Source organism: Convolutriloba macropyga, chromosome 10, assembly GCF_964194025.1.
Source record: "Convolutriloba macropyga chromosome 10, txConMacr16.3, whole genome shotgun sequence".
In the NCBI taxonomy this organism is placed as follows: domain Eukaryota; kingdom Metazoa; phylum Xenacoelomorpha; order Acoela; family Convolutidae; genus Convolutriloba; species Convolutriloba macropyga.
Genome location: NC_134477.1, coordinates 26,669,927 through 26,742,015, shown reverse-complemented (window position 1 = coordinate 26,742,015; position 72,089 = coordinate 26,669,927). Strand labels below are relative to the sequence as shown.

General features: G+C 35.7%; 2 protein-coding genes across 2 annotated transcripts in view; both read right to left on the bottom strand.

Annotated features, from left to right (window-relative positions):
• Positions 1-44,928: 44,928 nt before the first annotated feature.
• Positions 44,929-49,871, bottom strand: LOC142348393 (motile sperm domain-containing protein 2-like). The gene is made up of 2 exons (XM_075399726.1): positions 49,330-49,871; positions 44,929-45,580 (listed from the first exon to the last, which is right to left on the bottom strand). The coding sequence occupies exons 1-2, from the start codon at positions 49,643-49,645 to the stop codon at positions 45,165-45,167; spliced, it is 732 nt and encodes a 243-aa protein (XP_075255841.1). The 5' UTR covers positions 49,646-49,871; the 3' UTR covers positions 44,929-45,164.
• Positions 49,872-54,665: 4,794 nt separating this feature from the next.
• LOC142348392 (UPF0193 protein EVG1 homolog) overlaps positions 54,666-72,089 on the bottom strand; it is a 34,569-nt gene continuing 17,145 nt past the window's right edge. Inside the window, exon 5 of the mRNA XM_075399725.1 lies at positions 54,666-55,107. Coding sequence (XP_075255840.1) covers positions 54,902-55,107 — 206 coding nt within the window. The 3' untranslated portion in view covers positions 54,666-54,901. The remainder of the gene's footprint in view (positions 55,108-72,089) is intronic.

Here is a 72,089-nt window from a genome sequence, read left to right as displayed (position 1 = left end):
AAAAATTTATATTTGAATTTTAAGAGTTCCTTAAACTCTTTAATCTTGTTTTTCCTAAGTCATGTATTCCAAGTTTAAGTGCAACTGCAGAGCACATAAGAGCAGTCAAAACAGAGAATTTTTAACAAAAGTGATTTCAGTTGAAAATAGCTGACATTTACGTTAGACAGAAACAATGTAAAAATGAAAAGATTTACTAAAGGGTGTTGTTTTTCTATTTCTGCTCGGACTTTAACGATGAAGTAAAAACAGTTTTCAAAAAACCTGCCTGAAAACCCCAATTAAAGAACAGATAAAGCTGCTCGTTCTCATTTCATCAAACTTATTTCATCAAGTAATACGGATAATTGTTGGAACTGTAAAAGAATTAAAATCGGGATGAAAAAAAGAGACGGCACATTTAGTCGGGGTAGCTAGATTGTGAAAAAGATAGGGGTGAAAAAGAGGGATAACTTTATGCAGCCTAATTAGGAGTTAGTTTTATAATATAATATAGATTCATAAAAATGTAAGTTGCTAAATTTTTCAGATTATGGAACAATTATGATTCATTCTATTCATGTTAACTGTAATACGAGCGCAAATTCAAAAGTACTTTCTTTGATTGTTAATTCTACGGTACAATGATGTTCCTCAAATAAAATGTCTGGGACAAAACACATCCATACCACAAAAAGTGATCTTATTTGCAGACTATACGAATATTATAATAAGCAGACTGAAGGAAAAGTTTTCTAATGAAGAAGTTGCAGTCATTTGAAACCCATGAGAAGAATAAGAAAAGATGAACAAACTAAACCAAAAAGCAAAGAGAAAAGTTCAAATAAAACTTCTCGTTCTAATAACTTTGAAATAAAATTTATAAACGACAAAAGTTGCAAAGTCTCGGTCATCTTGTAGATAGCTCGAAATTGAAACTGAAATCATCTTGCTTCTTTTTACGTTATTCTGAACAAATTGTCGAAGAACATGGCACATGCACTACGCTCAATTTATTTAATAAGCCATAACATTCCATTAAACGTTAGGTTTCGCCTCATCAAACCACCTAAAATGCCACTAGTCAAAAAAGCCACCAGCTGAGTTTTCTATAGCCAAAATTTCACAAATTTTTAATAAAAAGTGCTTATTGACACATTTTTGGGTTATAAAACTCACAGTTAGTTTTTATATCCAAACTCATCTATGTAGTCACTCAACAGCAGTTCAAACGGCATAACAACTCAACTAATAAGGACCTCAACATAGATGCAGATGGAGTTACAGGATCGAGTTTTCAATTTATGGGTTTCACGGTGGCAACCGCTTGATAGAACGTCTTTCGCATCTGGCAGCAAACAAGTTTGTCTAGTACTCAGCTATTGCTCTTTAAGATTGTCGTACAAGCATCATTGTAGCAGAGCTAAGAATGATGACTGCAGAGACTGGCTTAGCCAGCTTGCTAACAGCTAGCTTAAATCCCTGAAATTGATATTTTTAGCTGTTTCCTTACAGAGCAATGCGCTGCGACATTAACACAATGCGCGGCGAACACATCAACTGTGAGGGATGCAAATAATGATCCTTTGTCAAAAAAAATTACTGGTAAAGGGCAAGTTTTTCAACGGTGTACTCTGACTTCTGAACTGAAATACTAACAACGGTTGGTTGCAGACAAAAATTCACTGTAATATCAAGTGTTGGTCGAGAATTGGTATTAATAAGAAGTTTTTGTTTTTAAACAGCTGGAGATAAACAAGCTGCAGTGCGTGCTGAGGCTATTCGATTGCCCATTCGCTCATGTCTGGATTCCCTCTTCTCTGGCAGATAAATACGTGGTGACCACAATTATCTATAGTGACTGCATTATGAAAGGGACACTTTCTCTCGCAGTTTTACACCTCAATTCTGAGTCTGTATTTGAGATTGATTTGAAATTCGTTTGGGGACATATAGTCCCATGTCAGGAATTGGCGGTGCAGTAAACTTGGATCCCAACTGAGGCAAATGTTGAACGCTAGAATACGAACAGTTTCCAATAGACAGTTACTTGGGTTTTTTGAAGTTTTCTTTTAAAACCAGCATGGAGACAAAACATACAGACCGTCTGACTTTCTGAAAGTTATCTCAGCTCGTTTTTCTTAATGTTCAATTTAAGGCTTAAAGTTGGTTTTCAATTCTTTTCATCAGCATGTTGAACATTTTTTTTAATTTTAGATTAATTGTGAAAGAAAAATATAATTATATTATTTATTGCATTGTACGGGGGGATTAACTATGATTGGTCAGTCCCCAATTGAAAAAGGGAAATGTTTCTGATCTACTCATGGCCATGGAATAGATATCATTAAAAATTAATTAACGATTGTGATTCCATGCATCGGTGTAGTAAAACAAAAGTTATAATTATAACTGCAAGTTTGCACAATAAGAAGCCAGTTCAAGTGAATAAGAGCGTGAAGACTTCTCGGTTAATGACTACAAAATGGTCCGAATAATGTTTCAACTTTATTCAGAAAGGTAATGTAATCCACATTTGACCATACCTTAGAACATTTGTATGAAATCATTGTTATGGTAACCAAGATTACGATAACTGGCTTATTATGGTAACCATTGATCTTATCGTACCCTAATCATACACTTGTTAAACTAACTGACGCTTTTGCCAAACTGAGTTAGAATAAAAACGTTTAACTTATTAGTAATTATCTAAAACCACCAGTCTCATTTCGGTCAGTTTACTGTTCATTTTGATCTCACTGCGATTAAACAGCAATATCATGGCCCCGTTTTGCTTTATATATGCAAACTTCCAAACGGATAACTTAGCTCAATCCTAGCGTTAATCAAACATACAAATTTCAAATATGTAATATATACTGTCTATGATTGTTTAATCAAAATTGCATCGTGAAATCAGCTCTGCGAATCAACATTGAGACTAAAATACGGCATGAGACACAAAAAAGGCTCCTTTTACAGTCTTAAGGGTAAATGAGAGAGGGCTATTTATTGCTGCGCGAGATGTTGACTTAACTAGTTCTATTTTACTATCACTACCGACTCCGCCTAAAAAGTCCTGCAGGTAGGCATGGTACAACTATCTAAAGGAGATTGAAAGACGAATACTGAGTTATAATTATAGCTATTTATTACTGAGTAAAGAGGAGCTCTGAGTCTCTGATCGGGCCGCCTCGTGTTTTTTCCATTCGACCTTGTGCCTTGAACAGTTGGGATACCATCTATGCATCATAGATATTTCTTTAAAATTCATTGATGGATCATTGAAGAACTTCAGTTTGATATAAATAGAGCTATCGAACGGTCTGGTTCAAACAAACTAAATTTCAATTTTGACAAATTCAGCATTCTCGAGTTCTCATACAAAAATACATATAATTCGTCTACAGAGTTATTTGCAAAAGGAATTGCCATCAAAAATGAAAAACAAATTAAAGATCTCGGATTAATTTTTACGGCCAGCATGACTTGGAATTGTCACCTCGAAATGGCGGTAAAGAAAGGTTTTCAAAAACTGAATCATTTAAGAAGAGTTATACCCCGCACCACAAAAGAAACTGTCAAATGCACGTTGGTGAAAACATATATATTCTCTGCGGTCTTTTATGCGTCAAATGTCTGGAACCCAGGACCACAGTATCTTCAACGCTTGGAAAGACTGCAGAGATCATGTTTAAAATGGATAACTTGCCGTTCTGTTCTGGGTGACAAAGAATACGTTGAGAGCCTAATTCGAAATCGCCTATTGCCAGTCAGTTATTTTCTAGTTCTTAACGACCTAATTCTGCTTAACAAGATTTTAATGGGCTTAACTTCGATGAATGCGTCAGACCACTGGTCAATAACTTTCGGTTGTCCAAAGACCAGATCAAGCGAAAAGATTTTTATTGAAGCGAGAAAAACATTTCGGAAACGTTCTGAAAATAATTACTTTAATAGAGTAGCCCGATTCAATAATTCTTTGTCTCAACTTAACAGTTTTGCTAACTATTCACCACACAAAAATCCATGTCAGTTTCGAAGAGAAGTGAAGAACTTTTTGGAAGGGGAGGCAATGAAAAGATTCAAATATAAAAGTTACCCTTCAGGATGGAAAGTATTCGAGAAAATTTAATTTATTGAAACTTGATTTCTCCCCTAATCTGGGGTCTACCAAGCTGGTTGTAACCATGTTTGGTTGAATTCAACATTATTAATATTATTATTATTATTGTCACCTTTTCTCTGATCATAAAATTTTCATCAATCGAATTTTATCTTATCACACAAGATCCACCGATGAGATTTTATCGGGTAGTAGGAAACGATCAAAACAGGGCCAGTAAACGACGGAAGTAGCCCACAAAACGCCAAAAATCGTCTCAAGAAATTGGGAAAACGGCAAAAATTATTCGCGAATAAATATGCGGGTTAGCTTTTGTGAATCATGTAATAAAGTTTTTTATGTGATGAGCAACTTTCAGTTACTTTCCAGATAAAAATACAATGCTATTGCTCAGTCCACTACAATGTTATATTATAATTAGAACAGTTGACAATGGTTGAGCTCGAAATTGTTATATTTGAAACAAGAGAACAGCATAAAAACAACCGCAGCAAGCATGGAAAAACCATTTTGCCACAAATAATATCTCAAAAGGCGCAGTCACCCAACAGGGTAAAATGGCGAGGTCGTCAGCATATTCTATGCGTTAAAAAACTTAAAAAGCAAAAACTTTTTCGTCAAAAAATTCTAAAATTCAGGAAAACGTTTCTGACTACCAAAAGCAAAACCAATAGGCAACAGAATTTGCAGAGTGTTAAAACACCTATTATAAATTGATTGTCTATTTATACAAATTCATCTGTTCAAAACAGTAAAATTATTTTTTTTAATTTCAAAAATGCCCAAAATAAATATTTTTAAAATAGTTTCTGTTGCCTAGAATTTTAAAAAAGTGATACAGAACGTGAAAAAATCGGCCTCCCAAAAAACGGTCAAGAAAACAGTGTTCTATAAGAAAAATACATGCGAATTTAGAATTTTAAGCAAATTTTCAAACAGCTTGTTTCAAGCAAAAAAATGAAAAGAATTTAAACGGCAGACAAAAAATAATGCCTTTCGCAGCTTTTAATTTCAATCGGAAAACATGCAACAATGAAAAATCAATATAAAAGAAAACAGAAATCTGATTATTTTTCGCCTCAGAAGAATGGAGACATTACTAAAACAAACAATTCAATTTTTCAAGTTATTTAAAATTCTCCTGCTTGCCATGATCTCAGCAAAATCAGGTAAGCTAAAACCAATTTGACGAGGAGCCAGACTAGCTTGAAATTTATCTGCATTCAAATTTATCAATCAACAATAGCTGCTCCATGTTACGTCAAAAGATAATCTTAAAAGAGTGTTAGCTGAGAGAAATGGAAGTTTTCAGCTTAGTAGTGCGTCAAGTTGTTGTTGTAGCTGTTGCACAGAGTTGTAGTTCGCAGGTTTTTTGGCGGTATACCGGCGTTTTTGTCGTTTCTAACTGCCTATCCGCAACTTGCTTGTGGTGCGGCGACTTTTCTGCATCTATGCCATGAATTTTACGCCATCAATTATATTTTCTGCATCTACGCCACGTGAATTGCATGCGGCCCCGGGTTATGGGAACTAAGAGGGGCATCGTCAACATCGGGGAAAGAGGCAACGGTTTATACTGTGCAGTGTGGTCGTGTAAGATTAATGGTATTAGGTCAAGTCATTTGGTTACCTCTACTGGTCTTTCCCACAGGTCAATCGCTTTAAGGTCCATGGCGCTCTCACTGCAGTTTAAAGTTTGGTTTCTGTCATGTGGTGATACGTCACATTTGGGACAGGGGTTATCAACTTCGTCGCAGCATTTGTTCTTCTTCTGCTATCATTGGGGGAGGTGCACCTAGTTGCTTGCTGTCTTTGTTCAACTGAGTATGGACTTTGTGTCGGCTGATAAGTTTGAGCGATTTTTGTATTGTTTGCGATTTATTTGCTCTTTTTTGTTTGTGTGTTGTTTTACGCGGTCCAAATTTGTATCATTTAGCACAGCCAGTAATTGTGCTAAGAAGAATGTTTTGTTGCATTTGCAGGTGGTTCCAAATTGAATTGCTGAATGTGTGGAAACACAAATAGGAGCACCGTTCAAGACGTCCCGACCGATAGATTTTTAGGTCACCGAGAGTGTCTTTTGTGCAGCCCCAGTTGCTACCAGTAATCTCTCCCAGTATGTTAATGCGCTCTTGTAGCGTTTCTTTGGTGCTCCTTACATGTTCTCCGAATTTGGGCATGCAATCAAAGCTGACACCAAGTACTTTGACTTTAGACTTTACTGGTATTGGTGAATTGTTGATAGAGAGTGGTGCGTCAAACTTGGCGTTATCATTTCAGTGCATATTCTTATTTTTCAAAACGTGCTAATTTTGTTTTACTACAAACAAAGGTGTGTTATGTTCTACATGTTCTATACAAGAAAAATAAGAAACAGCAGATTTGAGCTCAATGTAGGCACTCGTCATAAATTGTCACACGTTTTAGCTTTGTGGATTCATGTAGCAACAATTGTTTGTTTAGCTTAACTAGGAAAATTGACCAAAAAACTGTTCACAAATACAATCCATAACTGTAGCCATGGGAATTAGAGATTAAGCAAATTGACGAACTAGAATATTGATATCCTTTCTAAAAATTTTTCCATACAATTAAGATACTAAAATATTTTCAAATACGTCAAGAGCATTACATTAAAAGTTACACTTCACTACTCGCATATTTAGTTTCATATGAGCGTTTCTGCGTTTATTTCATAATGTCTTTAACAGGGTCAAGACATCTCCAGCCAAAGAGTTGAGTTTTTCAGTAAAATGGAACAAGATTTCCCGACAACTAACAATTTGAATTGGGACAAGCAATCACTCACGTTTTTGGTTGCAATACAATCAGTTGCGCGAAAACCGCTTCTTAGAACTTCAAAAAAGCTAAATGTTCTAGACTAAATAGATTAATCAGAAATTCCGAAAACTGATGACGAAAATTTTTTCGTTCGAAAAAAAACAGCAGCAGAAACTTACCACTACCCAAAACTTCGGAAATTGCAAACAATATATTAGGTCCTTGCGCAATTGTATAAAAAAATTATTGAACGAGCTTCTGATTTAACTTTAACTGGTTTTGCCTAAAAAAAATTCACAAGAAATGTTAAATTGAGTTTGTCTTTCTTATATTGAAGCCAGCTTCGAAGATCAAAGTGTTTTAGATGTTTTATAGCAGAAGGTTAACAAAATTTCTGATGTGAGCTCGATTTTAGCACTAGTCATAATTCTTTACACGTTTTGGCCTTGTGGATACATGTAGCAAAAATTGTTTGTTTGGTTTGACCCTAAAAACTGACCGCAAAAAATTTTGAAAATACAAGATAAAATTTTCGCTAGTGAAATTAGAGATTTGGCAAACTTAAAAATTCGTTGATTGATATCTCTTCTAAGTTTCTAATTAGTTTCCCTTACATTTAAAACTATCAAAATGTTTTCAAGGACTTCACCAGCATTACAGTAAAACTTAGACTTCACAAAGCGCTTATTTCAATTCGCATGAGCGTTTATGCATTTATTTCAGTTTTTTTAAGAACAAACACATAGCTTTGAACATGTACGATTATGAACACATAGCTTTGAACATGTAGATTATTTTGAACATGTACGATGTGGTAGCCGTACAGATTGAAAAATATAAAAACAATAAGTCCAACTTCGCAAAAATTATTTTTTATACAAGTTTTTCAATCATGTACTGCTCAAACAGCCGCAAAATATTCATGCAAAACTTACCAACGAGCATAGTAATTAAAAAGCTTATTAAATAAAAAGTCAGGCTATAGTAATTGTTTCCTCAATTGAGTAGAAGTGACAGTCAAAAAACTGGAAAAAAATTTGCTCTTAACTTCCAATCGCTAGACAGAGTTTAGGAAATTAAAAAATTGTACATATTTATTTGAAACATTTAAGGAAACAGCAAATTTTGATTCCGCTATATAATTCTGTAATTTGATATGCTCTAATCAAAAAAATTGTAAGCAATCACTTTTAACCAAAAAATGAACGACTTTATGAACCTTTTATTTTTATCAGGCGTCTTTTTAAATATTCAAACTCAGTTGTAACGCTAATATAAGCTGCTAGCTAATATAAGTAGCCAACAAAAAAAGCAATTACTATCAAAAGGGCAAAAACTTTATATTTTTTGAAAAGGATCTTTTGTTTTTGGAAAAAAACTTGTTGCCTCTGATGAGTGCAAAGAGCGATAACTGAGAGAAATAAACATTTTCAGCTTCGTGCGTTATCATTGCAGAACAAATTCTTACTTTTCAAAATTTGTTAAATTGGTTTTACTGGAAACATAGCGGTGTAATGTTTTTGATGTTTTTAGAAGAAAGTTAAAAACACTTCAGATGTGAGCACAGTTTGAGCGCTAGCCTTATTTCTTCACACATTGTAGCCTTGCGGATTAATGCAGCAAAAATGTTTTTTTTCGTTCCACCCAAAAAACTGATCAAAAACCTTTTAGAAAAATAATGTAATACTGTCGCTATGGAAGTTTGATAATTAGCAAACTGAAAAATTTGTTGATTGATATCTTTTCTACGAGTTTTAATTAGTTTAGCATACATTTAAAAATAATAAAATGTTTTCAAGGAATTCAGAAGCATTACAGTAAAATTTACACTTCACAAAAGCATGATTAATTTTGTATGAGTGTTTATGCATTTTTTTTGCAGTTTTTTTACGAACAAACACAAAACTATATGAATATTCTGAAAACGTACCATTTGGTAGCCGTACAGATAAGAAGATATTAAAAGAAACAAGTCCTACTTTACAAAAAAATTTTAATACGAGCTCTTAAATCTTGTACTGCTCAGAACAGTTGCAAATTATTCAAAAAAATTTCGTCAACAAGCATAGTAAATAAAAAACATATTAGACAAATTCAGGCTATAAAAATTGTTTCCTCTATTGAGTAGAAGTGACAGTCGAATTACTAGAAAATTGTATGTCCCTAAATTTACAAACACTCGACAGATTTTAGGAAATTAAGAAATTGAGGAAAATTATAAGGAAAATTTAGAAAAAAATCGGATTCCGCTATATAATTCTGTAATTTGATGTCCTCTAATCAAAAAAATTAAATTCAATTTTTTTTAGCAAAAAACGAAAGACTTTTTGAGCTTTTCGTTCTTTGCAGGCATTTGGTTAAATATTCATACTCCGCTGTAAAACAGCTGCTAGAAAACATAAGCAGCCAACAAAATAAGATAAACAATTACTACCAAAGGGCAAAAACTTAATTTTATTGATGAGGATATGTTTTTTTAGAAAAGATAACTCGTTGCCTCTGATAAGTGTAAAGAGTGATAGCTGAGAGAAATGCACAATTTCAGATTTGTAGTGCGTTATCATTGCATTGCATATTCTAACTTTTCATAATTTGTTAACTTTGTTTTACTGGAAATAGAGCGGCGTAATGTTTTATATGTAATATACAAGAAAGTTTTAAAAAAACTTCAGATGGATACTCTTCATATCTCTTCCACGTTTTATCATCTTGCATTCATGTAGCAAAAATTGTTTGTTTGGTTTGACTCGGAGAACTAACCCCAAAACTTTTTGGAAAAATAATCCAACACTGTAGCTATGGAAATAAAAGATTTAGCAAATTGACAAATTTGTTCTTTGATATTGTTTCTAAAATTCAAAAACTGTTTAACTTACATGTAAAAATTTTAAAATGTTCTTAAGGAATTCAAAAGCATTACAGTAAAGTTTATACTTCCCAAAGCGCATAAATAAAATTGTATGAGCGTTTATATATTTGTTTCGCAGTCTTTTCTTCAAGAACAAACAGAATATTTTGAAAACGTACGATGTGGTAGCCGTACACATAGAAAGATATTAAAAGAAATCAGTCCAACACCGCATAAATTATTTTCTAAACGGGTTCCTAAATCATGTACTGCTCAGAACAGTTGCAAATTATTCATACAAATTTCTTCAATAAGCACAGTAAATAAAAAACATATTAGAAAAAATCAGGCTTTAGTAATTGTTTCCTCTTTTGAATATAACTGACAGTCGAAATACAGGAATAAAATTTATATTCTTAAAATTGCAATAACTCGATCAATTTTAGGAAATTAAGAAATTGTACATATTTATAAGGAACATTTAAAGGAAAAGAAAATTCGGATTCCGCTTTATAATTCGGTAATTTTATGCGCTCTAATCAAAAAAATTAATTTCAAGCATTTTTGAGCAGAAAATGAAAAACTTTGTGACTTTTTCATTCTTAGCAGGCATCTTTTTAAATATTCATACTCAGTTGTTAAACAGCTGCTAACTCATATAAGCAGCCAGAAAAAAAACTATTACTATCAAAAGGGCAAAAAATTTACATTTTTGATGAGAATTTTTTTGTTTTGAAAACAGAGCTTGTTGCCTCTGATTAGTGTTAAAAGTGATAGCTGAGAGAAAAGCAGATTTTCAGCTTTTTGCGTTATCATTGCACTGCAGATTCTTACCTTTCAAAATTTATCAATTTTGTTATAACGGACACATAGCGGTGTGTAATGTTTTAGATGTTTTATAGAAGAAGATTACAAACACTACAGATGTGAGCTCGATTTCAGCACTAAACATAGTCCTTCAAATAGATTTCAAGGGCAAAAAGTTTACATTTTTTGATAAGGATATGTTTGATTAGAAAAGACAACGTGTTGCCTCTGATTAGTGTATAGAGTGATAGCTGAGAGAAAAGCATATTTTCAGCTTTGTAGTGCGTTATCATTGCAGTGCTTGTTCTAAATTTTCAGAAATTGATGATTTTGTTTCACTGGAAACAGAGCGGTGTAATGTTTAATATGTTTTATACAAGAAAGTTAAAAAACTTCAGATGTGAGCTCAAGTTGAGCACTCCTCATTTTTCTTCGCACGTTTTAGCATTGTGGATTCATGCAGCAAAAAATGCTTGTTTGGTTTGACTCGGAAAACTGACCCCAAAACTTTTTAGAACTATAATCCAATACTATAGCTAAGGAAATTAGAGATTTAGCAAACTGAAAAATTTGTATATTGATATCCTTTCTAAAAATTTCAACTAGTTTCCCTTACACCTAAAATGTTAAAATGTTTTCAAGGACGCCAGGAGCATTACAGGAAAATTTGAACTTCATAAAGCGCATATTTAATTTCACATGAGCGTTTATGCATTTATTTTGTAGTTTTTTTCAAAAAAAAAACACATTGCTAGAAGCATATTCTGAAAAGGTACGATATGGTAGCCGTACACAATAATTTCTGGTCTTTAATCGTTAGTTTTGTTCGAAACGCTGGATTTGCGCAAAAATGTGAATATGAGTGAAAAGGCGTGTTTTAATCGAAATTGCATTCTCGCTTCCTCCTTTTGCACAGAAGACGTTAAAACTGCTTTGCTCTTTTGGTGTTCGCTATCCGAAATATTGCTATCCGAAATGTACGTTTTTCATTGACGAAAGACAAAAGCGACTCATCTTTAAAATAAAATCGAATATACCGCAAACATACAAACGTTACCGAAAGGTAACAGGATCAAGGCTTCACCAGTCAAAGAATTGAGGTTTCTCGACAAAAAACACTAAAAATTTGAAATGGGACAAGCTAACACTCATGTTTTGGGTTACAATCAAATCAGATGCGTGAAAACTGCTTTTTAGATCTTCAAACAAGCTAAACGTTCTAATTTAATTGGAAATTTTAAAAAAAGAAAGAAAATTAGTTTTAAGACCTTATTTTTCAACAAGATAAAGTTTCTGTGAATAAATAAAGATGGTCAGCCATTTCTTCAAAGAATAGGAACAGGAGGCACTGGAATGCTCAGTGAATGGTCCCACTCTTTGGGAACATTTGGAATAGCAAGTGTCGGAAATTTGAGCTTTATGTTAGAAATGTGTATAAAAACTATAGAAACCGTCCAGTAGATGTTTAAAAAGGTAAATACGTAACGAATCTGTACTAGAGAACTTTTAAATCAGTTCTCTAGTAACGATTCGTTAATCGATTTGTAACATCTAGTAGACGGTTCCTCTAGTTTTTATACATGTCTACAGTTTTTCTCTATCATGCATTTTTACTGTATCAACTATGGTGTTTATACCTGGGAATTATTTTTATTTTGTATTATTTGAGCTTTATAACGCTTTAAAAAATATTAAAGTGTACTTAGCTTTTTAGTACGTTAGTGTGTGTAAGACTAAAACTCACTCTTCTAAATGCAATTTGAAATCATCTATGGTAAGTCCCATAAAGTTGCAACGCAAGCGAACGTTCGAAATGCTCGGGGCATGCAAATGGGCAGTGTTTTGCTAGATATCTGCATGTTTTAAATTTGAACTTTTTAAATATTCATACTCAGTTGTTAAACAGCTGCTAACTCATATAAGCAGCCAGAAAAAAACTATTACTATCAAAAGGGCAAAAAATTTACATTTTTGATGAGAATTTTTTTGTTTTGAAAACAGAGCTTGTTGCCTCTGATTAGTGTTAAAAGTGATAGCTGAGAGAAAAGCAGATTTTCAGCTTTTTGCGTTATCATTGCACTGCAGATTCTTACCTTTCAAAATTTATTAATTTTGTTATAACGGACACATAGCGGTGTGTAATGTTTTAGATGTTTTATAGAAGAAGATTACAAACACTACAGATGTGAGCTCAATTTCAGCACTAAACATAGTCCTTCAAATAGATTTCAAGGGCAAAAAGTTTACATTTTTTGATAAGGATATGTTTGATTAGAAAAGACAACGTGTTGCCTCTGATTAGTGTATAGAGTGATAGCTGAGAGAAAAGCATATTTTCAGCTTTGTAGTGCGTTATCATTGCAGTGCTTGTTCTAAATTTTCAGAAATTGATGATTTTGTTTCACTGGAAACAGAGCGGTGTAATGTTTAATATGTTTTATACAAGAAAGTTAAAAAACTTCAGATGTGAGCTCAAGTTGAGCACTCCTCATTTTTCTTCGCACGTTTTAGCATTGTGGATTCATGCAGCAAAAAATGCTTGTTTGGTTTGACTCGGAAAACTGACCCCAAAACTTTTTAGAACTATAATCCAATACTATAGCTAAGGAAATTAGAGATTTAGCAAACTGAAAAATTTGTATATTGATATCCTTTCTAAAAATTTCAACTAGTTTCCCTTACACCTAAAATGTTAAAATGTTTTCAAGGACGCCAGGAGCATTACAGGAAAATTTGAACTTCATAAAGCGCATATTTAATTTCACATGAGCGTTTATGCATTTATTTTGTAGTTTTTTTTCAAGAAAAAAACACATTGCTAGAAGCATATTCTGAAAAGGTACGATATGGTAGCCGTACACAATAATTTCTGGTCTTTAATCAATAGTTTTGTTCGAAATGCAGGATTTGCGCAAAAATGTGAATATGAGTGAAAAGGCGTGTTTTAATCGAAATTGCATTCTCGCTTCCTCCTTTTGCACAGAAGACGTTAAAACTGCTTTGCTCTTTTGGTGTTCGCTATCCGAAATATTGCTATCCGAAATGTACGTTTTTCATTGACGAAAGACAAAAGCGACTCATCTTTAAAATAAAATCGAATATACCGCAAACATACAAACGTTACCGAAAGGTAACAGGGTCAAGGCTTCACCAGTCAAAGAATTGAGGTTTCTCGACAAAAAACACTAAAAATTTGAATTGGGACAAGCTAACACTCATGTTTTGGGTTACAATCAAATCAGATGCGTGAAAACTGCTTTTTAGATCTTCAAACAAGCTAAACGTTCTAATTTAATTGGAAATTTTATAAAAAGAAAGAAAATTAGTTTTAAGACCTTATTTTTCAACAAGATAAAGTTTCTGTGAATAAATAAAGATGGTCAGCCATTTCTTCAAAGAATAGGAACAGGAGGCACTGGAATGCTCAGTGAATGGTCCCACTCTTTGGGAACATTTGGAATAGCAAGTGTCGGAAATTTGAGCTTTATGTTAGAAATGTGTATAAAAACTATAGAAACCGTCCAGTAGATGTTTAAAAAGGTAAATACGTAACGAATCTGTACTAGAGAACTTTTAAATCAGTTCTCTAGTAACGATTCGTTAATCGATTTGTAACATCTAGTAGACGGTTCCTCTAGTTTTTATACATGTCTACAGTTTTTCTCTATCATGCATTTTTACTGTATCAACTATGGTGTTTATACCTGGGAATTATTTTTATTTTGTATTATTTGAGCTTTATAACGCTTTAAAAAATATTAAAGTGTACTTAGCTTTTTAGTACGTTAGTGTGTGTAAGACTAAAACTCACTCTTCTAAATGCAATTTGAAATCATCTATGGTAAGTCCCATAAAGTTGCAACGCAAGCGAACGTTCGAAATGCTCGGGGCATGCAAATGGGCAGTGTTTTGCTAGATATCTGCATGTTTTAAATTTGAACTTTTTAAATATTCATACTCAGTTGTTAAACAGCTGCTAACTCATATAAGCAGCCAGAAAAAAACTATTACTATCAAAAGGGCAAAAAATTTACATTTTTGATGAGAATTTTTTTGTTTTGAAAACAGAGCTTGTTGCCTCTGATTAGTGTTAAAAGTGATAGCTGAGAGAAAAGCAGATTTTCAGCTTTTTGCGTTATCATTGCACTGCAGATTCTTACCTTTCAAAATTTATTAATTTTGTTATAACGGACACATAGCGGTGTGTAATGTTTTAGATGTTTTATAGAAGAAGATTACAAACACTACAGATGTAAGCTCAATTTCAGCACTAAACATAGTCCTTCAAATAGATTTCAAGGGCAAAAAGTTTACATTTTTTGATAAGGATATGTTTGATTAGAAAAGACAACGTGTTGCCTCTGATTAGTGTATAGAGTGATAGCTGAGAGAAAAGCATATTTTCAGCTTTGTAGTGCGTTATCATTGCAGTGCTTGTTCTAAATTTTCAGAAATTGATGATTTTGTTTCACTGGAAACAGAGCGGTGTAATGTTTAATATGTTTTATACAAGAAAGTTAAAAAACTTCAGATGTGAGCTCAAGTTGAGCACTCTTCATTTTTCTTCGCACGTTTTAGCATTGTGGATTCATGCAGCAAAAAATGCTTGTTTGGTTTGACTCGGAAAACTGACCCCAAAACTTTTTAGAACTATAATCCAATACTATAGCTAAGGAAATTAGAGATTTAGCAAACTGAAAAATTTGTATATTGATATCCTTTCTAAAAATTTCAACTAGTTTCCCTTACACCTAAAATGTTAAAATGTTTTCAAGGACGCCAGGAGCATTACAGGAAAATTTGAACTTCATAAAGCGCATATTTAATTTCACATGAGCGTTTATGCATTTATTTTGTAGTTTTTTTTCAAGAAAAAAACACATTGCTAGAAGCATATTCTGAAAAGGTACGATATGGTAGCCGTACACAATAATTTCTGGTCTTTAATCAATAGTTTTGTTCGAAATGCAGGATTTGCGCAAAAATGTGAATATGAGTGAAAAGGCGTGTTTTAATCGAAATTGCATTCTCGCTTCCTCCTTTTGCACAGAAGACGTTAAAACTGCTTTGCTCTTTTGGTGTTCGCTATCCGAAATATTGCTATCCGAAATGTACGTTTTTCATTGACGAAAGACAAAAGCGACTCATCTTTAAAATAAAATCGAATATACCGCAAACATACAAACGTTACCGAAAGGTAACAGGGTCAAGGCTTCACCAGTCAACGAATTGAGGTTTCTCGACAAAAAACACTAAAAATTTGAATTGGGACAAGCTAACACTCATGTTTTGGGTTACAATCAAATCAGATGCGTGAAAACTGCTTTTTAGATCTTCAAACAAGCTAAACGTTCTAATTTAATTGGAAATTTTAAAAAAAGAAAGAAAATTAGTTTTAAGACCTTATTTTTCAACAAGATAAAGTTTCTGTGAATAAATAAAGATGGTCAGCCATTTCTTCAAAGAATAGGAACAGGAGGCACTGGAATGCTCAGTGAATGGTCCCACTCTTTGGGAACATTTGGAATAGCAAGTGTCGGAAATTTGAGCTTTATGTTAGAAATGTGTATAAAAACTATAGAAACCGTCCAGTAGATGTTTAAAAAGGTAAATACGTAACGAATCTGTACTAGAGAACTTTTAAATCAGTTCTCTAGTAACGATTCGTTAATCGATTTGTAACATCTAGTAGACGGTTCCTCTAGTTTTTATACATGTCTACAGTTTTTCTCTATCATGCATTTTTACTGTATCAACTATGGTGTTTATACCTGGGAATTATTTTTATTTTGTATTATTTGAGCTTTATAACGCTTTAAAAAATATTAAAGTGTACTTACTTTTTTAGTACGTTAGTGTGTGTAAGACTAAAACTCACTCTTCTAAATGCAATTTGAAATCATCTATGGTAAGTCCCATAAATTTGCAACGCAAGCGAACGTTCGAAATGCTCGGGGCATGCAAATGGGCAGTGTTTTGCTAGATATCTGCATGTTTTAAATTTGAACTTTGACCTTTCAACGTTCGATAGCGTTGCAACTTTATGGGACTGACTATATTTCGCCATCAAACTTAGTTGTCATTCAATTAAAACCAGTAATTAAATAAAGTTAACGTCAATTGACTATTTTGTTTATAACTTGTAACAACGTTGGGCAGAAAGTTAAAATTTCCATTAATTAGTACTAAATTCGAGTGTTCATGAAGATGGTATGGTAAACTGTTAGGTGAATTTATAGACAATGATACAACAAATAATTGATATCCATCATAATAAACACTGACTTTAGGCTTCGCAGGGGGAAAGGAACGCCAGCAAAATTTAGAGCTGGTATAATTCATTGATCGTAACTGTCTGGAGAAGAGCGCTAATTAGCCTATCATTCATTATGTCGAACTGCATTTGAATAATAAAGGCATAATTCAGTTATGTAATAACCCTGAAAATCAAGTATATGAGAATGTAGATTTAATTTGCGATCTTTAACAACAATTTGGGAGCTAAAGGAAAGTGATGACTAATTAGGTTAACTTTCATTTCTATTTTTTGGTATTTTAATGCACTTTTGATCATTTTAGTAGTATAATTTTTCGATAAATTCTCTAGTGAGTAGTTTACATTACATGTAAAGCTTTTTATACTATGTGGGTCGCAGACAACACAGTTGTTTAGTCGACAATAAAGAAAAAACAACTTAAGCCGACAATACGATCACACACCTATTGTATTGGTTTGGGCAAACTACCCAGGTTGGGGTGCAGACCGAAATGGCCTCTGATCACACCATCCCAGACAAAAGTGACCTCTGATCAGACCGAGCCAGAGTGGTTTGACCTCTGATCAGACTAGAGTGCGCTCTAAGCTCCGTGTGCGCTTAGAGTGCGCTCGAAAACTTCCTTTGATTAGACTACTGTGCGCTCGAATGTCACCCCTGATCAGACGAGTGTGTGCTCGAATCCGCCTCTGATCAGACTGAAGTGCGCTCGAAGTCGCCTCTGATCAGACTGAAGTGCGCTCGAAGTCGCCTCTAATCAGACTGAAGTGCGCTCGAAATTGCTTCTGATCAGACTAAAGTGAGTTCAAATTAACCTGATCAGAGAAAGGATTTGAACCAGAAAAAGTCTCTCAATATTGTTATAATATATTCATTTCATGAAACTTGATGTTTTCAGAAATATATTCAACTAAGGAAAAACCTATAATAAAAGTATTGCCAATAATAATAAATCCGAAGTGCCGGAAAAACAATTTATTGAGTATGCCAATAATTCAAGTTTTGGACTTAATAGATGAACTTAGACAGCTTTACATAAAAATGTCTTGATCTACAGTTAATCCCAAGCATTTCAATCCCAAGCATTAGCCTAATGATGATTAAACCGCTATTAATGTCACTTTCGGATCAGTACCTCAACGTGTGATAGGAAAGCCACAAGCAAGTACTCCACTTTGTGTAGGAACGTCCTTTGGGAGTGAGACTTATAAAAAGAGATTTTTCACAAAAAATTGCTTAAGGTTTTAAATGCCGACTTTTTATCCTCTATTTCCCGATTGTTTTTCTACTTTTCTTCCAGTTTTATTCTCACCTTCAAAATTCTTAAGCTCAAAAGTCTTTACTTTCCGCCCAGCTTTATCCTTCATCTTCAAAATTCTTCAGCTCAATTTAAAGCCTTCCTGCCTCAAGATCGCAAATCGGCGCTCGCCGAAATGAGCCAGTTAAGTGCACTTCTCTCTGAAGCACGAAACATTGCAGACGAAACATCACAAGATGACCAATTCTTCGTTCAAGCCAGAAACAAACGAAAACGAACCCGATACTATCAAAAAACCACCTCAGAAACAATCAGACCAGTGGTAATAACGATACATCCGAGACCAACACAAGTTCATTTTGCTCGTTTGATGAGAGATAACTTCCCTCAACTCAAAATCAATTGCATCAGAGAAATTTCAAACAACAATGACTTCTTTATCCAACCCGAAGACCAAACCACAAGAGAATGTCTGATGAACGCCTCAAATCTTCAACTTGTCTTTCCAAAGACTTCTATCAACGCAAGAAACACTCTGCCAAAAGCCAAATCTAAACCCAGTTTTGTAATTGTAAATGTTCATCAGAGCATACAAGAAAACGAAGTGAAGGACGAACTTCTCAACAACAATGCTATGAATGTGATCAAGGTGCTTCGGATAACAAGCAGGGCCACCGGAAAACCAACAAAACTGATTTGCGTAATAACTGATTCCTCAAACCATGTAACAGCCGCAGTCAAACATGGCGTTAAAATAGCCTGGGTGGTCCATCGCTGCGAACCAAGTAGAGAACCACCTCACGTTAAACAATGCTTCAAATGTCAAAAGTTTGGTCATTCAGCAAGCGATTGTAAAGATGAATTGAGATGTCTACGATGTGCAGGCAAACACACTGTGAAAAGTTGCAATGAATTGAAAGAAGAAGCAAAATGTGCAAACTGTGGTGGCTCACACGCAACAGTGTATAGAGGCTGTCCCGCATATCAGAACGCTGCATAACCGAAGCAAATATACAGAAACAAGAAACAAAATACTCAAGTGCGGTTACAAGCAAAGATCCTCAGAACACTCAGTCATAAACCACTACAAAAATTATTGTTCTAGTAGCCGAAGTTCTCAGTAAAATAAGAAACAGTCTCAATACGATGTCCTATAGCGATATTATCAGCGTCGTTAGCAACAGTGCCTCCCAAGTATTTAACGGAAGAATAGATGGACAAGAAATTCACGATAACATCAAGAAGGCAAACCTAATGCAAACTGTTAACACAAACATGATTCAATCTAACAGCCAACAAATTCTTCAAAATGGACAACATTTAAATTTTACAATGGAACTGTCGTGGCTTAGAAAACAAAATTCATAAGTGGTTCTTGTTTCTGACGGAAAGAAACATCGTCATTGCTTGTTTAAAAGAAGTCAAGAAATGGCAAAAACGTTTCGTACATGAAAAATATTTCATTGTAACAGAAGCAAAAGCAAGCAACTTTCATGGGTCTGTTAACATTGCAAAAAAGGGCATAAATATCAAAGAGGTCAGACCAATCATATCAAGAAAAAACAGTAACGGACAAGCATTAGAAATAAACAGTGTAAACTTGGAAACGCTAATCATTGGAAACTTATGTATACTAATGTTTACAATTCACCCAATCAAGACCTAAAAACTACTGAAATATTTGACAACAATCCCCAGAACGTATTCATATGTGGAGATTTCAATTCTCCTCATCAAGAGCTCAATTGTACATTTTAAAATGTTTTCAAGGAATTCGGAAGCATTACAGTAAAATTTAGGCTTCACAAAGCGCATAATAAATTTTGTATGAGCATTTATGCGTTTGTTTCACAGTTCTTTAAAGAACAAGCACAAAAGTATATGAATATTCTGAAAACGTACGGTATCCGTACAGATAGAAAGGTATTAAAAGAAATAAACCCAACTTCAAAACAAAATTATTTTTTATTTGAGTTCTTAAATTATGTACTGTTCAGAACAGTTGCAAATTATTCATAAAAATTTCTTCAACAAGCAGAGTAAATAAAAAAATATTTGAGAAAAAATCAGGCTATAGTAATCTTTTCCTCTATTGAGTAGAAGTGACAGTCAAAATACTTGAAATATGTTTATGTTCTTATTTTTGCAATCACTCGACAGATTTTAGGAAATTATGAAATTGTAAATATTTAAACGAAACATTTAAAGAAAATTAATATTCGGATTCTGCTATATAATTCTGTAAATTGATGTCCTCTAATCAAAAAAATTAAATGCAATCTTTTTTGAGCAAAAACACAAAAGCCTTTTTGAACTTTTCATTCATAGCAGGCATCTTGTTAAATATTCATACTCAATTGTAAAACAGCTGCTAGAAAATATACGCAGCCAACAAAATAAGATAAGCGATTACTACCAAAAGGGCAAAGTTTACATTTTTTGATAAGGGTTTTTTTGTTATGAAAGAAAACTTTGTAACAGCCGCAGTCAACCATGGCGTTAAAATAGCCTGGGTGCTCCATCGCTGCGAACCAAGTAGAGAACCACCTCACGTTAAACAATGCTTCAAATGTCAAAAGTTTGGTCATTCAGCAAGCGATTGTAAAGACGAATTGAGATGTCTGCGATGTGCAGGCAAACACACTGTGAAAAGTTGCAATGAATTGAAAGAACAAGCAAAATGTGCAAACTGTGGTGGCTCACACGCAACAGTGTATAGAGGCTGTCCCGCATATCAGAACGCTGCATAACCGAAGCAAATATACAGAAACAAGAAACAAAATACTCAAGTGCGGTTACAAGCAAAGATACTCAGAACACTCAGTCATAAACCACTACAAAAATTATTGTTCTAGTAGCTGAAGTTCTCAGTAAAATAAGAAACAGTCTCAATACGATGTCCTATAGCGATATTATCAGCGTCGTTAGCAACAGTGCCTCCCGAGTATTTAACGAAAGAATAGATGGACAAGAAATTCACGATAACATCAAGAAGGCAAACCTAATGCAAACTGTTAACACAAACATGATTCAATCTAACAGCCAACAAATTCTTCAAAATGGACAACATTAAAATTTTACAATGGAACTGTCGTGGCTTAGAAAACAAAATTCATGAGTGGTTCTTGTTTCTGACGGAAAGAAACATCGTCATTGCTTGTTTAAATGAAGTCAAGAAATGGCAAAAACGTTTCGTACATGAAAAATATTTCATTGTAACAGAAGCAAAAGCAAGCAACTTTCATGGGTCTGTTAACATTGCAAAAAAGGGCATAAACATCAAAGAGGTCAGACCAATCATATCAAGAAAAAACAGTAACGGACAAGCATTAGAAATGAACAGTGTAAACTTGGAAACGCCAATCATTGGAAACTTATGTATACTATGTTTACAATTCACCCAATCAAGACCTAAAAACTACTGAAATATTTGACAACAATCCCCAGAACGTATTCATATGTGGAGATTTCAATTCTCCTCATCAAGAGCTCAATTGTACATTTTAAAATGTTTTCAAGGAATTCGGAAGCATTACAGTAAAATTTAGGCTTCACAAAGCGCATAATAAATTTTGTATGAGCATTTATGCGTTTGTTTCACAGTTTTTTAAAGAACAAGCACAAAAGTATATGAATATTCTGAAAACGTACGGTATCCGTACAGATAGAAAGGTATTAAAAGAAATAAGTCCAACTTCAAAACAAAATTATTTTTTATTTGAGTTCTTAAATTATGTACTGTTCAGAACAGTTGCAAATTATTCATAAAAATTTCTTCAACAAGCAGAGTAAATAAAAAAACATTTGAGAAAAAATCAGGCTATAGTAATCTTTTCCTCTATTGAGTAGAAGTGACAGTCAAAATACTTGAAATATGTTTATGTTCCTATTTTTGCAATCACTCGACAGATTTTAGGAAATTATGAAATTGTAAATATTTAAACGAAACATTTAAAGAAAATTAATATTCGGATTCTGCTATATAATTCTGTAAATTGATGTCCTCTAATCAAAAAAATTAAATGCAATCTTTTTCGAGCAAAAACACAAAAGCCTTTTTGAACTTTTCATTCATAGCAGGCATCTTGTTAAATATTCATACTCAATTGTAAAACAGCTGCTAGAAAATATACGCAGCCAACAAAATAAGATTAGCGATTACTACCAAAAGGGCAAAGTTTACTTTTTTTGATAAGGGTTTTTTTGTTATGAAAGAAAACTTATTGCCTCAAATCAGTGTAAAGAGTGATAATGAGAGAAATGCAGATTTTCAGCTTTGTGTGTAATTATTGCATTTCATGTTCTAACTTTTCAAAATTTGTTAATTTTGTTTTACTAGAAACAGAGCGGAGTTTTGTTACATATGTTTTATATAAGAAAGTTAAAAAAAACTGCAGATGAATACTCGTCATATATCTTCCACGTTTTATCCTCCTGGATTCGTGTAGCAAAAATTGTTTGTTTGGTTTGACTCGGAAAACTGACCACAAAACTTTTTGGAAAAATAATCCAACACTGTAGCTATGGAAATCAGAGATTTAGCAAAAAAGACAAATTTGTATATTGATATCCTTTCTAAAATTTTTTAACTATTTTTCCTTACATTTAATATATTAAAATGTTTTCAAGGACGCCAGGAGCATTACAGTAAAATTTGAACTTCATAAAGCGCAAATTTAATTTCACATGAGCGTCTACGCATTTATTTCGCTGTTTTTTTTTCAGAAAAAACACATAGCTAGATGAATATTCTCAAAAAGTATGATATGGTAGCCGTACACAATATTCTCTGGCTTTTGATCGTGTTTTAATCGAAATTGCATTCTCGCTTCCTCCTTTTGCACAGAAGACGTTAAAACTGCTTTGCTCTTTTGGTGTTCGCTATCCGAAATATTGCTATCCGAAATGTACGTTTTTCATTGACGAAAGACAAAAGCGACTCATCTTTAAAATAAAATCGAATATACCGCAAACATACAAACGTTACCGAAAGGTAACAGGGTCAAGGCTTCACCAGTCAAAGAATTGAGGTTTCTCGACAAAAAACACTAAAAATTTGAATTGGGACAAGCTAACACTCATGTTTTGGGTTACAATCAAATCAGATGCGTGAAAACTGCTTTTTAGATCTTCAAACAAGCTAAACGTTCTAATTTAATTGGAAATTTTAAAAAAAGAAAGAAAATTAGTTTTAAGACCTTATTTTTCAACAAGATAAAGTTTCTGTGAATAAATAAAGATGGTCAGCCATTTCTTCAAAGAATAGGAACAGGAGGCACTGGAATGCTCAGTGAATGGTCCCACTCTTTGGGAAAATTTGGAATAGCAAGTGTCGGAAATTTGAGCTTTATGTTAGAAATGTGTAAAAAAAACTATAGAAACCGTCCACTAGATGTTTAAAAAGGTAAATACGTAACGAATCTGGGACCTTTTCAACAATTGCCCCCCCCCCCCCTTTGGTACCTAGTAGAGAATCGCCTCCCCTTCTGTGCTATACTTTACCACAATATTAGTTGGCCTACAGTTTAGATAGCCGAATAATAGTTTAAGCGCAATTGCGGACCGCTGTTCACGGCCATGCCTCTCACGCACTGTGGGATGTAATCCGGAAATCGCGGGTCGGTTATCGCGGCGAAGCCCACCGACCCGCCAGTCGGAAATTCTTTTCGCTTTGTATTCCAATTCGGCTTATTGCCCTAGCTTGGCGCATTTTATTCTATCCAGTTTAACACAGTAGCATACACGGATACTTATTACTCGTCTCTGATTGGATAATAAATCACTCGCTTAAATTCTATTCAAGAATAGCCCCCCCCCTTTTGCAAAAAGGGGGCAATTGTTGAAAAGCTCCCGAATCTGTACTAGAGAACTTTCAAATCAGTTCTCTAGTAACGATTCGTTAATCGATTTGTAACATCTAGTAGACGGTTCCTCTAGTTTTTATACATGTCTACAGTTTTTCTCTATCATGCATTTTTACTGTATCAACTATGGTGTTTATACCTGGGAATTATTTTTATTTTGTATTATTTGAGCTTTATAACGCTTTAAAAAATATTAAAGTGTACTTAGCTTTTTAATACGTTAGTGTGTGTAAGACTAAAACTCACTCTTCTAAATGCAATTTGAAATCATCTATTTCGCCATCAAATTGACCACTTAGTTGTCATTCAATTAAAACCAGTAAACAAATAAAGTTAACGTCAATTGACTATTTTGTTTATAACTTCTAACAATGGGCAGAAAGTTAAAACTTCCATTAATTAGTACTAAATTCGAGTGTTCATGAAGATGGTATGGTAAACTGTTAGGTGAATTTATAGACAATGATACAACAAATAATTGATATCCACCATAATAAACACTGACTTTAGGCTTCGCAGGGGGAAAGGAACGTCAGCAAAATTTAGAGCTGGTATAATTCATTGATTGTAACTGTCTGGAGAACAGCGCTAATTAGCCTATCATTCATTATGTCGAACTGCATTTGAATAATAAAGGCATAATTCAGTTATGTAATAACCCTGAAAATCAAGTATATGAGAATGTAGATTCAATTTGCGATCTTTAACAACAATTTGGGAGCTAAAGGAAATTGATGACTAATTAGGTTAACTTTCATTTCTATTTTTTGGTATTTTAATGCACTTTTGATCATTTTAGTAGTATAATTTTTCGATAAATTCTCTAGTGAGTAGTTTACATTACATGTAAAGGTTTTTATACTATGTGGGTCGCAGACAACACAGTTGTTTAGTCGACAACAAAGAAAAAACAACTTAAGCCGACAACCCGATCACACACCTATTGTATTGGTTTGAGCAAACTACCCAGGTTGGGGTGCAGACCGAAATGGCCTCTGATCACACCATCCCAGACAAAAGTGACCTCTGATCAGACCGAGCCAGAGTGGTTTGACCTCTGATCAGACTAGAGTGCGCTCTAAAGTGCGCTTAGAGTGCGCTCGTGTGCGCTTAGAGTGCGCTCGAAAACTTCCTTTGATTAGACTACTGTGCGCTCGAATGTCGATGACGAGTGTGTGCTGATCAGACGAGTGTGTGCTCGAATCCGCCTCTGATCAGACTGAAGTGCGCTCGAAGTCGCCTCTGATCAGACTAAAGTGCGTTCAAATTAATCTGATCAGAGAAAGGATTTGAACAAGAAAAAATCTCTCAATATTGTTATAATATATTCATTTCATGAAACTTGATGTTTTCAGAAATATATTCAACTAAGGAAAAACCTATAATAAAAGTATTGCCAATAATAATAAATCCGAAGTGCCGGAAAAACAATTTATTGAGTATGCCAATAATTCAAGTTTTTGACTTAATAGATGAACTTAGACAGCTTTACATAATAATGTCTTGATCTACAGTTAATCCCAAGCATTTCAATCCCAAGCATTAGCCTAATGATGATTAAACCGCTATTAATGTCACTTTCGGATCAGTACCTCAACGTGTGATAGGAAAGCCACAAGCAAGTACTCCACTTTGTGTAGGAACGTCCTTTGGGAGTGAGACTTTTATAAAAAGAGATTTTTCACAAAAAATTGCTTAAGGTTTTAAATCCCGACTTTTTATCCCCTATTTCCCGATTGTTCTTCTACTTTTCTTCCAGTTTTATTCTCACCTTCAAAAGTCTTAAGCTCAAAAGTCTTTACTTTCCGCCCAGTTTTATCCTTCATGTTCAAAATTCTTAAGCTCAATTTAAAGCCTTCCTGCCTCAAGTTTGCAAATCGGCGCTCGCCGAAATGAGCCAGTTAAGTGCACTTCTCTCTGAAGCACGAAACATTGCAGACGAAACATCACAAGATGAACAAGACTTCGTTCAAGCCAGAAACAAACGAAAACGAACCCGAAACTATCAAAAAACCAACTCAGAAACAATCAGACCAGTGATAATAACGATAAATCCGAGACCAACACAAGTTCATTTTGCTCGTTTGATGAGAGATAACTTCCCTCAACTCAAAATCAATTGCATCAGAGAACTTCCAAACAACAATGACTTCTTTATCCAACCCGAAGACCAAACCACAAGAGAATGTCTGATGAACGCCTCAAATCTTCAACTTGTCTTTCCAAACACTTCTATCAACGCAAGAAACACACTGCCAAAAGCCAAATCTAAAACCAGTTTTGTAATTGTAAATGTTCATCAGAGCATATAAGAAAACGAAGTGAAGAAAGAACCTATCAACAACAATGCTATGAATGTGATCAAGGTGCTTCGGATAACAAGCAGGGCCACCGGAAAACCAACAAAACTGATTTGCGTAATAACTGATTCCTCAAACCATGTAACAGCCGCAGTCAAACATGGCGTTAAAATAGCCTGGGTGCTCCATCGCTGCGATTCATGTAGAGAACCACCTCACGTTAAACAATGCTTCAAATGTCAAAAGTTTGGTCATTCAGCAAGCGATTGTAAAGACGATTTGAGATGTCTACGATGTGCAGGCAAACACACTGTGAAAAGTTGCAATGAATTGAAAGAACGAGCAAAATGTGCAAACTGTGGTGGCTCACACGCAACAGTGTATAGAGGCTGTCCCGCATATCAGAACGCTGCATAACTGAAGCAAATAAACAGAAACAAGAAACAAAATACTCAAGTGCGGTTACAAGCAAAGATACTCAGAACACTCAGTCATTAACCACTACAAAAATTACTGTTCTAGTAGCTGAAGTTCTCAGTAAAATAAGAAACAGTCTCAATACGATGTCCTATAGCGATATTATCAGCGTCGTTAGCAACAGTGCCTCCAGAGTATTTAACGAAAGAATAGATGGACAAGAAATTCACGATAACATCATGAAGGCAAACCTAATGCAAACTGTTAACACAAACATGATTCAATCTGACAGCCAACAAATTCTTCAAAATGGACAACACTAAAATTTTACAATGGAACTCTCGTGGCTTAGAAAACAAAATTCATGAGTGGTTCTTGTTTCTGACGAAAAGAAACATCGTCATTGCTTGTTTAAATGAAGTCAAGAAATGGCAAAAATGTTTCGTACATGAAAAATATTTCATTGTAACAGAAGCAAAAGCAAGCAACTTTCATGGGTCTGTTATCATTGCAAAAAAGGGCATAAACATCAAAGAGGTCAGACCAATCATATCAAGAAAAAACAGTAACGGACAAGCATTAGAAATAATCGGTGTAAACTTGGAAACGCCAATCATTGGAAACTTATGTATACTAATGTTTACAATTCACCCAATCAAGACCTAAATACAACTGAAATATTTGACAACAATCCCCAGAACGTATTCATATGTGGAGATTTCAATTCTCCTCATCAAGAGCTCAATTGTACATACAACACCGAAAACGGCGAAAAATTGCTGGAAATAATTGATGAAGGGAAACATCAAACTACTGAACAACGGCTATCCAACGTATCAATCTGATCAACATAAGAGCCAGAGCATGCTTGATTTACATTTGTGTAGTCTTTCAGTCCTTAAACATTTTGACAATTTTCAAGTGTTAGAAAATTTCGGCAGCGACCACTCAGCAACACTTACCTAATTAAAACTGAAACTTCAAGTGGAATTCGATTTAAAAGCAAAAGTCGATTTCAAAAAGTTCAGAAAACATGCGAAAGTCAACTACAAAAATTCCTGCTTGTACCCACCAAAATATCCAAACAAAGGCAATCTTAATGAAACGAGCCATAACATCATCGAGATTATTCACAAATCAATTGATCAGTCCTACGCAAATAGAACGAATATTCAAATTAGTCCAGAGATAATCAAATTAATCAAGCAAAAGAAAAAGATAAGGAGGCAACTAAAACGTGCAAAGGATGACACTTTCTATCGATTGAGAAAGGAAATCAATTTCTTGCAAAGAGAAATCAGAAGAGCATTCAAACGTTCGATTGAAAGACAAAATAGAAAATTAACAGAAACAGCGAAACAAGCAGGAATCAAAGGGTTCTGGAAAGCAATCAAAACCATCACCAGCGATAAACAACAGTCAAGCAGATCACATTTACAAATAACGTTTAAAGCCAAAGTTGCCATAAAGTGTGAAATGTTCAAAAACCTTCTGAGTGAGACAATGATAGAACACCAATACGAAAACGAAGATTTACAAAAGCACTTTCTCGAGACAGAACAAAACACAAAACATCTATCAGAAACCGATCCAAAAGAAATAACTGCAGAAAACATCTTCTCAAAAGTTGAAGAGTTCAATGAAATTTCAAAATGAAGTTCAAAAATACAAGTAAATCATGCCCCGGGCCAGACAAAATAAGCTATCAGCTACTGAAGGCGCTACCAAAAAGCATTAAAGCTCTCATATGCATAATTATTTCCAGCTCAATCAACAATTCTTACGTGCCATGCCTTTGGAAAGACTCACGAGTAACAATGCTTCCCAAACCTCAAAAAGACAAGAAGAAAGCAGAAAATTACAGACCAATTAGCCTTACCAATTGTATTGCAAAGGTCTGTTAAATTGTTGTTAAAAATCTCATTCTAGACCACTGCGAAACAAACAATGTCTTTGAACAACAACAAAGTGCATACAGAGCAAACAGATGCACAACCGATAACCTCCTTGTTTTGACTCAGCGTATAAGTGAAGCATACCAGTGGTCAGAAATGGTGGGACTTGTCTGCCTTGATGTCGAAAAAGCTTTTGATGCAGTCTGGAGATCAGATTTGATTGATAAACTGATTAAAATTAGAATACAGACAAAAATCATCAAATGGGTGAACTCCTTCCTCTCACAAAGAAATGTTTACGTGAAAATTAAGAATACGAGAAGCGAGAAGTTCTCACCAACAGCCCGAGTCCCCCAGGGTAGCGTTGTGGCGCCCAATTATTCCTAATTTATGTCTCTAACATTCCAGAAACGCCAGCAGAAATTTCTCAGTTTGCAGATGACTTTGCATTGTTTTACAGGTCAAAGTCAAGTCAGTTAATACAAAGCAAACTCCAAGCCTCACTCAACACTCTCATAAAGTGGTGTGTTAAGTTGAAAATCAAAATAAACCCGGCCAAAACAAAGTATAGGTTTATCAAAAACCCTTCGAAAAGACAAACAAGTCTCAGTTTAAACATCAACGGAAAACAAATTGAGGAAGCCAAAACAATAAAGTTCTTAGGAATAACCATGACGCCACAACTAAACTGGAATGAACATTGTAAAGACATCACAAGCAGAGCAAACATGCGAATCTTCCACTTGCAGCGTCTAAGCAACCTCAATGTTGAGCAGGAGAGTTTACTTCTGCTGTACAAGTCCTGGATCCGGCCCCTGTTTCTATATGCAAACGCTTGCTGGCTAAACCAATCGCAAACGGTCATATCAATCATTCAAAAAGCGCAAAACAGAGCACTGGAATATGTTTAAGGAAACCCCGATGGTACAGCGTGCAAAAGTTACATGAAGAATCGAACTCACCTACTATAAAAAACATTCAGATACGGTTGGCGAAAGAATACATCAAGCGCGCACAAAAAATAAAATTGAAGCAATTATACGGCTTATAGAAAAGAAAAGGCTTCCTATTTACTGATTTAAAAGTCAGTGATCACCGACTAAAACTCAAAGGATCCTTCGAGTCATAGTCAGGATCTAATCTAGGGTCAGGAAACTTCTTCGATCCTTTTGATCCTTTCTGTCGCTTGCAAGTTCTATAAGCCTCCAACAGTCCATTCGGTAACAGCCCTTCAAACAGAGGAAGCTTCTCTCGGGCAATCTGCCGGGGACCCCTGGCTCCGTCGCCGAAGCTTTCGAGAGGAATCACCGGAACCATTCCGTGAGGAAACTTTTCCTCTGGAGGAGGACTCTCGGGTGTAATGCGTACAGACATTTTGTTAATCCCCTCAAGCCTGAATGCTCAGCATTTGTAAAGCATACGATACAATTCGAAACCGGCAAACTTTGGACCAATGATTCTAAGGTATCTCAATTATGTATAACGAATTCATTTCAAAAATCGAGAGAAACTCATCAGCCACGATAACTGAATAAAGACAATTCTCAAGCAGAGACATGTGTATATTGGCGCAACACATAAGTATACTAAATGAAAAACACAGCGGGAGTTCGATCCCCCAACGCGCCGCAGCTGTCTCGAGCAAACAAACAAAGCTGATTAATTCTCAGCCCTTCTTCTAGTTTTAGTTTAATTCAATCTCTTTTTTTTCTTTGCTCTTTTACCTACTTATTCTTTCTTTCTTCCCCATCCTCGACAAAACTTACCTCTATGCCCAACAATGTTCAATAACATCTGCAAACACGGCTAGCCAGAAGTAATCAACGACAAGTAATGGCAACCAGGAAAAGCCAGTAAAAACCTCCACGGTGTTTATAGTGGCTTCGTACCCCAGAAACAGTGTACAGTTTAGAACCAATGTCCCAAATTCAAACTCAAACTCAAAAACTCTTCAAGCTGCTGCTGTAATAAACTTGATTGTTGATGGTTGTACATGAAATTTCCTTTGTTAATCCCAAGCATTTCAAAAGGGGACCGGCAGTTGCTATCAGCTGGGCCTCTTCTTTGTGATCAACCCATCAGGTTCTCGATGGGTCTATGATCAGAATGCGTATGTATTGTAGACTCTTGGGAGAGACAACCTCAGTCAGCGAAACAAAAATGAAAAAAATAAATTCGCTCGAATCAGCCTCTGATCAGACCAGCGTGCGCACGAATTGGCCTCTGATCAGACAAGTTGGCGCTCAAAACTGCCTCTGGTCAGACTGACGTGACCTCTGATCAGACAAGATCCAGACCATTGTCCAGACAAAAGTGCGCTCAATGTCTTCTCCAGACCATGTAATTCGAGCGCACCGAGAACATGTGTGCGCTCAAAGATGGTCTGATCAGAGGTCACTTCGGTCTGGCCACCTCGACCTGGGTATTGATATTTTGGCTACCACGATTTGTCGACCAAATCTAGGCTGTCAGCTGATTGTAATTTTGTTTTTTTTTCTCGGCTAAACGCCTTGTAGGCCAATATTTTTAACAGTATCTCTAAATTGACACTTCTAACGTAGACAGCCTACTGGCGGGCAATGCCGTTTTTGCCAACGTTTTTGCATTGGTTAGCCGAAAACAAAATTAGTTTTTATTTTAGCTATATGAGCATATGGGCAAGTAGATTAAATCTGGAACAGGGATTGGTCAATATACGGCGAAAGATCAAAACTTTGTTAACGATCAAGGTCATTTCGTAGCAACAACCCCCTCTCTCTCACACAGTAAATGGGGTGCAACCTCAGCAGAGACAGAGTTCAGTGCAACCCGAACGCACAACGAACGTATAGCGGACCTACAAAAATTACAATTAGCATGTGGGCTACTTATTTCATTATTCTGTTGTCGGCTAAGCCCTGTGTCGGCCAATAATAGCACCCAAACTGGTACTTACTGTTTACTGCAGTTTATTGCCGCCTTACTTCTTACGAAATAACCAATGTGCTTTGAACTGGAATACACCCGACAAATCTACGGATTGGGGCAATAAAAAGTAATGACTCAGCCCTAAATTTACAATTCATGGGCATGAGGCTGGTGACATTAACTGTAAATATTTTAGGGTAGTTAGGGTTTATATTTTCACAGTTCTCCATGCAGTGGACTTCTTTCGAAGCTTCGAAACGGACGCAATATACAATTTACATAACTCTGATCTGAATGTCAATAGTAAAGGTTAGACTCACCGAAAGAGAGCTCAGTTATCAGTTATATAATGATTCTTCAAGAATTTAGGGTTTAATTTGAGACTTCTCCGAAAGTCCATGACAACCAATATGGTCATTGACATAATAGTTAACCGTATGTGTAGATCGGCTAACAAAGCGACAGAAAAAAACTTTCCCTCATTGAAATCCCCTGGGCCTCCCATAGCCATTGAAGGCCAGGTAGACCCATATTTAGCATTAACAGAACCTTATTGACCCTAATGCAGCATCGTTATACAGCTGTTCAATCGTATTTACGTTCAGCGCGAATGAAATTTTTTGGGTCCAGCGTGAACATTTTAGGTCGAGCCAAAGTCCAGCATCATATTTGGGTCCAGCTAAAGTTGAGCATCCAAAATTTGGGTCGAGTCAAAGTTTTGCTGAACGATTAGGTCCAGCTAAAGTCTTTTCATGGGCTGTTTGAATCGAGCATGTTCTTTTCATACCACATTTGCTCTAGCATGGTCTTTTCAAAAGTCGAGGTATGAACCTGGGCGCTTTAATTATCGTGGTCCAGCTACGTCTGGTTTTTAAAAAAAGTCAGGGTAAACCACGACTGACAATAGGTCCATGCAAAAGGAAGAGGGTTGACTAGAGGTAGGGCTTCAAAATGAGTGGGGTTGAGGATGGGTATACTCTAAAAATTTCTCGTGTGAAATAACATGATTTTCTCTCGTGTGATGAAAATGCACTCAATTTTTCGTGCGAAAAAGGCGTCTCGTGTGATTTCACAAGAGAAAAATTTCCTCGTGCGATAAAAACTCACACGATTTCTCGTGTGAATGAGCGTACAAGGAAAATTAGCTATTTTTTTAAAAAAATTTCTCTAAAGCTCTTTCTAGTTACTTTTGTATTCAAAGGTCATAAAATGAACACAAAAGTAATATTTTTTATGAACGCTCATTCAGGTTTAATTGCTGAAACCCAGATAAAATCATCCTGGATTAGACTCGACCGGTTTTCTGACCTTTCTCCTTTGTTAATTGGGCATTGAAGATGGACTCCAGTTTTTTCATTTGGGAGTCTATGCTATGGCAGATATTCACTCAAGAAAGAAATCAATTGAAAATTTCACTGATAATTTGTTCGAAGTATATGTAGTGCATTCAAGAGTGATAGGCCCAAAATGTTTCGACTACATTCCAGTCTCTATGGGTCTTCTCTTCGACACAATCCGTTTTAGAGCTAAATACTGTTCTGCAATAACAATTTTAAGCTTTATTGGACTTTTTTCAGCGATAAAAACCAAAGATTTCACTTTAAAACCAAAAAAGTGGTTTAAAGTTGTTCACCTAAATTAAAGTAGCATAAACCTGTTTCAACGCACATTTCTAGTGACTGACTGCTGTTAATCGTAAAATGGATTTTACGTTTTAGCTTTTTGGGAGTTTCTTTGCTCAAAAAAGATTTGAGAGCAGGAGAATAAAAGAGAATCTAACAAATTACTGTCGTTATAATTTTAAGAGGCTTATTCCTATTCTTTGTTTTTGTCATTTAAAAAGATTCTGACAATGGAAAAAAGCAATACAAACGTTTATTCGTTTGAATGTTTATGTCATGGCCGATAATTACCAACAAAAATACCCAGTAGAAAAAAGTACAAACTTTTTACGTCTAATTTTGATAAAATATATGTAACGCTCTCGAGAGTTTTAGGCCCAAAATACTGCATCAACATTTCAAACTCTATGGGCATTCTCCTGGCCCCATCTTTTTCAGAGCTAACGATTGGTCAATCAGTGACAACTTTGTGGTGTTTGACATTTTTCAGCGATTAGAACCAACGAATTCACTTTAAAATAAAAAAAGTGGGGAAAGTGGGCCACTTAAATTATTGTCGAATAAAAATTTTTAATGCTAAATTTTAGTGGCTGAGAGCTGCGCTTCCTAAATTAATTTTAAGTTTAGGCAATTTGAAGCTTTTTTGCACAAAAGAGATTTCAGAGCAGGAGAAAAAAACAGAATCCAATAAATTAACATCGTTACTGTTATATGAGGTTTTCAGTTTTTTTACTTAAATATGATTTCTTGTAATGTAAAAGGACTACAAAAATTTTACCATTTGGAACGTTTTCTATTTTCTGCTATATTGAGACTTTTTCAGCGATTAGAACCAGGAATGACCAGTTGTATTTTTTAATGTTGAAGTTTTGTTCAGGTTGGGTAATCTTTACTTCATGTTTCAGCATGAAGTCTAGGCCATATTAATGACCAGTTGTAATCTTTTATAACAAACTTTTGTTCTGGCTGAGCCATAAATTTGACCGCCTGCGTAATAATTTTCTATTTTGTTTTCAAAGAGTGCATTCGAACGTTTTCCTGGTAATGCTAATTCAAGAAATCCCAATTAGGCCCGCAATTTGTATTAAAAGCGCGTTTCGCTGGCTAAATAACAAAAGATCTTACATTAGAAATCACGTAAAATTTGCTTAAAAATCGTGTATTTCTACCCAATTTCTCACGTGAAAAGAGACACACGATAAAAAGCCAAATTATACGAGAAATTCTGTAAAATTGCTCGATTTTCTCGGGATTAAAATCAGGATTTTTCGTATGATTCAGACGGTAAATCATGTAAAAATCATGCAACTTTTTGTGTGTTTTCAACCAATTCTTCGTGTGTTTTTACACGAAAAATCGCGTGGTTTTTTACTCAAAAAATCAGCAAAAATACAAATTGCATAGTTTTGTTAAATAATTAGCAAATTGCATGAATTTTACATGATTTATCATGTGAATCACACGAGAAGTCCCGAGGTTAAGCCCGAGAGAATCGCGTAATTTTACACGATTTCTCTTGTATGTTGGTCTTCTATCGTGTGTCTCTTTTCACGCAAGAAATCGGGTAAAAAAAACAATTGTTTGTTGAGTAACGATGAATAGGGTTGAAAAATTGCCGTAATTTTGAACCCGAGCTCGATTGAATTAACCGTGATTGACTATGCCTGGGCTAATTAATTGTCGTAGACAAAAGCAACAGGCTAATGGTGGACGCCGTATTTGCGTATTTGTAGTCTGGCCCAAAATGAAAAACAAGCTCTGAATTTACCTAAAACAAGATTAATTCCAGATAGAAATAATTTCTTCAATGTAATTCGTTATTGATGAATCATAAACAGCAATCAATTGTGTACTCAGTTTATATTGCAAAAAGAACCGCAATTGAGTCGTAAAACCCATTACAATTCTGAGGTCCTCAAAAAAAAATCCGGGACGAGGTGCGCGACCCAAGCCAGCTCTAATCAGGCCATCTAGAGCAATATCAGTTCTGATCAGTCAGTCTTGAAGCGCGCACTGGGTGTTGCCAGACTGACTTCAGTTGCGCACGGGGGTGCCAGAACCCTTTCGATCGCACAGTTCGGGTACCCTGAATAACCCTTTTAACTGTTTAAGTAGCATAATTTATTGGTATAATAAAAACAATTAAAATAACAAAAATAATAAAAAATCAATTCAAACCAAACATGGATTCCACAATCTTGGTTTTACCCCCCCCCCACTTAGGGGAGGTTCAATTTCGATTGATGTTTTCTAATGGATCCCATCCAGAAGGATAGCAGTAGCATCTGAATTTAGATTTTGTTTGTGCCTCAAAGAATTTCGTCAATTCTCTTCGGAATGTTATGGGATTCATCAGAGGCGTATACCAGGCGATAATATAGGAGAATGAAATAGAATTGTTACACTTAGATACAAGAACGAAAATTTTTTCGTCGCACCGCTTTTGTATCATCCGTGTAGTGTAAGTCAAAACTTTACCACTTAACCTTGTATTGCAGTCGTGCGATATGATCTTCCAGAAATCAAATGGAATTAGATTTGTCTGTCCAACAAGTATTTTGTTCAGATTAATGAGATTGACGAGGACCAACTTGTACACAACCGCTAGAATATGTTGGTTAGTCAAGTTTAAGACATAGCCTGAATCGGAGACGTTCCGTTTTCCGAAGATCCACATCTTCTTTGGATTTTCTCCAAACACTATAGCCTAATTTTACTGGGCAACCATATGTTCGTTTTATAGTAGAGAACTGAAAGTACATCATTGTTAACCAGAACACACTTAACTTTCACTTTTTGTTTCATTAGGCAAAATGTCGATTAAGAGCTAGCTTCAGATGACTTTTTTGGAATTTTTTCAAGGTGAGAATCCAACAAAATTTTTTGAGCGAAGTTTACGCCCAGATCTCTTATCGAACTGACCCGTTCAATTTGATGTCCCTTGCTTGCGAAGTCAATAATTAGTCGGCGCGATTTTGTACAGAAATTTTCATAGACTCGAAATTATAGTTCATATAGTAATTTTCAGTCCAAGTGATACCGCTTTCAGTATCCGTTGATCGGTTACTGAGTCATCAATTTTTGTTTTGCGTTGTTCTTGTATAAAAAGCTTTGTTTCACGGAAACTTCCAGAGACTCAAATTTTTAAACTGAGAACAAAATGACTGCAAAAAATTGACCCTTGTAGTCCGCCACTGTGTACATTCAAAAAGATACGATTTACAGAACAGGATTTTTTGTCAAAAATGTACTGACATCTTTTGTTGATAAAGATTCTGAAGTTAATTGCTTAGAAGTTTTCGTTATATCGAGGAAGACAGATATTGGTGTTTTTAGCCTCTAGCTCAAAATATAGTTTGTCACAACAAACACAGAGTTGAGTTAAGGTTGAAAGAACAATGCAAAAAACGTGCTGTCCGTTGCGTAGTGGTTTTTTGATCAACAGCATGAAATGTTTATAAAATGATCTATCAAACACTAATGACAAGGACGTAAGCATCGCAATAGGTCGGTAGTTCTGCTACCACTCTTGAAATCTGGACTTACATGATTTTTTTAATAAGTCTGGGAGCTGAAATTTATTAATCGAACAACTGAAAATGAATAAATTATAGTTTATTTGGAATGAAAAGAAACTGTTTTGAGGGAATCAGTTGACATCTCGTCAATTGAATTTGAATTCGACTTTTTTTCAGATAAATCCTGTAAGATTTCCTTTTAAAAAACCTGATATCATCTAAGCAATTTAAAGTGTTGGAAGTTTTTGGTACTTGCAGTACCGACTCCTCCGATTAAAAAAGGATGCGAAGTGTTTGGTGAAAGCTTTAGATATGTTCTGAAGTCCATTGAAATGTTTTCGATTATACGTCTTCTTTGCTGGGATTGATCTTTCCGTTGAGATAATTTTGAGTAATTTGTAAGCTTCATTTGTTTTCTAGCTTTTTGATACCTCAACAAAGATTCAGTCTATTTCTACCGGAAGACTTTTGAATTGATTTGCTAAAGTGCTAATTTTAGATGCTTTTGTTAGTGCCTGGCAGTTAAAAGTTTGTTTTTTAAATGAGTGGACTAAGAAGTCATAAAAAGAAGTGACACTGTTCTACGTCGTTTTTCAAAGTTTTTTGCAGACCTCTTTGCCGATAAAAAGTGTTTTTCTGTAAGGTTTCCGTAACTTCGTTTACACTAGAACTTGAACTCAGCCGATAGAAAAAGTGTTACCTGAACTTAATCCAATTAGCTTTTTTCTAGGCGTAACATTCTAAAAACAGAAAAGGCTTCGTTCCTATGGAACTGAACCAAAATTTCCGCAATAAAATTTTATCATTAGAGAAGTTCTCTGCTTCCAAAACCTCACAGCATATAATCAAGATATTGCAAAGAAAAATAACGATCGAGCAATCAGCTTGTTTTTATGAGTGATATTGAAATCAATTGACTAATCTTCCGGTCCAGCACTTTCTCATTGATGTCATTGCTGGTCGGATAATACCAACTTGCAGAAATTAATGCCACCATCTACACTCAGACAACTTTTTTTGTGTGCCAATTTGTGGTCGATTTTCTCAATCAGAGAGTCAATTGTTTCAGAAAGCTGACTACATTCAATTCTGTGCTTACTTTTAATGAAGGATTATATATTGTAATAACTGTGTAATCACTAGGATATCTACAAAAATGTAAAAGCATGTTGCTTAAAATCTTGGTAGTTCCAATTATTTGTACTGCTGTAAAATTTTAGGTTTATGAGCTATCAAAACCCGACCACGCGTGTCTGCACCATCAGAAATAATCGACAAATTAGTTCTGCAATTTGCATCATATCACATGGTTCTAGTCAGAATTGTCGAATTTTTTGACTATGCAGTATTGAGCAGACAGTATCTATCCATGGCGCAATATCAATTGGTTGTTGTTTTTAATACAACTTTCCTCCTCTATTTTTTATTTCTGATCTGCTGATTAGCTTTTCAAAATTTCATATTGACAAATCAAGCAGACGTTTCTGTTTCCACCATTCTTCCTTGCATAAAATTGTTTTGAAAAATAAAATTTTTCTCGGTCAATTTTTTGACATCAATAAAACGCCATAGTTCCAGTGATTTGCAATCTTTCCAACCGATGACCATTCTTTTGGGTAGTCGATGCCGTATTTGTCTAGCTAAAAAGCGTGTTTCATAACAATAGTTACTCCCAAAGATGCTGTAAATTCTTCAACACTGAGTTTGTCATATCGGAATCTATCAACAAAATCACTGGATGAGCCCTCATAAGCGGTCTGATTTTCCGATAAACCACACAATTAGCGTATTTTCCTCTTGCTTTGTTTTTCAGGTGTCATATTTATTAGCATCTGGAAAATTTTTTTCCTGTTGATGCTTCGTTTAAGGTCGCAGTTTAAAATATAGGTCTTTCATACTCTGGTAAATTTCTTGTCTCAACAAATCATTTTAGTTTTTTAATGGTTTTTGACATTCTCAATATTTTTTTCGTGCAAATTATTCCCGTTTTGCGTTAACAAAATTATGCCGCGGCTCAAAAATAAACATTTATTTTTCCTAGGGCCGTAAATTTTGTTCTGTCAAATCAGTACAAATGATGCGAATCTAATTATTGCATTTGAAGCAATGTATACAAACTTCGTTTCAATTACCAAGAGGTTAGCAGCTTGAAAACTTTTCCGTTGTTCCGTTCTTTTTATGGGGAATTTTTCCCCAGCGAGATGAGCAGATATTTTGAAAAAATATCAATGGCTTATTTATTCCCCAATGTATATGGTTTTTGGTTCTTTGGTAGAAAAATTTTTATTCCAAACAAGGAGAACTATTCAGCGCGACAGCAATAATCAAAATTGAGTCGTTATCAAATTGTTTGATGTAAATCATATAAAATTGGGAAGTCCTCAAAAAACATTCCTCTCGGGAGTTAACAATTTCTTCATTATTGGGGACTTAGCCATTTTTGGCCATTTTTTTGCTTGGAAATCTTGGCTCCGAGCCGATTTTTCAGAAAGGTTTCTGATTTGACCGTAGAGACCCTGGAAAGAGCTCTGCTCAGATTAGCCCGACCATGCAACTATCCAGAACCTACACCTTGCTATGATCAGACTGTCCAGACTCTGGGCGGGGCTCTGATTAGACTGTCCAGACCTTGAATAGTGCCCTGATCTGACCGTCCAGACTCTGGATAGGGCCCTGATTAGACTGTGACAGTGCTACCAGACTCTATGGAGCGATGGCGGTTGACCCCCCGTGCGCGACTCAAGTCGGTCTGATCAGGGCTGGCTTGGGTCGCACACCAGTAGTGATGTGTCTTTCTGGGCAGACTACGGGGGGGACATAAGTGTCTTCCTGGGCAAACTAAAGGGTGGGACACTTTGAAATTCTTTCTCCTTATTTCCCCTGCCATGCATAAAACTAATCACAGGAAACCATTTTCCCTCCACTTGCGTGACTGGTTTGCCGCTTTGGGCTTGAAGCCATTTTATCTGGGAATTCCATGCTGGCGGGCGTTTTCGGAGACGTAGTTGTCAAAAAATTTAAGGAAAAATTTTGCGGAGTAGTTACGAGGTAAATTACATAGGAAACAGGGATTGGTCAATTTAAAAATCTTCTTCTGATGGGCAGACAATTACGTCACAGAGTTTACTGATTAAGATAGCGATCAAGATCTATCCGAAATTGCACCCTCCTCGCTTTCTCTCGGGGGGCCGCCTCTGAGAGACAATTTTCGGCTCTTTTCTGTTTTTGCCCCCCCCCCCCACGTCCATTTGCACCCCCAACTTATACATGTTATAGCATATTGTTTGCATTTCATACCTTTACATATATGATTATATACAAACGGCAATAACAATTTATTTATGCAGCGACGTTTTGAAATTAAGACCTATACATTAAATAAACTATGCTTATAATGTAAGCACCCCAGTCGAAATCGAATGGTTATCTTGCAAGATCTTGCAAGATTCTTGCAAGATCTTGCAAGACGATGCATCGTCTTGCAAGATTTTCTTGCAAGATCTTGCAAGATAGCCATCGTCTTGCAAGAATCTTGCAAGATAACCATTCGACTTGCAAGAATCTTGCAAGATAACCATTCAACTTTTTCGATCTTTTTTGATAAGGCTGCATTTTTGTCATTAATTGTCAATTCCTTCAAACCATCTATTTGCTCGAGCAATTTCAGTATAAAAATAATGTTCAGTTTGGCAGCCGAGCAAATTGTCATATCATCTGAAAACAGACTGATCTTATTTAGCTTACAGGTTTAGCATATTGTTTGCATTTCATACCTCTACATATATGATTATATACAAACGGCAATCACAGTTTAATTATGCAGCGACGTTGTGAAATTAAGACGTATTAAACTATGCTTATAATGTAAGCAGACCAAGAATAATGCGTGTTTTTAATATTTTTGCGTTTTTCTCTCACAGGAATAGCTTTATGGCACTAATTTTTTTGACAACCGGAAACAAAAATTTATCTGTTCGTTTAACGGTGCCGGCAATTTATTATGACTAAAATAAGGGATCTATAAGGACCAAAAAGTACTTATACGGACCAAAAAGTATAAGGACATCAAGGATAGCCATCAAGGCAGATTTCAACTCAAACAAAACTATTGGCCAATAAGACTGATTGATCAATTATATATATGCCAGCTGAACATCACATTATTTGTTGTCGGCTAAATGCAATTTCTGCCAATAATAATATAGCACTCAAACCAGTACCCTTTCTGGTAGTTTATTATGGCCCTATTGTTACTAAGTAAACAGTTTACTTTGAAGTGGATTATACCAGAAAAACCTACAGATTGGAGTAATAAAAAGTAATGTTCCAGATCTAAATCCCCAACAGTTCCTGGGGATGAGACTGGTTTTATTAACTAATTATTTTTGGTCGATTAAGTTGATGCAAGAACTTTTCAGCTGACCCTTTTCGCAGCTATGGAACTAATGCAATATGCAATTTATAAATATAAAATTCCCATCTCAATGTCGGTAATCTACGAGAGCTTTCAATTTTAACTGACGATTACATTCATTTCAAGAATTCAGATTTTGATTTGAAGATTGGCCGTTTGCCTTCCCGAAAAGTCAGAGCTACAATCGTCATCAACACGACAATTAGAAGTATGCCCCGTAAGCTTAACAAGCGACAGAAAATATATTTTCCTCATTGAAATCCCCCTTCCACTCCTATTGAAGTTCCAGTTGAGGTCGGCCCATAATTGGCATTAAAAGAACGTTGTTGACCGTTGTGGGCATGAATGAACATATTTTCGATCGGTCTTTATTGTCGTGGTCCAGCTAGCTTTGATGCATTTGGCGAATTTTTAAAAATGGCGATCATGAATTGACCGAAAATGGTCTGTGTAAATTCTTCGTCTTGGTCAAAATGAGAAGTGCAGACTATGAGTTAGTTCATCAAGAAAAAAAATGAAAAATAACGAAGAGTTGAAAATTCTGCTAAATTGTTGGTCCTGGGAAAGGGGTTGGACTGAGTTGGCATTGACTGACTATGCTTCGACGGAAAAACAAAACCAACCATGTTTCGACTAAAAATGGTTTGACAAAGATTTTTGAGCAGAATATTTCTGTTGATTAAAAACTTTGTTTCATTTTTCCTAATGGTAAAAAACTGCAAGAAAAATTTGAAAATTTGATGACAAAATTGTTGTCAATAGCAATCAAATGTGTACGTAATTTTCTGTATTAGTCAGAAACTTGTATCAAAAACAATGAAAACAGTTTGTATAAATACAAGGTTATGTGAAGAACTTGGGTAAGATCATGAAGAGCGGCCGTTCTCTATTGGCTATCAAAAGATCGTGGGTACACATGAAAAGACGGTTTTCGACCCCTAATGGCTGCGAAAGGAACGTGAGTAGTTTGAGGAAAAGCCCGTGTTTCAGCCCTATTGGTCTAAAAAGACCGTCAATCGACCTATGAGAAGAGAGTGTTCAACCCCTATTGGATAAGAAAAGAATTGAATTTGAATTCTAATTTCACCAGAAAAGCAACAAAAATCTGGAAAATTTTAATTACTACTGACTGGCGGTCATCCCAAAGAGACTTACGTCTGGCCAAGTCGCTAGCCCGACTTATATTGGAGCAGCCATAACGCAAGTCACAAAAATATCTATTAAGTTTGATTAATTTTTCTACATGCGGTTAAAAATTAATTTGGCGTCTATAATGACGCCCAAGTACGTAAATTCGTTCATATTTTGTACATTCTTACATAAAATATCGTTTTTGATAAGGCTGCATTTTTGTCATTAATTGTCAATTCCTTCAAACCATCTATTTGCCCGAGCCATTTCAGTATAAAAATAATATTCAGTTTGGCAGCCGAGTAAATTGTCATATCATCTGAAAACAGACTGATCTTATTTAGCTTACAGGTTTTTGGGAGGTCGTTGATAAACAGGTTTGCAACCATAAAAGGTATAAAAAAACTAATGTGGAACCAAGACAGATAATTGTTGAACGCCGTAGCTCAACTTCAATTTTTGTGAGATAGAATGTTTGTTTTCAACATGCTGGTAGCGAATTTGAAGAAAAAATTTTCAATAAGTTCAAAAATTCCCACGAAAAGCATAATTCTTAAATTCTTTAATTATTGTTTTTTGACATATAGTATCAAATGAATTTTGAGACCAAAGAAATAGGCTAATCTTGTTAAGGTTTTGGTCTATCGACTGATTGAAAATTCGGTGAAAGAGATCAAAGCGTATGTGCACAATTCGGCATGCTGAATTCCAAATTGATTGCTATCAATTATTTTAAACTTCATGATAAGCGTCATCCTATTAAACATATTTTTTCAAAAGGATTTCATAGCGAGCTAATGAGACTGATGGGTCTGCAACAGCTCGGGGAAGTCTCTGAACCATTTTTGAACAACGGTTTTATTTTTAACAACTTCCATGTCGAAGAAAAAATAACCAAGTGTAATACATTCTTTAACTAAATCTGTTGATGGATGTGAATTTACTGAGATCAAAGTTTTGGCAATTTTGATTCTAATGTCATCATGACCGGACCATGTTTTTTTCAGTGTTCGTTACAGTTGACATAACAAAACTATTAACTTCTTTCTAAGGACTAATGTTAGTTTCATTGAAACGCAAAGCTAAGATTATGCTGTTACCAGCAAAATAATCATTCAAAATCTCGCGACTAAAGTTCAACTTGACGAAATTGTTGTCAGTGAAAAATTCTTTGAACGCAGCAAAAGCACTTTTGTTCATTTTCTTTCTTCTTAGCGAATTTATGGTAACAAATCAAACGTGAGTTTTTGATAACTGTTTTTGCATGCATGCACTGTTGTCATTAGATTTCAGTGGTTTTCATCTGAAGAATTCTCCAACCAGTTTTTAAAAATATTGTTATTCTTTGGATCTTCCTTTTTCACTTGACAAAACGAACAAGTATTGAGCATAATGGTCCGAAATGTCAGATCTAGTGGTGTTGCATCTAAATAACATTTCACCGTAAACGTCCTCAAAACAATTTCCACTAGTTTCTGTTAAAGCTAGTTACAAAATGGTTCTGAAGATTCAAATTGAAAGAGTTAAGCAAATTGAAACAGCAGTTGTTATGTGAACCTACAAAATTAATATTGAAATCTCCGCAGACATTGTGATTCCTATTAGGAAGTGTGATAGTTAGTCGAATTGTTTTCAAAGAGCTGAAAAAACTTGTGATTGCAAATATTGGCATGTTAAATGACAGTTATAATTTGATACTCTTTTTTTAAATTAATTTTAATTGTTAACACCTCTATTTGACCACAGACTTGTTAAACGGTAAAATCAACTTTTTCGTAAACAAAAAATGCACTTCCATACACTTTCATACACTTTTCTGCTTTCAGGTAATCATCAACATCTCGTTTACAATTCAGTTTAATTGGTCGTACTTTTCCACCAACTTTTATCAAAACTTGTGGTTGGCGACTGCTTTTTGCGTTCTGAGCCCTATTTCAAAAGCATAATAAAATTTTATCAGCTTTCGTAAGCCCTTCGCTATGCTCCTCGCTATTCGTAGCTGCACCAAATATGGAATCTTGCTCTGAATTGTTCACTCTGAGCACACGTAACCAAAGGAAATAAACTTATGGACATAAAAGTCATTCATTCCATTTGAATTCCATTTTCTTTAAGAAACTCCTTTCCTGGACGGAATTATATAAAAAACTGAATAAAATTTAGAGGAAATTTAATTTCTTCAAACATTGTTGAATGAGCCTTGAAAAAAATTGTTCAATTAGCAAGTTATTGTTAAAACGCGCTCAGATAGTTGCGGGGAAGCGCTGAATCATTTAACTAAAGTGCGCTAAAAAACAGGAATAAACTCTGTTTTTACTCTCTACGAAAGTAGAGACGAAGAATTAGAGCATACAGAAAGATGAAAACTATGATTTGGAAAATTGGGTACGTTTCATCATGGTGTTTGGAGGAGTTGCCATGTCCACTGTTCCCTTTTTATACCTTACTTTCTCTCGAAAACTAATCCTACTCCCAACTAATTTTAAGCGATGGAATCGATATGAAAAAATATGAAAAGATTTAAATCTGGGTGAACTGTGATGGGGTTAAATGATAGAGGGGTCAAATGAATAGGGATGGAAAATTGGGACGACGCCCACCCCCATCGACCCGTATCTCAATGAGGATGCTTAATTGTGGCGGCATAAGGGCGACCAAAGGGACAAAGTTTCAGAGGTATGTGATGACTTATTATTTAAATTGGAATTGTGACTGGTGAAAATTTTGTGATTGCGAACATGTAATTCCCAAAGTTGAAGGAGCTAATGAAAAGTCGAACAAAATTTAAGGACAAATGGAAAGAGGTTTATTTTTCTGTATTTTAACTTAAATTTAAATTCTGCAATGACACAATAACATTAAGGAAAAGATATAAATGTCAACAGATTTCAAGTTTTTTGAAGTTGTTTTAATGTCACAAAGTTGTTAGGGGTCAATATGAACAAACGATAGGTCTCCCAAAACCAGAGAGGTATCTTGATAAGCGAATTTCGTCAATTAATTACATAGTTTTTTTCAGTTATTTGAACTGGCCACCCATATGAGTGGGTATAAACTCGCTACACACGTACTGTTGAAGTTCGTCATTCTTTACAAATTTCACCCTGGCAATTGCCTCAGGGGTCATCCACGTCTTGATTATGTTCCAGGCAGTCTTCAATGTCCAGGCCATGTTGTAGTTCACTTGGAACGTCAAAAGGTCTGGGTAGTGATTTTCAAACAGTTTCACGGCAAATCCCGTCAGCTCGTAGTCGAAGTTGGTTATTCCGACTCCCGATAAGTCGTTGACGAAGATGAGTCGTTGAGTTCCTCGTTGCTGGAATAATTTTTCTAAGTGGTACACGAAGTATCGGCTCCAAATGTCAAGGTCACCTTTGGTTCGTTTGATTCTGTTCATGTACATCCATATTATACGACGACCCTCTTTATCTGTACCTGTGAAAATTGCCAATAATGGGCTAGACAAAAGATGCCTGTTCTCTTCTAAAATCTTATTGTTTCGACCCACTTTAGTGGTGGAGGAACTATAAACTCTACTGGTTTTTTTGTTCAGTCAATTTTTGCCAATCGATATATTCATCGTACAGGGTTGTGAGTTGTATCATTAGAAGGCTTGTCGAGCGTAATTTCAAAATAAAAAGATTTTGTGAATTTTGGTTTTTGAAGGAGTTACGGAGGTGGGCACTTTTGTGAACTTTGGCCTAACGTCCGTTGCTATGTTCACATTTTTCGTAAATTTTGCTTAAATTTTGATCATTTTTATCTAAGAATATGAGAAAATTGTTAACAATAATCTCATTGGTTTAACAATTGAAGACAAAAGTTGTTAGTGAATTGTTTGAACCAACTGTTTTGGCTAAAATTTTAGCTAGGTTTTTCTAAAACTTGCCAGTTTTCTATCTTTTCTTCATTAAAAACCGCATCAAATATGCTCTTTCTGGCCCTGTTTGTCTAGTTTGACCGTACTGCAGACAACAAAATGCCGGCACAATCTTTGTTTACACAGATATGGGCTAAATGCACCTCCGGTTCCTCGGAAAGTTTTCTGGGAATAATATTTTCCGGTTTTTTTGCTAAATTACACCACTATTTAGATTATTATGCCTAATTATTTTTGAGCAATTATAATTTTTGTTTGCCAAAAAAGACTATTAAGCAATACGTTAGAACTGCGTTTTCTTAACAGCTGGGCAGCGATAAGAACGACAAATTTGGTCCCTTCGTTGATTTTTGCATTTAAAAATGATTCGAAAGTTTTTTGGGTATCTCTTTCCTCCCAATTACATGCAAGTCTGTCTTTATTTGAATAAGTCAATTAAAAACAGGTCCCGATAAATTAATTTCAAAAATTTCTGATGAATTCCTGAGTGTTCCCAGCATTTGACGTTCATTTTGTAGTTTTATTACTAAAACTATTTAATCAGATCCCAGACACTCTGTCGGGGATTTCTTAAAGAAACTATCTAACGCTTTCAGTTGATACGAAACAGTTTTTAGTTGATATAACTCGATAAGAATCCAAAATTCATCTTTATTTTCGATGTAATAAATTTTTGGTCAAATCAGTTACCTTTGTAAGATTTAGAGGCTGCAAGAACAAGACCAGAATCGTTCTTATTGAAATGTTTTTTTTTGGCAAATTATTCGAACTTTAATTTTGCGCTTTTTGTTTTTTAAATTACTTTTGCCTTTATCGTATAGGTTAGTTGGCAAAAAAAGATTTCTCATCAAACTTCACTAATTGAGAGTTCAAATTACTTGCAGAAGAAGGGCACTGAACATACATGATAATCTCAGCAGAATGCAGATGATTTTATGGCTTCAACACCGTTTACGTAAAATTGTTTGCAAAATTATGTAATCTGTCTTTATTTGTTGTTAATTTGTAGTCTTTTGACGTAGTTTCAGTAATGACATTTCCAAGGTTTCATTCTTTGTCAACTGAGTTTTAATTTAGTCTCCATTGCTGTTTTATTAATTAAATGAAGCTTTTTGTCGTTGAAACTACAAGCTTTCATTCAAATTCTTAACAGTTTTCATTATTTGAGATTTTGTTCCTTTATAATGACAAGCCGCATAGCACATCATTGGAGTTGACAATTAATTGTTTTTGATACTTCATTAAATAGAATGTGACTTTATAGGCTTCAGCGCCGTTTCCTAGCATAATTGAATTGTTTTTTCTTAATATAACCTGTGTTTGTTGTTTTTGCAGTCGTATGTGATTCTGAAGCCATTGAAAAGCCGTTGATAGCTAAAGGTTCTCATTTTTTCTGTTTACTTTTTTGTTTGTTTATTTTTTATTGTGTTTACTTGTTGTTTTTTTTTTCAGGACATTCATATCTTTTTTCTGAAAATACGGCTAATTTAGCTTATTTTAATATAATCTGATGCTATTTTGCACTTTTTGTTAAGTTTCTATCTCTTCCTCATTTGGTATACAGTTAAGTCAAAAACTTGTTTGAGCGGGGTCGGGACATAATGTGCAAACGCACTTTTCCGAGCCTCCTTGTTTGAAAATAAAAGATCAAACCAAGCCGTTAAAATTTGTAGTCTTTTCTCTCGACTGAGAAAATGGATTTAATCTTAAAATTGGTCTTAAAGTGACGGCAAAAATTGATAAGACGGAATAATACACGTCCGGCTTATGAAACGCCTCCAGATAATACCAAAATAATAAAATACAAAATTGATGAATTTCATTAAAAATGGTTTTCATGAAAAAATTTCGTCACTTTTTATCAGACATTTGAAAGCTTTGTATAAAAAGATGATCAAACCCCGAGATTCAATTGAATGGTGTTCAATTTTTTTTTATAAATCTCTAAAAAGGAAGTAGAGAAAAATTCAAACAGCTCAGAATCATTTGACCAAATCGTTTTTAGATGTTTAAACAAATGCTGTTTTCCTAAAGGAGGAACAATTATATTACCACCTACACTCTAAGACCAAAATTAAGGTGTGTTGTTTTTGACCCCATCTGTTAGATTTTTGCATCTTATTTAGCTGGTCGAGAGAGGAGTATAATGGCGAAAATAATTTTTAGCAAATGGAGTAGAAGTGAAGGCTGCCAAAAATGCATATGCTTAGAGCAGAAAATCATATAAAAAAACAGGAGTGTCATTCTCAGTTAGTTTATTGGGGAATCAATATCTTGATTGATTATTGACAAAAAGTAATCAGAAGCTGGTCTCAAAAAATACACACCAATTTTTACGTCAATTCAGTTAAGAAGCAATTTAGTCACATATTAAGTGCTTTCAGCATTTTATTATTGATTGAACGTCTGGATAACGAGAACAGTACCTTGAAGAAACAGAATATATAGTGAGTTTATGTCACCGGGTCTGTTCTATGAGACATTTATCTGACAAAGAAAACCTAGGACACTTTGAATTTGCTACGTTTCTCACCGGCTCTGGTAGATCCGCTATGATGATTACAGAAAAAGCCCAAACAAAAAATTTATTGGTCAAAGCGTAATTGACCTTCGCCTAATTGACCTTCTCTATTACAGGCTTCAATAATTCTTTATAGATGAGACGAGACTTCAAAAATTAAAGATTTGACTTTCAAACTGAAATTTAGACAGAGATGCAGTCTTTTCTGTTCAATAAACCAAAACTGAAACTCAGGCACAAATTATTCTCATGTTTGTCTGCCCGGGAGGAGGTTTCAACACTATTTCACCCCTAATTAGCGGGGATTAGGGTGTAATCCGTTCTCCACTCTTATTTATCCGGGAAGAGTGTAAGAGTTGAATTTTAAAAAATTTCACTGTTATTACACTCTTTTGTCCACTCTTCTTACACTCATGTTTGTTTACAAGTAACGACGCTCTATCTTTTTCCAATGAAGATTTTACAAAGTTTGTGGAAACCAAACTTGGTTAAATTTGTTGCTATATTAGTCTTAAATAAAATATGCAGAGGCTATAGTTTCGAATTCTCGTAAAGCTAAGTCGCGTACGATTGTTCACATTCTTACTTGTTGGCTATCTTTTTATCTCAGGTACTTTTCATAACACATAACACAAGTTATTTCATCATAACACAAGTTTTTCATTTTTCAACATAACACGAGGCTACTTTCACCGATTTCTGATTCACGTAACTTTTTCTAATCTATTAGATTTTTACTGTAGAAATTTTTGTTGACGTAAATGCTTGCAAATTTGGGCAAACCTTGCATGCTAACAGCATTTGATGCTTTGACATTTTCGGGAAACGCGTCAAAAGAGATTTCACGCACAGAAAACGTCTTTCTCCATTCCAAACTAGTTGTAAGTATGCGGAAAGCTTCGTCCATGTTTGCCTGCCCATGTGTGATGTAGAACTTGACCATTGTGTCATCCGTTTTGAAGTCTTCTATATCTCGTGGGTCGTACTTCTTGGGCATTTTTGTCTCTTCGTCAATTTCCTCACCTTCAAACTTGAGAAAGCGCTCGCGAAGCGCTGAAACTTGTTCATCAGTCACGGTTGCAATATCTAACACTGGCATTTTAGAAGAAAATTGAAATTGCTGATCAGCTAATCAAAAATCCAATTCAACAATTTAACCAAGACAAAATCTGTGGTTTAAGTTTTGTTAACCGATTTAGGTTAAGTTAGATATGAATCTCAGGTTAAAGACCTTGCCGTTGTGATATTATTACAGCTTGTTACCTAACACCATCAAATTGTATGAGATAATAATGAACATATTGACAGCTTGTGTTTGGGTTTAAGCGGATGCCCAAATATAATTCTGTTTGCTCTCTCGAAGCGTCGAATTCACAATACGCTAATCATTCATAAAATGGTTTGTATACGAGTTCAAGATTATTATATGACAGCGGGCAAAAATATTTATTTCAAGTTTCATAAGGCAACCAACACCTTTCTAGAAATTGAGACAATCGTAAATAAAACTGACTACTTTAAAACTGATTGTAACCTAGTCTGAGTCGCGAGGTCAAAGCGATCTCCGATCAGACAGACCATCGAAGGTAATTACTTAGTCTGAAGGTCCCTCTAAAGTCTAGAGATAGATAGGCCACGCCATTAATCAATGGCAGGCTTTGCTCTATTGAGGTCTGTTAATAAATGACAGGAAACTGATCAATTGCCAGAACTCGTCCAATATCTGATACAAGGTACCTCAACCTGATTTTTTTGTATTTTATGCCAGATAAATTATGCTAGCAGAGATACGTGTTTAAGACGTCTCTGGCCAGTCCATACCTTTGGGATAGAGAAAAAGCTGGCGCGAGCGAGTCTGTGCGTAACTCACAACGTCTATGTAGGGAAGTCGGAATTCAATTTATTAATTTGGCCTTCGAGTGGTTTTGGGGGATTTTCAGAGACAATTCGTAAGATCCTTACACGAACTGACATTCTGGCTGATGACAGAAGCTTGCATCCTGTTGGGTTAGTTTTAGCATTCAGTAGGTTATCTTAATCAGTCCGATTGCAAGAGACCCTATATTATAGGCAAATATGAAACGCGAGCAAACCTTTGTATCCTTATCTCACAGGTTACAAGGGGAGACTCCTCCGAAAACTCTCACCCAATGAGAGGAGACAATCAGTACTGATACGTTTTTTTTACGTCTCACCTAATAAGAGGGAAACGCAGAATTTTATGTTTTATCATTTAGGTAGTTGCAAAAAAGATTTTGATGATTTAAACCGAACTAATACATAACAACAATGATCAGCTGTGAACCATGATTTTACGCTTATTGATGAACCTTTAAAAAATTTGAAAACTCATGACGTTCTGACAAAAATCTCAAAAAGATTATTTTTTCAGAAAAAATTTTCAGACTATCCGAAAACAATGAAGGAGTGGGCACCTTGATTTTTGGGGACCTTGCTCTCAGAAAAAACTGATACGACAATAAGTACAATCTCAGATTATTTTTTCTAAATTACCAAAACCAAATTGCTGTTAATAAAAACGGATATGTTCATCAGTAAAACTTTCAAAAAGATTATAAATGGTTAATCAAAGCAAAGTTAGAAAACTTTATCAACTTAGAAGGCAAATGTGAAATTGTTATGGCAGGCAAATCAAAGAATGTAAGTCAATCATTCTTCGAAAAATCAGTTTGTAATTTAATTTCAGAAAAATTGACAGCAGTACACTCCTGATATCAAGACCAATTGATACCAAAAGCAAAAGCACTAACTAAAATGCGATCGAAGTGATGATAAAAAAATGTAGATAGAACGGAAAAGTTGTGAAAAACACATTTCTAGTATATCTAATACTTAAGTTATAATTGATAAAAATGCAAATGTGTGCTCTGCTCTATACACGGTTACTATCAAAGACTTTTTCGAATTGTAAGAACATATGCCAACAAATCAATAAGGCAGACTAGACTGATAAAAGATCAGCCCAAAAAAATTTTATACAAAGTTTGATAAGTAAAAAATTGTAGTTTGCATATTTTCAGTGCATTATTTCATTAGCACAGCGTGAAATTTCTCTTCAAACCTAAAAATAGTTAAGCTCAGAAAAGGAAATTGGATTTCAGTAGTGTATGGTAATCTAATTACAAACTTAGATACCATCGATTTTTGCCCGGAAAAATCAAATATATAGCATTTTTTAACATTGTCATCTTCTTAAAAATGAATTGTTTGCATTTATCCACGTGAGTGATAAAAATCAAAATTATTTATCCCACTAATTACCATTTCTCAAAAAAAAATATTTGAGGAAGAGTTCTGTACTTCATAAAAGCGCAGAACTCGTGCTTAAATATTTTAGAGCAAATGGAACTTTATCTGATCGGACCTCTCGTTAGCACCGCAAACAATCTTTGGCTATCTTTGTACTTCTATTTTTAATACTCTTTATTAGACCCAAAAACAGCAGGAAATGTTTTTTACTGATGTTTCTCATTTCCCGTCCAGTAATTTAACGTGTTCGGTAAGTGCAAAAAAATTTTTGACAAACAGAATACTACAAAACTGTGGCAAAGTGTTGTCGAATCAACAGTGTGACAGATTTTTGATATCTGAATAAAATCTTATAATAAAGACATCAATCATAAGATAATTGAAAAAAAAAATGCAAAAACGTGAGAGATCTATGAGAGCCTTTCTTGGTTCCGCAGTTTTTCCGAAGTAATGCTTGTATCAATTACAGATAACTAAAGTCAGATATATAAATATCATTATTTCAAAAACTCAATTGACGTTAACTGAATGCCCTAAAAAGTATAGAAGATAATTACTTTCTAATATCGCCTACCCCCTAAACTCTATTTCACGTGTTCTTCTGTTTCCCTTCAATATTTATAGTGTTTTGATATTCAAGATAAAATATTAAGTACATGTGATCAGTTAAACCCTCTAATGAACCACTCATCTAAACGTACTCATTAGCCGAACGTGCGTTCACAAATTATAACCTCAGATGTAACCTTTATATGAGCCAATAATACTGAACATTAGAAACTGTAAGTGTCTCAAGTTCAGAGCTCTATCACTAGCCATGTACCGAATTCAATACCCTTTCTATGTGCCGTGGGTCGACGGTTGGAGGGGGGTCTTTGGCTGCAAGGGGCCCTTACGGCCTGAACGATGTGCACGGGTAGTGATTGGGGGGTTAAGTGGGGGGGGGGGGGGGGCTGATGTACTTTTAAGAACCGCTCTTCACAACATAAGTATAAGTCTCCATAACAGTTTGTGAATCGCATACTTGTAGAATAAGAAAGCTCAAAGGCTCTAAGAGAACTTAATGCCCACTGGGTGCTACCTGTTTATCCCATTTTTGAGGACAAAAATTCAAATGAGAGACGAAAAATCTGTCAAGCGAAATATCGCTTTGAATAAGACCAACAGGACTAACATATATGCAATAAATTTCGTTTGAGAGCAATTAATAAACCAAAATGATACTATTGAATACAATTTGTTGAAAAAAATCACATATTTGGAACAGAAATTCAAAATAAATGCAAACCTACCAAATTATTTGAGCCTCAAACTTTTGTGAGTTGAAAATTCATGTTGCCAATTTAGAATAAAAAATTCTATTCCTGTATTGAAATAATTAAATTCATTCAGTAAACAACCAGGTTAAAATTAGGTAATTTAATCTTCAAAGTGATTTAATCTCTGTTGTACCATGGAATCATAATTTTGAAACTTTGATTTCTTGTCTTTCTTAAAAATAAAAGCTCCAATTGTACAGTATAAGGGAATCCTTTCATGCTGAAGAATAAAAAATTGTTCATCTTTTCCTCAAAAGATTAACCTTTTCTTGCTGCTCGATTATCTTATGTCCACTTCTTACATTTATAATACACTGACATACAATTTTGATCACTCCAAAGCTTTTTTGCTATTCTGTCTAATTATAAAGTGTTTAGCTCGATTTTTGCTGAAGCCTTACTGAAATTTTCGTAGTTGTCCTAAAATATAGCGTGTCAAATTTAATCAAAGATATCGTGTTATAAAAATAAGCTAGAAGTAGCTTTATCGCTATAACAAGAATCCCATTTGAGTAATTTGAAATAAAAAAGTCTAATTGAAGCTCCTGTTACCCTGATAAATCCATTCACTCTTTAGCAAAAGCGGAGCTCAGTCTTAATTCTTGCTCGATTTAGGCGTGACTCACTTTAAACCTCTCGCATGTACATACCGAAGGTTGAAAGAATTGTTCAATTTAAAATCTATTTTAACTTATCATTGCATCAAAACGAAAAATGAAGTACAAATTGAAGGCTTTGAAAACAATATTCGAACTCCTATTTTCACAGATAGCTGGTTCCCTACTTCGCAATGTAGCAGAAACCGACTACCGTCGGACGATTCCGTCGAACGTTCGGCAAAGGCGATTTTCGTCCGAGAAACGTTAGCTTAAGCACAGGGAGACCAGCCTCATAGGGTCGTTGAGTACAAAAGCGGCAACGAGTGTATAATTGAAGACGGCGGTCCAAGATTGCCCATAAAACCATGAAATCTACCGTTTCAAGCGTTCCTCAGCAGCTTTGGAGAATTGTACACTTAGAGCCTACTAAATATCTAAGAGCTGTTCATGCACTAATGCTCTGAGTATTTACCATTTTTTCCCATTTGTGAAGACGGAAAGTTAACTTAAATAGCTCAAGCTATAAAAAGAATTTCCTGCTGAAAGCTCAAAAAACAAAAGGACACTCACGTTTACAATGGTTGCTTCAAATTTCGTTCGTGAGTGATTAATTACCCATTTTTCTACATTTTCGTCAGCATTCTGTTCATAGGGGAAAATAAGGTCAGCATCATTTATCCATCAAAACGCCAATTTTATTTTACATTGTTCGGCAAATGTAAAGTGCAATTGAGACAATCAAGTCGTAGGGCTGGGTGAAACACGGTTGATTGTGTAAAAGCAAAGATTGTGCAGCAGGGTTGGAAACTATTTGCACCAGGCGTCCATAATTGCTACAAAAAATTCATTCTTTACAATTCACACTCATCAACGCATGATCTGATGACATTCATTAATGCTTTTTAATCCAAAATATCTTAGTAACTCTAAATTTTAAAAAAACTCAGCTTTCAATTAATTACTAACATGTACAACATATACACTTTAATTACAGCTACAATATATCATTTACAAATCTAGCACTGCATTATTCGGCAGTGCAGACTAGTTCAAGAGACTTATGTTTCATTACTGAGCAGTTAACATGATTAAATGTCTTAAATTTCAGCGAAAGCGTTTACTGCCAAACTGACAACTAGTTACCACGGCCATCAACTCTCAAAGGTTTCACCTTTTGGAGTTGAGAGTGTCTAGTGTCATTGACTCCTTCCTCAATTGTTCCTCCAACTCCTGTGACCTTTTCTTGTCAATGACCTCCATCTCCCTGATCTTCTGGGATATCTCTGTCACTATCAGCTGTCTGTAGTCCTTGCCCTGTCCCAGCTTCTCCATGTTATAGAGGAAGTCCCGTCTTTCGTTTATTTCATCCCAAACTAAACCATAGTAAACATAACCGACTAACGTCGTGCGATCTACTCTCAGACTACAGGCGAGCGGTTGGCTTCGACATTAGGTGGCTGCCGCTTAGAGCAGCTATCTTAAGCTTTTTTATTGACTAAAAAGCTCAATTACACTCCTTGGCTCATTGCTAACATGGTTCTAATTTAAATAAACAGTCCACTAATCGAGTTTAGCATCCCCTTCCTGTCCGTTAATTGCCTCAATAGTAGTATAAAATTCTGACTAGAACCTCAACGGGGGGGACGGACAATTACTGCAGCGTGGCAATCTACAACGGGGTGGGACATTTTGAAATTTTTTAAAATGCAGTAAAATGTCCCCCCTCTTTTTGAGGTTTTAGTCAGATTTTTTGAAGATTTTATGGTGCTATATTATTATTTCATTCGTCTTAATTTCTTTCGGCTATTTGAAACCAGTTCTTATTCTTTGCAAAATTTGCAAACAGTGCTAATTTCCCGCCAATTATTCAGCAATGCCAGACAGCTCCGCTCAAGTATGTGCCATTTTAGTACTGTAAATCTCCGCATTTCTACGCGCTATTGTTCTCTGTTGCTGACTTTTGCTATAAAAGAGCGTGCATATATCCGATTTTCACGAAACATAACCCAATTTTTAGTCAAAAATGTTCCAAATTTTCGGTTTTTTGTCCCCCCACTAGATTTTTGCGGCGAGATCTTAGAAAATTTACCGACAGATCAAAAATTTAAAATTAGGGAAATGGAATAAAGGGTTTCAGGGGTACCAGGGGAAGAGGGCTTACAAACATTTTTGGCTAAAAAAACATTTGTCACATTTATTAGCAGAATGCATCTTAACATTTTAACCAGTCTACCGATTATTCCCTACAGATTATCCCCAAATATTGGACAGATATAATTGGTATTCAGTTATATTCCGCTGTAAGTTAAATTCAAGTCCAATTCTTTCTCAATTCATTTTCAGTTTCTCAGTTATAAATCAAGCTTCAGTTATATTCCGCTATAAGTTAAATTCCAGTCCAATTTTTTCTCAATTCATTTTCAGTTTCTCAGTTATAAATCAAGCTATTTGTGATCCATTTCTTTTTTCGAATTTTACAATAATTCTATGCGGAAAAGAGGAACAAACACATTTGGATACGAAAGTTGGCGAATTACTTAGGAACTTTCAACAAATTTTTCATTCCTTCAAAGGTGTGATAATCTTCCGGAACAATTCTATTTTTCCATCAGCGGACATCTGCGGGAAGAACTTTGTGATTCTTCTGGAAATACATTATGCCATTTTGTCACACAGTTGTTCCGGAAACTGGTGATTTGTAAATTTATATTTTCTCAATACAGAAAATTAATCAATTCAACTAAATAATTTATCATTTTCGTTAAAATTCGCCATCTTTCAAGATTCCGAAAACGACGACTTTAAGAAGATTGGTCGACAACCACTATTTGGAGTTGCTGGGATCAAATTTTAAGTTCTTTCAATGGGAAAATTTTTCACACTTCAGTTGACATTTTATGTTCAATCTAGACTTTTTGATGATTGAAATTTGAAAATAGACTTAACAAACATTGAGAAAAACGAATTTTCAAAAAAATACACTTGCGCTTGGGGGGGGGGGGTGGTTAAAGCCGCTAAGTGGGATAGGGGGCAAAAGCAGAAAAGATCTGTTTAATCGCTCTCGAAGAGAAGAAATAATGGTATACATGTGTTTTTTATGCAAAATGTTCGCTAGCCCGTTTTGATTTTTCGAGTGACTTTTGCGCCCTTGACTTTTTACGTTTTGGGTGATCTACAATTCTCTCTCACTCACACTTCAAACAGCTGAACTGAATTTAATACTAAAAGTCAGAGTCCTTTTTAACTCTCCCCACGCCCTGACTCAAGCAGGCAGCAATTGATTAGATCTCCTACTAGTCAATCGAGAGCAATTTTTTCTACGTTGATTTCATTGAGTTATTTTGACAAAAGTATTGTTTCAGCTGGAAGTTAATTGAAGAAACATAACAGAAGTAATGCCAACAACTGAGAACAAAAAAAGTAAGCAATAAAGCAATAAGATTATCCATTCCAATAAGTTGTTTTGTAGAAATTTGCTTTGAATGATAACGTAGACCTGTAGACATAGAGCGAAAAACTACTGTTATACAAATCATAGAAAAAAGAAACTTGTCTAAAAAGACTGTGTAACAAAAAAAAATTTGACAACCTATTTAGAGTTTGTTCTCCGACCAATCAAAGAGTGCCTGAACAAAGGTTTTATTGACCTCAATTTGTGTCACTGTGGGAAGTGTGAAGTTCCCGAAAAGTTCCAGGTAGAGGGCAGGGTTGTCGTTCAATTCAATAACGGAGAGCTTCTCATCTACCTTCGCAACAACTAAGTAAGAATTTTTTTTTTACAGGACCTGATTACGGGAAGGAACTATCTGCTCTATCCGGTTGTTTTTCTGCTTTTTAACTTATCATATCAATGAACGGATAAAGGGTAGGAGCTTTTGAAAAAAATTCGGGTCCTGCGAAATTTTAAACCAACTTTTGAATAGAAATTACAACGGAATGAGTCAGTTTATATGACTCAAACGTTGTTGAAAGGATCAGTAAATCACATACACAACTTTTTCTGGTTTCTCAAAAAAGCTTAACGACAAAAATTACAAAGTAAATAAACAATTAAGCCAAGCCCGCGAACTTTTTTTGGTTTATACGTTTCATTAAACAATGTACAAATCTTTTATTTTCGATGTGTCTTGTTTGTACTGAATTGTAACCTTTCTATTTAATTGAAATTAATCTCTATGTAAACTTTTGAAATGAGCTGAGAAAAGGCCAAAGTACCTATTGGGTAATCTGTTGGCAGTTTGTTTCGAGTCAAAATCAAAAATCCAAAATTCCAATGAAAGACTGTGAACTCTGGAGGTTGAGCTCGCCGTAGAAGTTCTGGTCGCGAACTTTTGAGATCGGCTTTGCAATATATTGAAGTGGAGATCAAGCAGCTTCTAGCAATCAAGCTAGTGGTTCGCGGCGCACGTTGAGGGAGTTTTGTTTTGGGGTGGAGGATTTTTGATTGAGACTTGAAATAACTGCTACTGGATTCTTGAGAGGAACTTTTTACTGCGAGAGTTGTTACTAGCTACAGGTTTGAATTACAATTTGTGGAATACAAGAGGGACCGGACGTTCAGCCAGCACTTCAACAAAAACTCTAAAAATTTTATCTCAATTGGTGCTTACTTTTGTATAGTTCTGTTCGCGGGCTTTTTAATGGTAAAAAACTTTGTTAGTCTGTGAACATGCATACACAAATCACTGAGTTTAGTCTTCATCAGTTGATGAATAGTCTATAATGCGAGCTCTTGGTTTTTTCGCCGCTCCTTTTTTTGCGTTCTGCTTTCTCTTTTTGCTTTTTGGTGCTGGCAAAGTGACTTGATTCTCACTTGAATCACTTGCGTTATCCGATTCAATTGCTTGGTCCAAAATAAAACCATCGCAAGCTGGGTCTGTAGAAGACCCACTGTCCGATAACTCTGACATTTTGTCAAAATCTACCAAGTTTTCTTCTAATTCATCTTCACTATAATCACGTTGATAAAAACCTGGGTCTGGGGAGTTGAAACTTGAGTTGTGAATGATGCTTGTTTGTGGAATGGTTGTTGTTGGTTGTTGCTTTGGCTGCTTATTTTTCTGCTGCTGGTTCTGTTTGCGCCTTTTCTGTGCATGCTGCGTGCTACCCTGCGCCTGCTGCGTGCTACCCTGCGCCTGCTGCGAGCTATCCCGCGCCTGCTGCGAGCTATCCTGCGCCTGCTGCGAGCTATCACGCGCCTGCTGCGTGCTTTCCTGCTCGTTTTCGCTTGCATCAAGTGAACCCCAATCCGGCTCATCTAGTATTGTTTTGTAAAACATGTCCTCTCTCAATGAGTTGTGTCCATAGGGCAACGTTGATACTTGGTCACTTAATATGAATCTTTTATCATCATAGCCCGACAATGATTTCTTGTTGACAACTATTGTGTGAAGCCTGTGGTTGCTAGAGGCTATTCGGGTGTTGAGAAGACGAACAACTTCGCCGCCCAAAAGAGTTTGCTTGTATAATTCATGGGTCATGCTGCGCCGTGCATCTTTTGTGACCCCTTTTGCTGACTGTTTGGTGCAACCTGAAAAAAAAAACACTTGGTTCATTTCAAATTTATCCCGTTTTTTCATTCCCCAAAAAAACTTGGTTTGCTAGAATGTTTTGCATATGCCTGTTGTTTTGATTACTTGTGTTTGTAGAGTGAAAGGGGGGGCTAGTGAAAAAGACTTGCCTTCAGCGAGCTTGATTGAATACAGCTTTGGCTTGAGTCCACAAAACTCAGCAATTGGCCGGCTTCCCATCTCGTCTTTGAATTTGAGAGTGACTCGTGCATTGTCCCTGCTGTATAGCGGGTGCTCAGGATGGAAGTTTGAAAAATCAAATTGATCTGCAACCTGTTTTTTCTTCTGTATTTCTGCAAAGAAATCTCTTGAGCGCACTTCATATACGAAGGAGTCTGTGTCTGAATAAAGCAAATTGCAATCAAAGTTTTTCTTCATAACTTTGTAGTGAAACTCAAACATGAATTTCTTAGCCAAATCCAGTATACAAGCACCGACAATGGTTGGTTTGTCCCACAGTATTTCTGATTGTTGAAGGCATACAGTGACCAGATCTTCACTGATAATTTTTGATGACTGGTACTCGGGCTTGTCTGTCCATTTGAGTGTTTCTTCTTCAGTGCGCGTCAATTTCACTTTCATTCTGTTTCGTTTTCCCTCGCAAGTTTTTCCGAATGATGAGTTTACCATTAATTTGTAGAAATCTTCCTCAAACTTATTCTTTGCCTGCTTTCTTTTTTCGGTATTTAGTTTCACGTATGGCGCCAGCCACTTTTCTTGTTTGAATGATAACACCCGATGAAGCTTGGTTACTACCAATCCTAGTTCAACATAGAGTTTCAAGGTTTGGTAGTGCAGTGTATAATTTTGTTTATCGAAAAGCGTCTGGATGAGCTTTTTTACCTGCGGGGGTTTTTTAATTTGCATATCGGCCAACAAGTCGCTTTGGTATTCACTGAGCCAACATTCATCAATAGCTTCTTTTGTGGGTGCCAAGGGAAAGTCAGAGTGAAGATCATGTAGGCTGTCGGGATAGCTTAGGTCTACTTCAACTATGTATCCTACTGGGTCATCATCTGGTGTATTTAAAATTCGATGAAGAATTTCCTGAGCATTATCGTCGGTCCACTCACTCTTGTCGAACAGTTCAAAATCACATAGTGGCAGTAGGAATTTTTCCATGATTCCTCCGTATAGATTGTTAGCGTCTATCATAATGATGAACGAAGAAATGTTTTTTGGTTTGTAATCAGGAAGAAATTTGTTATTTGCGCGACAAAGACGCTTACTGTACACCGAGCTCACGCCTCCTCTTATAAGGTTCTCAACCATATCAAGGTGTTCCCTCTCAGTTAGAAGATGTAAATGGGGATTGCAAATTTTGAGCATTGCGTCGCCCGACAAATTTGATGCAGTGTAATACTGACAGCAATCCAGTCCGTAGGTGTCATAGCAAACTTGTCGAAAGCAAAGAACAACTGCGGCGAGTAGGAACACATCAGTTTTCAAGTACAAGTTGTAGTATTCACCAATAGTTTGACATGAAAATAAATTGAATACCTGGAGCGCTCGCTTGTACTCATCTTCACTCACTGTGACTTCATATTGCTGTAAACTGTTGGTCCATTTGTCACGAGGGGGAAGCTGTGTCTCTTGAAGTTTTTCAAAACTGTCAACGTAGCAATAAGGGAACGAGCCTTTTTGTTTCAACAGGTTTACCGACGATGTGGGCCACTCTTGAAAATGTTGTTCAAGCAAGCTGAACTGATCCGGGGGCAGGTTCTGTACCAGTTTGTCAAGAGAAGCATTCATGAACTTGAAGGAGTCCAGTAGTCTTATGTATTCATACTGGTTTGTCCAAACGCCCTTTTTGTTCTGTGTTGCTTTTATATGCACTCCAATTTGCAACGAGATGAATTTCTCACTTGTGCTTGGTACCACAGAAATTGTGTTTTTCTCATTCAGGCTCTGTAGTGCAAGTACTACGTGATGAAGGTCATAGTTTGTCAAATTGTGGGCAAACAGTGGAGTAAAGTTTAGGTTTCTACGTTTTAAATTACACTGCGAGTGGGCCCACCCCAAGAATTTTCCTGTGAAGTGACAGTGATCTAGTACTGTGGGATCTTGTGGACTTGTATTCAATTCGTTTTCGCAAATCCAACACAGAGTAGCTTCTCTTTTTGGTATTGATGGTTCACCGGAAAAATTTTTGTATTGTTGTTTAACATCATAAATGCTCTTGGCAATTTGCTCCAGCGACTTGACAAATTCAATCATGACATTCGGCCCACACTTCAGATCGAAAAAGAATGGTTTCGTTTCATTCAAGGCCACAAAAAGCAAAGCATAGCTGCATGGCTTGTGTTCTTCTAGCGCTCTAGTAGTGCTCGAGCTTTGTGTGTTGCTGCTGCTGCTGCTGCTGTCAAAAACGGGTTCAATTATAGACTCCAGATCAAAAAATCCGACTATAAGTGCAAACCAACGTGCTTGATTTTTTAAATTCAAATTTTTGCTGTCCTGCTTTTGGCATTTTGATAATTGCTCGTGTGTTTTGGTGGCAAATTTCTTCATGTCTCTCATGTCGTTCGATTGAAGTGCTAATATGAAAACAGTTTCGACACAAATGGTTGTCTAGACGCTGTTTTTTCTGAATGTACTGGTGAATTAGTCCTTTGATATTTGTGATCAGCACATAATGATGCATTGAACCATCACTTAGAAAGAGTAAGTCCAGGTTGAATTCGAAATTTTGGTTGTTTGATATGCGGAAAGGAATCAATTTTTTATTTGAGTGCCGAAATACATTAACGCGTACCTGGTTAAGCTGTTCAAATTTTTTCAATTGGTGAAAGGCCATTGGCATCAAGAATTCACCAACTGGTTGCTTTGCTCTCGGATTTTCTGGACCATACATTATTGGATTTGTTTTTTGTCTCCAGGAGGCGTTGTCCGGTATCAATTTGGGTCCAATTTTGTTGTGATATTGTGCAGTATAGCAGTATAGGAAACATTTTTCATCATGTCTGTTGCGAATGTTGAGCAAGTATTGACTTCTAGCCAACTCAGTTGGGAGAGCTAGATAGGAAGAGGCACTAATTGGTTTTGACTTGACAAATCGTAGTTCGACATTCTCAATTCTATCTACCGTCCACCCGCTCCCATGAGATGCGAAGTTGTTCAGTGAGAGGAGCATTTGCTCAATCATTCCAGCAAAGCATGATTTACTCAATCCGGTGAAGTCAACGCGCTGCATTTTTGAATTGATATATATCTGAATTCGATCGGGTTGACTATCAACGGTTTCATCACTTGTTGGTTTTGTTAATTGCATCAATGCACTGAATTGAAGTTTTTGTGCGCTATTTTGCGTGTTCAGTTGAACAACATTTTCAATCTCGTCCTGTTTGCTCCGCAAAAAACTTAGCAGATCTATTTCCTGTTCCCCCACTGGTATGTCGTAGGTTTTCAAAACACCACCGAAAGCTTGCTCGGACGGAAGAATTCCAGAACTTGGGTTGTTTTCCAGATCAGCGTTCCATACTGGAAGTCCATGGTTTTTGTTCATATGCTCCATGTACTTGAGGTTGTCTACATAGAACTTGTTGCAGTAGAGACAGTAGCGGGGATGTTTTGAGTTGTGTTGCTGTATCATATGCGTTTCGAGTTCTATGACTTTTTCATGAGCAAACGCACATTCATCGCACACGAATCGGTTGGTTTGGACGTATTGTTTATGAACCGTTTGCATATGTCGTCTGAGGCTGCGCTTATCTGCGAGTTTTTTTTGACAAATTGTACACGTTTCAGCGTTCATTATGAACAGTGGAAAGAGAGAAGGAATAGGAACGCAAAGGAAAATAAAATTACGAAAAGGAAATGAAAATAGTTGAAGTTTTTCAATCAAGTGAATTTCAGGTTAAGGCAAAAAGCAAATGTAAGATTTTTATTGTCGGGCAAGCTGTAATTTAAACTTGTTTCATCCAATCATAGTGCGCGTCTTTTTTGTTTACTTTTGCAACAGAAAGCTACTGCTCCGCAAACAGCAGTAGAGGGTAGACACACCGCGCAGACTGTTGTGTAAACAACACATAGATTTATATGCTGAACAGTTTTTCTACTTTTTGTTTGTTTAAAACAGGTGATATTGAGTTCGCAGTTTTACTTCTTATTTGTTTACCCTAATTTTGGTACGGTGTACGACTATCTGATAAAAAATTGTTTATTGATTGTTTACTGTGATTTCACTACAATCCAAGCTTTAGCTGGGTTTATTTCAACCCAGTCCACTTTCGCTTATTTGTTTAAAACATTGTTTCACACACTTGTTTGTCCAATGTCTGAAATTTTCAGCATCGCTTAATTCTGTCTCACAATATTTGTCTAGTGCTAAGATGAATCTTTAGTTAAAGTTTAATTAAGAACTGGTTTCGAGATGTTAACAAAATTATCATGCTCAAACATTGTGAAAAGCAACAAATACAATATGTACAATGAGTTTAAAGAGTTTTGTTGTATTTTAGAGTCGAGATAACTTGATGACTTTCTTGACGGGGGCATAACATTGGCTCAATGGAGGTGTTTCATCGATGCTGACATCATCAGAAAAATTGTTGGCAAGCAACGGGAGGCTTTCCGGGGTTTTTCTTTCTTCACTTGGCGACTGATCAAAATTCCAAAAACCAGATATTTGCTCAACTTCTTCTAGCTGCCCCAATTGATTCTCCCAAATTTCAATGCAGTCATGATCGTAGTCTGCAAAAAGTTTTCTTGTTCGCTTTGCCAATTTTTTCACATCCTGCTTTTTTGTTTGAATGGGAGTAATACATCCATAATATCGATGAGCATATGGAGACTCTTCTTGTCTTGGTGATTTTTCTGGCGTTTTTGTAAGATGAAATAAATCGTTTTGTTTTGTGTATTCAAGTATTGGTTCAATGTAATTAACTGGAACAATAAAGCTGTTTTTTGTGTGCCATAATTCTGTCTTATCATCAAAGCTTTCCTTTACAAGGACAATATTTTTGAAGTTGTGACACATTCGCACAAGGGTTCGAGTGCCTCGCTCACTTGTCTTTGCAATTTCTAAATATTCAGCAGCCATATTGCAGGTGATGGATAAACAATTGAGATGTTTTTGTTCTGATTTTACGGATTTAAACGGTAACAAAGCACACAGTTTTCTTTGTAAGGAAAATTTTATAAAGACCTAGAACAGCGCCGAGTCTAGAACCAATTCTAGTAACAAGAAAAATGAAAACTTGCTTTTATATGTTATGGAATGGAAAGGAAAAGCAGGATGAAAGCAAATTCAAGAAGAAAGTTAAGCAACAAAAGACTTGCAGTAATGTAATAATGTGTCAAAGAACTCAAGAATTTTCACAAAACTTATATTGAACAACAAGAAAGAACAATGGCGGAAAGATTGAAAAAATTGTTGCAGACTGATTTGTTTATTTGACTTAATCATTTCATCATTATGCCGTCATGTCTATAAATAGAATTATGTCATATTGACCAAAGTTGAATTGGGTTGCTCTCTAGAAATATAAATAGACTCGAGGAGGCGAGCTAATTTATCCATTGCTAATGAAAACTTGTCAGTTTTTAGATTTAAAGGTCGGGACTTGTAAAACTGTTTTCTGCTGTGGCCTTTATAATGCTTGGCCCGGCGATGTTGCATTAGTGAATGGAAATTTTTAAATTGCCTTGGACAATTGTGACATTGAATGGGTCTTGATTCAGCAGGGTATATTTTTTCCGATCTTTTGAATTTCATATTTCGTATAAACATCTAACTAATATAAATGAGTATAAATTTGTTTACACGCGTAGGGAGGGGGATTTGTTTGTTCAGCTGTTATCTAGTCTAGACATGTTGGCGTGGGGTTTGAAATTGTTTACATTCCGACAAACAGTAATGCATTAGTCATTTATCATTTCAGATTACTTTGATACAGTTTATCTCAATATATGCAACATTATGGGTAATGTTTTGTCTAAGGATGCTGAGTACAGCGACTTTCATTTGGATCTCTCGCTCAATGAAAAACGGCTTGTTAGGGCTGCTGTTAAGACTTATCATACCACTGGCACCTATTTATCCTTGAAATTGTTCAAACGTGATAGTGAACAGGTCGATTGGGATTTCAATCAAAAAATTACACTTTCGGCGCGAGAGTTTCGGTTGCTATGTCAGAACATAGAAAAACTAGAACAAATGCTTGATCAACCAGTTGGGTTGATCGACTCACTTCTAAAACCGGATTCAACTGATGACTCGAAGCGTCCAGCAAAACGGGCCGGCAAAACACCAACTCAGCGCCAGAAGAAGATACCAAAAACATCTGTAACAGTCAATGAGGAATCGGAATAATTTCTATTATACCTTTTGCTTCCTGTCATTGTTTATGCTTTCATATTTAGTTTATTAGCTTTTTCTTTTTTGTTCGTTATGGTTGAGGCGATGTATGAGAACAGTCCTGAATATTTCAAGAAATTTCAAAAACGTTTCAAGTACAATATTTGTGAGACGGAACCAAAATTTGAAAACACAACAATTGAAAATTATGCATATGGTTATCATTCATCTGCAACAGTTATCGAAGGTTGTACATTTGGCTCCAATCATTATCATGTTATGTATGAATTTGGTTCGCAAGATGATAACATATTCGATTCTCTTTATGTACCTGCGGTGATACCGTGTCTGGTTAACTGTTTCAAATTACTTATTCAGCCTACGCAAAAAGACTTTGTTAAACGTGGTGCAATAATTTCACGACTACATGTTGCTGTTGAATACCTTTCAAAATCAACTTCTTCTGCAGTTACCAAGAACCAGAAACAACTTCCAGCACCCTTGAGTGAGGCAACAGTGAAATCTATTAGTACTTTGACGGCCAACAAACGTTCTTCTACAGTCCCTGATGTAACTATGAAACGATTTTGCCAGCTTATGCTAGGTGAACACTCGTCAACTCTTTATCAGATAATGGATATTCTGCTTAGTGGCCAGGGAAGTTTTGTGAGAGAAACCTCAAACTCTTTCATAACCTTTCAATTTTGTAAAAATTGATATTCAAAAAATGGTGTTGTTGTTTCAAAATTAAATTAACTTTTACTTCATATGTTTTACAAAAGCTAGCAACTCTAATTCATTTACATCAGGTATAAATGGAAATTTCTCACTATAAAAATAATGAACAATATATATGCAAAATAAACCACAAAGCTGGGAGTCTGAGGATTGCAATGGAGACTGAATGTCTCTTCTATGTTCCATGATATCCATCATTATCTCCAAGTCTTTACACTGTTGTAAACGGTTGAAAATATCCTTGTAGGTAGTCAAGGGTAGAGCCAGTGGATCTGCAAAATATATTATTGGGTATGCATATCGTTTAGCTAGCACTACCCAGTGGGTTCCAATAGAGTTGGATCGTGATGCATTAACAATAATAAATGTGTTGGTTTGCAAGTTCAGAGGATAATTATCAGCGGCATAAACCCCTCTGAATTTGAATTTGAGGTGTTTACATTTTTTCACTTGAAGATGAATCTGATCTTCGTCCATTAGTATGTGATCATGGGAAGAGCGTTTTTAGATGCGTTTCTTGCAGAGTCAATGTAGATCGTAGATGCTTTTTCCCCAAGAAAAAATATTTCAACGTTATGAGCTAACGCTGCATCGAACTTGAGTTCGACAGACAATGATGAATTTGTGAGCTCTGGATGAATGAAGTCATGAGTTGCTTCTTGAGTGCTGGTCAGATCAAATACCATTATATAATGGTTTGCGAACTCACTCAGAGGTATTCCATGGCCATTTTCTACATAAGCTAATGCACTCATTGAATTGTAGTACAACCTCTTGTTGTCAGTTGTTGACATTGGAGTTCCAGCCGTTGCAAAACCATTTCGATAAATGGTTATCTCTCTTAAACCAAATTTTTGATAATGGAATGGATTAGCGGTGTTGGTACCGATGAATGCCGTACCAACGCATAATGCAACAATGACTCTTCTGATTGGCTCTTTAGTGAAAATATCCTCATGTTTCCAGCTTTGTTGGCCTGTTGTAGCCAAGAATGTTTTGGTAATTACTTCATTGTATCGGTAAATTGCCGGAGTTTTCAATAATGTCTTCTCAATTGCACCTACAACATTATCTGACACCGTCATCTTCCTGACAAATAAATTAGCCTCATCTATTTTAACCTTGTAGTGTTTCGCTGCGTCTTCGCTGATGACGGCAAAGTCATCTTGGGATCTTCTCATTGAAATGCGTAACGTAACTCCACTAACCAAATGTTTCTCACATGAAAAGAAATCAACCGCCAACTTTCCATATAATGTTATGCGTGCGGATTGTCGCACTGTTCTTTTTCTTATATCTGATATTGCTGCTGGAATAGTGCCGGGGTTTTCTTCATACTTGTAACCCTGACATTTCAGCCAGGTTTTCTTTGCGTCTGTCCCATGAGAGAATTCAGTTTCTATAAAACTTTTGTGTGCATAGTGTCCATTAGCTGTTGAAATTTTGATACCATTTGCAGAAACAGTACAGTCGGCGAAAAGTGAATGAAGGATATTATTAGCAAAATATGGAAGATCACTGGCATTAGCGTCACCATGTGTGTAGCGCAAATCCGTTCCATCTGTTTGAAGTATTCGACACTTGATCTCCAGGTAAATTTTTTGCAAGTCAATAAAATTGTTGCGATCACCAACAACTTCAAATTCCAATGATGATCCTGAGGGCGAATAAAGCGGTCCTGTTTTTTGCTCGAATGATTGATCAAATGTTACCAGCAAAGGTGGCTTTTCAAATAAGTCTAGAGAACTGTGCGTAGCTTCAGATGGTATCACAATATTAGTTCGCATTTTTCACTCGCGAGAAAAAATCCAGACGACTCCTTTTTGGACGGGGTTTTCGAGAAATGATTCTTCTCGTTGAGATTTTTCGTTTTTGGTTTGAGCGATGTCTCGTGTATTGTCGTCTTTTTCGTCTAATTATTTTACGACCTGATGCAATACGTGATTGAAGAGATCCACCTATTTGTTTGCGAGCTGTTTTGGCTACTGTACCTTTCAGTGCTTGTTTTGCTGACTTTCTTTTGGTCGCAACTTCTACTAACTCCGGTGCTCCTTGAACCAATAAGTCACGTCCAATCTTTTTCGCTGCGGGCCAGAGAAATTTGCGTGCTAATGGCAGAGCAACTCTTCCAATACCTGCAGCAAGCGCTCCAAAACCGCTGCCTCTTTGTCTGTAGTGTCCGGAAAAATGTGGCATTGATTGAGATGCTTGATTGCTGTAGTATGCCTCCATATGAAATAATTTTTTGGAATTTTAAACTGACTATAACTTTTCCGGTTCCAGTGAAAGGAATTAGTTTTCCAGTTTCGTTTCTCAACTCTACTTGGATGTTCTGAATGTTGTTTGATAATATTGGCTTGTAATCCAAATTTGTGTAGGACTTGTGGTGTATGGGTGTCACTGTGTTTATGCTACCGTTTCTCAAACGTCTCTCAGACTCAATGATTTTTATTACCGGAGCTCTCACGTCACCAACGTTCTGATGTTCAATTATATCAATGTATACAAATATTAACTGTGATCCGCAAGTAATATCAACTGGAAAATCTCCAACATGTCTGTTCAAGGAGTTGCCTGCATTTTCTGACTTGTAACCAATATGAACAAACCCATGATTCGAATTATCTCTTATTCCTTTAAAACCAAGAATACTGGGTACTTCTTCATCTTCAAATGACAAACCTTCGTTAGGTCCAAATTTCAAAACTAACTTTTGCGTTACAGTGTCAAAATCATAGTCAAACTGTTTCAATTGAGCGATTCGAAACATTTCTTCCAGAAGCTCTTCTGAACTGTTGTATATACCTTTGCGAATTCTTCGAAGTTGTCCGGTGCGGTTATGTGAAGCATCAAGTTCAGCGCCAGAACTGACATACGCAACTATTTCGGCTGAGTTAACATTATTGATGTTTGAAGGAAATGATATTGAAGCAAGGGCAACTTGCCAATCTCCATCTAACTGTAATGGTTGGGCAAGTTGATTTCGAAACTTGGCCATAGTATTATTGGTAAAAATTCCCATTGATGCATTCGATATCAAATCAATAGTAAATTCTCTATGAATACTCATGTTTAGTCTTCGACAGGAAGAACGTTCACTTGGACTAATTCTGGTTCATAAAATTTACCTTCAATTATAACGTTGTTTGCGTCTATAAGGTTGTATGTTGGGGGACTAAGGGTAGCAACCTTGAATACTGTGAAGACTTCGTCTGTGTAATTTTGTTTATAACCTTTCCTAAATATTTCGTCCGGCTTTGCAATCCGAACCAGATCTCCTTCTTCGTATTTTGGCTTGTACTTTTTTGTGCTAATTGCTAGGGATATTAGAAACGGTTCATGTTTTTTGAAAGTTTTATTTGGTGCAAGTTGGGTAACACGATTAACACGACTGTTTATAGTATTTACAAACTGGGGTAACTCCTTAATATAAGTCCAAGTCCAATTTTCCTCCAGGTATTTGTGAATGATATTTTTGAGCGATCGAATATTCCTCTCAGCAAATGCCGACTTGGTTTCGTTTTCGGTTGTATATAAATGAATCTCCTTCTTTTCACAAAATGTTTTGAATTCACCTTTAAACTCGGATCCCTTGTCTGTCCAAACCCTTTCTGGTTTTTTCTGCTTTATCATTTTTTTGAACGCTTCAACAGCATCTTTTGCATATAAAGCTTTCATTGGTTGCACCCGTAGGTATCGCGATAAAACATCAACAGCCACCAGTAAATATTTGACTCCATTGTTGTGTTGGGCAATTTTATCCATATACGCCACATCGACAGACCAGATTTCGTTTATTCTGTATGCAACAGCTTTTAGTCTCGGAAAAGTTTTTCTGAATTGTTTGTATTTTGTGTATGGGGCTTTTGACTGAAGGTATTGAACCACTTTGGATCTTGGTAAACCACTGGCTTTCTTCAAATTAGCTATGCTACCAAAGGCTGCACTACCTTTTGTGTATAATTTGTTCAATTGTTTAACGTGAGAGGAAGTAATTTGCCCACGAGCTGGGCGGTTGGATCTCGTCTTTTGCATCTTCAAAGATTCCTTCATCGTCGCCAGAAGCTTTTGATTCTTCTGTTCTCGAGACTCCTGATTCTTCGTTTTCTGGTTCATCCTCAAACAACTGTAATTTTTCGTTTAGTGATAAGGCAAGAAATTTTTTTGCGTATGTATTACAAGTTAATTGTGAACTGATATCTAGAAAAGTCAGGACTTTGTAATGTTCAAGTGAAAGCTTAGATGTTGTTTGTTGTAGATCGTAAAGAAAATCTGCGACAAGAATTCCCGTGCTTGACTTATTAACCATTAGTCTTGATGTTTGATCTAACGATAGAGGTTCTGACTCTTCTATTTTTTCCAAAATTATGCTCGCTTTTTCAAACTTTTTTCTGTCAAGGTGTTTAATATCTCTCAAAACTCGCTCCCTGGTTTCAGCTGAAACTTTTGTATCAATTTTGTCATCTCTAGTCTCATTCAACTCATCTTTGACATTCTCCAAAGTATTATCTGTTTGCTGTTGCGTGTCTTGTTGTGTGGTAGAAGGTGCTGGTGGAGACTTGTTTCTCTGCAACAGTGATAATTGTTTTGCTTTCTCTCGGACATTTTTATTGTTGAGAAGTTGAGCAATTTGAGGTTGTTCATTTGCATACATTTGACGAGGAATTAGCACAAACTCTTCAGTGTGCATTTTGCTCCAGAAACACAAAACAAGGTAACGCAATAAGTTTAATTAGACGGATTCCAGAATCTGATCGGAAAATTTTGATTCTCTCGCTTTTTTCAACTCGCCTGTCTGTAAGTTTACGTAGTGGTTTCTCGAATTTTTTTAATTCAACTTTATTGATTGGTACAACTCCAGAGAGTACGTTCATCACACAGTCACTCAAGAACCAAATGAAATCGCCCTGATGTAATATTTCTATTTGAGCTGTGTTCTCATTCCTCTTATTTGCCCATTGCTTGAGCATAAGCAAATGTTTCTTTTTCATTTGTAATTGTTGTAATCACTGCTTCAGGGGACGAAATGTAAAAAATAGAAGGATCCGGTCCAATTAGTTGCGATGAAAAACGTAAACCCTGACTGGTTTTTGGGTCGAGATCAATCATCAAATGTCCAAAGGGCTCCGCAGTTGCTAGTTTGTATGCTTCTTTTATCAGTTGGAGACAATTCAACTGTTTTCCAAGATATTCAATTTGTTGAATGTCACGAAGCGACTTGAATAATATTATGTGTGTTGTATTCAGATCAATGGTTCTGGACCATTTGCTTTGATGGAACAAATTATGCTTGACGTATATAACATGTAATTTGCGATGACGTCCTGAGGTAGCTATTTTTACAAATTCTTTATCGTTGAAGATTTCTTCACATGAATCGTCATAGATAAGCAGACAATGCGATAGTTTTTTTGTTATATCAAAGCCTGAGTATTTTAGAAACTCAATCCCTGGTATAACTCGTTGCATATATTTGAAAAGTGGTTGGAACTCTTTGTAAAAATAATAAATTTTTTCAAAACGTGGATAAAAGGTCGAACCTTTTAGCATTCGAAACAAGAGTTCTGTTTTACCACAACCACTTGGTCCTACAATTGACATGAATACCCTGTCATGTGTAAGAATAACTTTGTTCATAGTTTAGGATTAGGTAAAACGTAACCAACTAAACTCGATAAGAGAGCAATCCAAATTGATTTCTCTTCACAGCTTTCTGATAATAGAAAGAGCATAGAAAAGCAAAGAATGA

Coding starts and splice junctions, on each gene's coding strand:
- LOC142348393 (XM_075399726.1), bottom strand. CDS start 49,645: ATGCCAGTGTTAGATATTGCAACCGTGACTGATGAACAAGTTTCAGCG. Junction 45,581..49,329: donor AAATGCTGTTAGCATGCAAG/GTTTGCCCAAAT, acceptor CAATTTTCACAG/GTACAGATAAAGAGGGTCGT.